This window comes from Oncorhynchus nerka, linkage group LG9a (genome assembly GCF_034236695.1).
Source record: "Oncorhynchus nerka isolate Pitt River linkage group LG9a, Oner_Uvic_2.0, whole genome shotgun sequence".
In the NCBI taxonomy this organism is placed as follows: Eukaryota; Metazoa; Chordata; class Actinopteri; order Salmoniformes; family Salmonidae; genus Oncorhynchus; species Oncorhynchus nerka.
In genome coordinates, this window is record NC_088404.1 from 34,921,004 (window position 1) to 34,993,092 (window position 72,089).

General features: G+C 44.0%; 1 protein-coding gene and 1 pseudogene across 1 annotated transcript; one reads left to right on the forward strand and one right to left on the reverse strand.

The window, feature by feature from the left end:
- The first annotated feature begins 3,658 nt into the window (after positions 1–3,658).
- LOC115134210 (metabotropic glutamate receptor 3-like) lies at positions 3,659–44,908 on the forward strand. The gene is made up of 11 exons (XM_065022516.1): positions 3,659–4,274; positions 5,340–5,483; positions 8,655–8,924; positions 10,068–10,692; positions 35,375–35,617; positions 35,841–36,030; positions 41,350–41,659; positions 41,803–41,996; positions 42,103–42,235; positions 42,466–42,653; positions 42,808–44,908. Exons 1-11 carry the CDS (start codon positions 3,954–3,956, stop codon positions 42,872–42,874), a joined length of 2,685 nt encoding a protein of 894 aa, XP_064878588.1. The 5' UTR covers positions 3,659–3,953; the 3' UTR covers positions 42,875–44,908.
- Positions 44,909–48,198: 3,290 nt separating this feature from the next.
- LOC115134872 (endosome/lysosome-associated apoptosis and autophagy regulator family member 2-like) lies at positions 48,199–57,477 on the reverse strand (annotated as a pseudogene).
- Positions 57,478–72,089: the final 14,612 nt, after the last annotated feature.

Sequence of the window (72,089 nt, forward strand, 5' to 3'; positions counted from 1 at the left end):
TGGCACCACACTGCCAGGTCTCTGACCTCCTTCCTATAGACTGTCTCATCGTCGGTGATCAGGCCTACCACTGTTGTGTCGACTTAATGATGGTGTTGGGAGACGTGTTTGGCCATGCAGTCATGGGGGAACAGGGAGTACAGGAGGGGACTAAGTACACACCCCTGAGGGGCCCCAGTGTTGAGGATCAGCGTGGCATATGTGTTATTGCCTACCCTTACCACCTGGGGGCTTTGTGGGCACTATGGTTTTGAACGCTGAGGTGTAGTCAATGTCCAGGTGGGAAAGGGCGTGCGATTGAGATTGTGTCACATGTGGATCTATTTCCTGTGTTTGAGGGGTACAAAATCCACTTGTCACTTAAATATCCTTGGATTTATTGGATTCATTTTACACCTGCGACTCTTTTAGCTTGTGCCTGTCGTTTTTTCCCGTTTAATGTTACGACTGTGGAAATCAAATAAAATCAAATAACATTTTATTGGTCACATTCACGTGTTTAGCAGATGTTATTGCATGTGCAAATTATTGTGCTTCTAGTTCCAACAGTGCAGCAATATCTAAATACACACAAATCTAAGTAAGGAATATATGGATGAGCAATGTTAGAGTGGCATAGACTAAGATACAGTAGAATAGTATAGAATACAGTATTTATATGAGATGAGTAATGCAAGATATGCAAACATTATTAAAGTGACATAATTAAATTGCTAGTGTTCCATTTATTAAAGTGGCCAATGAGTATGTGTATATAGTTAGCAGCCTCACTGTGCTAGTGATGGCTATTTAATAGTCTGATGGCCTTGAGATAGAAGCTGTTTTTCAGCTTTGATGCACCTGTACTAACTTCGCTTTCTGGATGATAGCGGGGTGAACAGGCAGTGGCTCGTGTGGTTGTTGTCTTTGATGATCTTTTTGGCCTTCCTGTGACATCGGGTGCTATAGGTCTCCTGGAGGGCAGGTAGTTTGCCCCCGGTGATGCGTTGTGCAGACCTCACTATCCTCTGGAGAGCCTTGCGGTTGTGGGTGGTGCGTGTTTGTAATGACCTGTCAAACACAAACTGGCTGAAATGTGCTCAATGGAATACGTTGGATTTCCATTGAATCTGTAAGAATGCTAATGCTTCGTCTGGGATTTAACGCACCATCTCGACACTCACATGAGAAGAAAGATGACACTATTTTGATTGGTGTTCATTTTTTTGAGAATTTAAAAAAGTAATAATTGAATACAGATTAAATGTTTAGATAGGTCTAATCGAGAGACAAGTGTGTTGATCTTCTTATCCGAGGGTATCCTGCTATTGACACACTTGTTGAATTATGAAAGAGAACATGACAACAACAGTAATTGAGGCAGTCTAGACAGCGCAGGAGAATGCAGGTAGGGTAGACAGAGCAGGTAGGGTAGACAGAGCAGGTAGGGTATCGTGTCAGCTAAGCTAACAGCAGCTACATTCTTTATGATGGCAGACATTTATTTTATAAAAAGAAAATGTATAAGCTAAATAAAAATACAGCCCCTGGAAAGGGGAGTCTGAGCTGGCAACCCTGAGTAACAACAGTTACAATCAAGTCAATCAGTTACAATCAAGTCAGTCGAGTGAACCATTCCTTCACCTCATTGTGTTATAACATCTTTGGTCTGACAGATGTTTACGTGACAACCAGAATGCATTGTATGATGTCAACAAACATAGCGCTACACATACACGACATGATCACCAGTATGTGGACACCTGCTCGTCGAACATCTCATTCCATTTTCATCAAGGATAACTCTGTACTTTGCTCTGTTCCTCTTTCCCTCAATCCTGACTAGTCTGCCTGTCCCTGCCTCTGAAAAACATCCCCAGAGCATGATGCTGCCACCACCATGCTTCACTGTAGGGATGGTGCCATATCAAGAAGCTGATTAAACAATATGATCATTACACAGGTGCACCTTGTGCTGGGGACAATAAAAGGCTACTCTGAAATGTGCAGTTTTGTCACACAACACAATGCCACAGATGTCGCAAGTTTTGAGGAAGCGTGCAATTTGCATGCTGACTGCCGGAATGTCCACCAGAGCTGTTGCCAGATAATTTAATGTTAATTTCTTTAGCAGAAGCCGCCTCCTACGTCGTTTTAGAGAATTTGGCAGTATGTCCAACCGGCCTCACAACCGCAGACCACGTATATGGTGTCGTGTGGGCGGGTTATTTGCTGATGTCAACGTTGTAAACAGAGTGTCCCTGGTGGCATTGGGATTGAGGTATGGACAGGCATAAGCTACGGACAGCAAACACAATTGCATTTTATCGATGGCAATTTACCCCATGTTTCGGCATGATAATGCAGGGCCCCATGTCGCAAGGAACTGTACATTTCCCAGTTCTTTTATGGCCTGCATACTGTACTGACCAGACATGTCACCCATTGAGCATGCCTGGGATGCTCTAGATCGATGTGCATGACAACGTATTCCAGTTCCGCCAATATCCAGCAACTTCACGCAGCCATTGAAGAGAAGTGGGACATGTATCTGTCTATTCTGTCCAATATTTAGCCAGCGCTGGGTTACCAAATAACCCACATTTTGCTGTTTTTAACCCAGCATTCTTTAGAGTGTACTGTTTGGGACTACCTGAACCTAAAGTACAAAAGGAGTATTGATAGTAGTGTGTTTTATACCTAGCAGTGTTGGATTCAGATTAGAGTGTATACGCAGAAACAGCCCCTTGCAGTATCAGAGCTCAGAGTTGACTCCGTCTCAGAGACGCTTTTATCCTCCTACCTGCTGACACACACTCACACACATGCATTCATGCTCGCATGCACACTCACACACACACTCATGCACATGCACACTCATGCATGCATTTATGTCACACACACACATTCTCTCTCTCTCAGTTCAGACTGATTTTGAAGACAGTACTCAGATCATACATAGTTAACACTTCTCTTTCTCTCTAGCTCTCGTGTGTTGAAGGAACATATGTGTTGTAAGGCATTAGGTTGTTGGTTGTGAAGAGACAGTGGTACTAGTTATGCTGCTTGGTAGATAGTCTGGGCTTAGGGAGACAGAGGGAACTTTAGTTGAGGAGATAGTATCAGCTCGGTCGCACACACGCACACACACACACACACACACACACACACACACACACACACACACACACACACACACACACACACACACACAGCGGTGGCATCAGAACATTGGGCTTTTATATCAGCATGCCATCTGAACAGACTTATCCTGATACAGCCACAGGCATACACACACACACATACTCACATGCACACACGGTATTGCGCAGTAGGAAGAGTAACAGAGTTTGCTGCAGTAGAGAGAGATTGGGGAAAGAGGGCAAGAGAAGGAGGCAGAAATAGGGCGAGATAAAGGGAGAGAAGTGGAGAGTGAGAGAGGGGGGGGCAACATTCTCCAAATCCATTTAGTCATGGTCTGACTGTTTGTGAAGTAAACATTACTGTCAGCTCTTGTTAACAATACCCCAAAACTCTCACATCTTTGAGACCAGCAGAAAACATTGAGTTTGTCACCTGTACTGTAGATACATTGGGCTTCTTTAGTTGTTTAGCCTGATCTCTTGATATTCTGTCCCCCCCCCACCCCCCCCTCTCTTCTCTCCTTTAGAAGGTCTGATGTCCAGACTCTGTGCTCTTCCATGTATGGTCCAGTGGAACGCTCCTTGACCATTAGATGGACTACAAACAGTTCCAGCAGTTACTGCGACCGCACCTCACAACTCCCTTACCTTGACCCTTGACCCCTTAGCTTTAAACCCTCACCCCTGACCCATACTCTTAACCTCTAGCCCCTCACTCCTCCTAATCCTTAACCTTACTCCCCCTCTCCCCTCCCTCCCTCCCTCCCTCCCTCCCTTCCTTCCTCTCATCTCTTGTCCTCTCCTGTCCTGTCCTCTCCTCCCCTCTCCACCATGTTATCCCGTATCACCACAGTCCTCTTAGCTGTTTTGTGTCAATGTGTGCTGGTGTCTCTCGGGGTGGACCCCCCTCACCCCCGTCGGGAGATCCGGATCGAGGGTGACCTGGTTCTGGGGGGGCTGTTCCCAGTCCATGAGAAGGGGGGAGGGATAGAGGAGTGTGGGAGGGTGAACGAGGACAGGGGGATCCAGAGGTTGGAGGCCATGCTGTTTGCTATAGACAGGATCAACTCTGATCCTACTCTACTGCCTGGAGTCAGTCTGGGAGTTCACATACTGGACACCTGTTCTAGAGATACATACGCACTGGAACAGGTTGGTGAGCACTCACACACATACGCACCCACATACATACGCACGCACACCCACACACATACGCACCCACACACATACGCACCCACACACATACACACCCACACACATACACACCCACACACATACGCATCCACACACATACACACCCACACACATACGCACCCACACACATACACACCCACACACATACGCACCCACACACATACACACCCACACACATACACACCCACACACATACGCACCCACACACATACGCACCCACACACATACGCACCCACACACATACGCACCCACACACATACACACCCACACCGACACACATACGCACCCACACACATACGCACCCACACACATACACACCCACACACATACACACCCACACACATACGCACCCACACACATACGCACCCACACACATACACACCCACACACATATGCACCCACACACACACACAGCCACACACAACCACACGCAACCACACACATACACACCCACACACATACGCACAAACAACCACACACACTTTGTATTGCTTCCTGCTTTTTCTATCTGAGCATAATGAGATTGACCTTGACATCACAAAGTAAAACCTTTTCTTTCAAAAGATTTGAAAATATTACATTTACATTTTCAGTAAGTTTTTATTGAGTGTATGTACATGGGTGTGTGTGTGTGTGTGTGTGTGTGTGTGTGTGTGTGTGTGTGTGTGTGTGTGTGTGTGTGTGTGTGTGTGTGTGTGTGTGTGTGTGTGTGTGTGTGTGTGTGTGTGCGCGTGTGTGTGTGCGCGCGTGGACTTGTTTAACTATACTTGTTGTGACCAGAAGTACCCACAATAATAGTAAACAAACACAAATTTGACCAACTGGGGACATTTTGTTAGTCCCCACAAGGTCAAATGGTATTTCTAGGGGGGTTTAGAGTTGAGGTTAGAATTAGTGTTAGTGTTAGAATTAGGTTTAGGGTTAGGTTAGGGAAAATAGGATTTTCAATGGGACTGAATTGTGTTTCCCCACAAGGTTAGTTATACAAGACTGTGTGTGTGTGTGTGTGTACTCACTCCCCAGGCGCTGGAGTTTGTACGTGCATCTCTGACCAAGGTGGACGATACAGAGTTTATCTGTCCTGATGGATCCTACGCGCTACAGGACGACAGTCCCCTGGCCATCGCTGGAGTTATAGGAGGATCCTATAGCAGCGTGTCTATACAGGTAACACACACACAAGATCTCATAGTTTGACACGTTTTGACTTCACTATTCAACGTTTGATCATGGGGTTAAGTTTAGGCATTCATTCCGAAGTTAAGGTAAAGGTTAAGGTTTGGAATAGGGTTAAAACAGAAACAATTGGACGGCTAAGTTTAGGCTTTAATTCTGAATAGTTAAGGTAAGGGTTAATGTTTGGGATAGGGAATTATTGTAGCACTCATCGTTGCCCCTAGTGGCGGGTTTTGAAGGCATCACCTGACATCCTGGACAATCGTTGAATATCACCTTGGATCGCGAGTGACCTGGCTGAACAAATCAAATCAAATTGTATTTGTCACATGCACCGAATACAACAGGTTTAGACCTTACAGTGAAATGCTTACTTACAAGCCCTTAACCAACAATGCATTTTTAAGAAAATACCTGAACAAATTCAGAGATATTACAGTAACAAATCATTAAAGAGCAGCTTTAAAAGAACAGACACAAGTACCACACATGCACACACACACACACACACACACACAAACAAATCCATTCACACACATCCAGCGATATGGTATTGTGACAGAGTAAGGTGATTTGCATAGTTCAGCATAAATCCCCCTCTTCTTCTCCCCTGCACAGCAAAATCAATGGTGTACATAACTCTTAAAAATGGAACTCTGTTGCAGAGTTTCAACTCTTAAAGTGTTAAACTTGATTGTGGCGTTTGCATGACTCTATTGTAGAGTAATACGCACCACCTACAGAGCAAAAAATAACACTGGATTTATAGTAAACTGGTCCCACTTTGCTTAGTGCTGACACTGTTACACTTTCTTAATGTAAGTAAATAACATCTGTAAGTCATTGTTGGGTGTTGTTTTAACACTGTATGGTGTAAACCCAATTAGCATATTCCCCAGTGTGTCTCTCTTTTTGAGTGAGTTGTAGAGTTACCACCCATGACTGTATATGTTAGTGACAGAGACATGGTTATTGCATTTTTTTTTTCATTTTAAAGGCCTGTGGCTTTCACCAAGTGAGTACCTAGGTGAATGCTATTGTAAAAACTCAACTTTTATACAAATACCGTATTATAAGGGCTCACTTTGATGGTTTAGTTTTAGCCTAACACAGTGGTGTTAAGAAACTCCTGGTTTACAGGTCACATCAGGCCTGGAAGTCACATTATGCTGCCTTGCAAAGTAAAGTGTAATTCCTATTGGAATCCAGACAGAGTTAGAATAGCCAACAGTTGCCATTTTTATTAACCCACAACCTCCATTCAGAGTGACAATCAGGGTTAAATAAGAATGTATGAAGACTAGCTAAACCATTTAAACTGGAATAACCATTTCAGTAATGGGTGCAGTAAAAATAACTAACTTGATTGGATTAGTTTTGAAAACTGTATGTTCTTTTTCTTTGTGTAGCATAAGATTAATCACTCAATCAATGTGCATGCAAAAACACAGATATTCAAAACAATCCTATAAAAATCCACCTGCAATAGAGCATGCTGGGAAATATGATAATGATGAGCGAGGTTTTGATGGGACCGTTTGAATCTCCAAAGTGTAAAACAATAACTTTGGTTATTAAAACCAACACTGGGGATTGTTTTACAGCACTGAGTGTTAATTTCAACACTGGCCAATTTGCTGTGTGTGACTGTACAAAGTATTCTCTCCTTTCCTCTCCTCTCCTCTCCTCCCTTCCTCTCCTCCATTAGACCCAAATCCCTAATCTCTCAATTTATCTCTCCTTCCAACTCTCCCTGTTTTTCCTCTGTTTTTCCAATCTCTCTTTTGTCTTGCTCTCTCTCCTACCCCATCTCCTCCGCCCCATCTCGCTCTTTGTATTAAAGGCCCAGTGCAGTCTAAAACATGATTTCCTATGTTTTATATACATTTCCACAATGATGTTGTAATAATACTGTGAAATTGTGAGAATTATGATAATACCCTTTTAGTGTAAGAGCTGTTTGAAAAGACTGCCTGAAATGTCAGCCTGTTTTGGTGGGATGGAGTTTTGGCCTGGTCACATCAATAAGAAAGACAGCTCCAAACCTCTAGTTTGGAAACAGATAGTTTTCACTTTTTCCCTCCCCACTCAGACCATTCCCAGACAGTCGCTTGCTAAGATGATACATTTTAATTGAAAACAATCACAGGAAAGTACTTCATTGTTACCCAGAAATGATTTGATATTGAGATAAAATTGGCTGCATTGGGCCACTGGAGAGAACCCAGTGTATTCTGACCTCAGCCCACTCTCCTCCTCTCTCATTGTTATCCATCCATCGCTTTTTTTTCATCACACACAATTAGTCCTTGTTTTCTCTGGGCTGACAGTTATTGTTGTTGTTAGGCCTCAGAGCAGTCTGTGTGTGTGTGTGTGTGTGTGTGTGTGTGTGTGTGTGTGTGTGTGTGTGTGTGTGTGTGTGTGTGTGTGTGTGTGTGTGTGTGCGTGCGTGCGTGCGTGCGTGCGTGCGTGCGTGCGTGCGTGCGTGCGTGCGTGCGTGTGTGCGTGTGTGTGTGTGCGTGTGAGAGAGAGTGTGTTTTCCTATACAACCATAGAGGTAAACACTGACGCCTAGCAGCCATTTGTAAAGTAACAACATCTGACCCACGTAACATGCTGTCGCTGCACACGCTCTCAGTCCACACACCTGCACACATTACTGGAATGTATTTCCCATGTTTACATCATAGTATCATAGTAATATGATTACATAGAGAGACACGTCAGTATATCCATCTGTACAGTGTGTGTGTTTGTGCATGTGGCTGTGTGTGCGTGCAAGTGTGTTTTCATCTCCTGGATTATTAATCTAATGAGGTGCTGACATGTTTTCAAAACTTCACAGAGTTGTGCTGTGAATTAAATGAAATATAGACGAGCCACAGAACCATGCCCTAACTGGATTAAACATGAGCTAAACCAACACAGCTGTACTGTGTGTGTGTGTGTGTGTGTGCGTGTGTGTGTGCGTATGAGCGTGTAAAATCAGGAGAACGTGACCACAAGGAAGGGAATATATATATGGACCCCAGCCCTGATGTCCAACACTAATGGATGCATTTGCTCTTTATTGACTGTGTGTGTGTGTTTATGCAAGTGTGTGTGTGCATCATCATCTGTGTGTGTGTCTGTTTCTCACATATTTCTGCCTCTCTCTCCCAGGTGGCCAACCTGCTCCGCCTCTTCCAGATCCCTCAGATCAGCTATGCCTCCACCAGTGCCAAGCTCAGTGACAAGACGCGCTATGACTACTTTGCCCGTACGGTGCCCCCTGACTTCTACCAGGCCAAAGCCATGGCAGAGATCCTGCGGCTGTTCAACTGGACCTACGTGTCCACGGTGGCATCAGAGGGAGACTACGGAGAGACGGGCATAGAGGCTTTCGAACAGGAAGCACGTATGAGGAACATCTGCATCGCTACCTCTGAGAAGGTAGGAAGAAATAGGAGTTTAGATAGGGTTGTCTGGAGATTATATACTGTAGGTAGATTGACAGTGAAGGAGATAGGATTGTCAGGAGATTATATAGGTCGATTGACAGTGAAGGTGATAGGGTTGTCAGGAGATTACATAGGTAGATTGACAGTGAAGGAGATAGGGTTGTCAGGGGATTACATAGGTAGATTGACAGTGAAGGAGATAGGGTTGTCACGAGATTATATATGTAGATTGACAGTGAAGGAGATAGGGTTGTCAGGAGATTATATGGGTAGATTAACAGTGAAGGAGATAGGGTTGTCAGGGGATTACATAGGTAGATTGACAGTGAAGGAGATAGGGTTGTCAGGAGATTACATAGGTAGATTGACAGTGAAGGAGATAGGGTTGTCAGGAGATTATATAGGTCGATTGACAGTGAAGGAGATAGGGTAGTCAGGGGATTACATAGGTAGATTGACAGTGAAGGAGATAGGGTTGTCAGGAGATTATATAGGTCGATTGACAGTGAAGGAGATAGGGTTGTCAGGAGATTATATAGGTAGATTGACAGTGAAGGAGATAGGGTTGTCAGGAGATTACATAGGTAGATTGACAGTGAAGGAGATGGGGTTGTCAGGGGATTACATAGGTAGATTGACAGTGAAGGAGATAGGGTTGTCAGGAGATTATTATAGGGAGATAGGGTAGTCAGGGGATGACAGATTGACAGAAGGAGATAGGGTTGTCAGGAGATTATATAGGTAGATTGACAGTGAAGGAGATAGGGTTGTCAGGAGATTATATAGGTGACAGTGAAGGAGATAGGGTTGTCAGAGATTGACAGTTTGAAGTGGAGATAGGGTTGTCAGGAGATTATATAGGTCGATTGACAGTGAAGGAGATAGGGCTGTCAGGGTATTAAAAAGGTAGATTGACAGTGAAGGATATAGAAGTAGACCTAGGTTAGAATATAGAAGAACAGGCATGGAGAACATGAGGGGTTGGTCAGACAGAAACAACAAGATTTGGGTTAAGGGTTAACCCTACAGCGTGATACTATGTATTTTAGACTGCTATTCTATGTAGTAGACCTCTTCCTAAATTGTGTTTACTCCCTCTGGTTCCAGTTTAAATATCACATTACCTCCTGTCCAGGTGGGGCGCTCTAACGCTAAGAAGTCATATGAGGCAGTGATCAGGCAACTCCTCCAGAAGCCCAATGCCCGCGTGGCAGTACTCTTCCTGAGGAGTGATGACGCTCGAGAACTCCTTTCTGCCGCCGCACGACTCAACACCACCTTCATCTGGGTGGCCAGTGATGGCTGGGGGGCACAGGAAAGCATTGTCAAGGGCAACGAGGCCACGGCCGACGGGGCCATTACCCTGGAACTGGCGGCCAATCCCGTGCCGGCTTTCAACCGCTACTTCCTGTCTCTGGATCCAATCAACAACCGCCGCAACCCCTGGTACCGGGAATTCTGGGAGCAGAAGTTCCAGTGCTCACTTGGCGGAGGAGGAGGTGGGGCAGGAGGAGTAGGGTCAGGGGGGATGGTGTCTCTCTCCCTCCCTCCCTGTGAGAAGGGTGTGTCGGTGGATAATAGTAACTTTGAGCCGGAGTCCAAGATCATGTTTGTGGTGAATGCGGTATACGCCATGGCCCACGCCCTCCATAAGATGCAGAGAACATTGTGTTCCAACACCACCAAGCTCTGTGACAGCATGAAGGCTCTGGATGGACGCAAGCTCTACAGAGACTACCTCCTCAACATCAGCTTCACAGGTCAGTACTGCCTGAAACTACCTACTGATCCCCAGGTTCACAGGTCAGTACTGAAACTACCTAATGATCATCAGCTTCACAGGTCAGTACTGAAACTACCTAATGATCATCAGCTTCACAGGTCAGTACTGTCTGAAACTACCTAATGATCATCAGCTTCACAGGTCAGTACTGAAACTACCTAATGATCATCAGCTTCACAGGTCAGTACTGAAACTACCTAATGATCATCAGCTTCACAGGTCAGTACTGCCTGAAACTACCTAATGATCATCAGCTTCACAGGTCAGTACTGAAACTACCTAATGATCATCAGCTTCACAGGTCAGTACTGCCTGAAACTACCTAATGATCATCAGCTTCACAGGTCAGTACTGAAACTACCTAATGATCATCAGCTTCACAGGTCAGTACTGCCTGAAACTACCTAATGATCATCAGCTTCACAGGTCAGTACTGAAACTACCTAATGATCATCAGCTTCACAGGTCAGTACTGCCTGAAACTACCTAATGATCATCAGCTTCACAGGTCAGTACTGAAACTACCTAATGATCATCAGCTTCACAGGTCAGTACTGCCTGAAACTACCTAATGATCATCAGCTTCACAGTTCAGTACTGAAACTACCTAATGATCATCAGCTTCACAGGTCAGTACTGAAACTACCTAATGATCATCAGCTTCACAGGTTAGTACTGAAACTACCTAATGATCATCAGCTTCACAGGTCAGTACTGTCTGAAACTACCTAATGCTCATCAGCTTCACAGGTCAGTACTGCCTGAAACTACCTACTGATCCTCAGGTTCACAGGTCAGTACTGCCTGAAACTACATACTGATACTCAGCTTCACAGGTCAGTACTGCCTGAAACTACATACTGATACTCAGCTTCACAGGTCAGTACTGCCTGAAACTACATACTGATACTCAGCTTCACAGGTCAGTACTGCCTGAAACTACATACTGATCCTCAGCTTCACAGGTCAGTACTGCCTGAAACTACATACTGATACTCAGCTTCACTGGTCAGTACTGCCTGAAACTACATACTGATACTCAGCTTCACAGGTCAGTACTGCCTGAAACTACATACTGATACTCAGCTTCACAGGTCAGTACTGCCTGAAACTACATACTGATCCTCAGCTTCACAGGTCAGTACTGTGTGAAACTACATACTGATACTCAGCTTCACTGGTCAGTACTGTGTGAAACTACATACTGATACTCAGCTTCACTGGTCAGTACTGCCTGAAACTACATACTGAACCTCAGCTTCACTGGTCAGTACTGTGTGAAACTACAATATGATCCTCAGCTTCACTGGTCAGTACTGAAACTACCTACTGATCCTCAGCTTCACTGGTCAGTACTGCCTGAAACTACATACTGATCCTCAGCTTCACTGGTCAGTACTGAAACTACCTCCTCAACATCAGCTTCACAGGTCAGTACTGTAGACTACCTACTGATTATCAGCTTCCCAGGTCAATACTGTAGACCTGGGAGAATGGGAGGAGAGGGGTGGAGTGAGAGAGGGAGGGAGTTAAAAATAGAGAGGAAAAGAGGAATTCTCAACATGATGGGTCTTTTTGAGGGGAGGGAGAGATGAAAGGGGAAGAAAGAGAGTACGAGAGAGAGAGAGAGAGGGGAGAAGGATGCAAGCATAGCAACATGAAATGTGTAAGAACAATTCACCTTAATTTACATGTACGGTCATGCTTGCTAGTTACCATTGGCATTTATTAGCTGTATGTAATTGATATGACAGCACAGAGCAGGTGAGACGAATCACAGCTCAAGTTAATCCAACCCCATATTCTATTATGTCTACTAGTGACTCACCATTTTATAATAGAGACTCCTATGGAAGTAATAATGAGATTGTGTGTGTGTGTGTGTGTGTGTGTGTGTGTGTGTGTGTGTGTGTGTGTGTGTGCGTGTGCGTGTGCGTGTGTGTGTCTGCGCGCGTGTGTGTGTGTGTCTGCGCGTGTGTGCGCGTGAGTGTGTGTGTGTGATAGTATTCTATAGCAGGAGAGTGTCACTTAAGACTGGAGAGAAGAAAGAGGGGAAAATAGGATTGGGTTGAGTGGCAGGTGGGGCACAAAGACAGAGGAATAAATACACTGCGGTAGGAAAGACAGACAGACAGGTGCTTATTCCAATGCTAACCATGACCAATAGGGGACATCAAAATACATCAACAAACAGCTCTGCCACTACAGCTTTAGAAAGACCTGGAGACGGAGTCAGAGACAGAGCAAAGTGGGAGGTTTGGGCATATGGTGACTGATAGGCAGACTAAAGTGGGGAGTGGTGGAGAGAAAAGAGAGAAAGATAGCAGTAGTGAGAGGGAGTGAGGTGGAGAGAGAGGGATAGAGGTAGAGAGGTAGAGATGAGTTTCTGGTGGCGTGGGACAGTATGAATCAGCAGAAGAGGATTCTCTTTGAAATTCAACATCATCATTACTCAAGCAGCAGATCTAAGGGCTCAGATCATGACTGTCAGAGGGAGAGAGGGTGAGAAGGGGAGATAGAGGGTGAGAAGGAGAGATAGTGGAGATAGGGGAGAGAGGGTGAGAAGGGGAGATAGAGGGTGAGAAGGAGAGATAGGGGAGAGAGGGTGAGAAGGGGAGATAGAGGGTGAGAAGGAGAGATAGGGGAGATAGGGGAGAGAGGGTGAGAAGGGGAGATAGAGGAGAGAGGGTGAGAAGGGGAGATAGAGGAGAGAGGGTGAGAAGGAGAGATAGGGGAGAGAGGGTGAGAAGGGGAGATGAAGGAGAGATAGGGGAGAGAAGGAGAGATAGGAGAGAGAGGGAGAGAAGGAGAGATGGGGAGAGAGGGTGAAAAGGAGAGATAGGGGAGAAAGGGTGAGAAGGAGATAGGGTAGAGAAGGTGAGAAGGAGAGAGGGTGAGAAGGAGACATAGGGGAGAGAGGGAGAGAAGGAGAGAAAGGGGAGAGAGGGTGAAAAGGAGAGATAGGGGAGAAAGGGTGAGAAGGAGATAGGGAGAGAAGGTGAGAAGGAGAGAGGGTGAGAAGGAGAGAGAGGGAGAGAAGGAGAGAAAGGGGAGAGAGGGTGAAAAGGGGAGAGGGTGAGAAGGAGAGATGAGGGAGAGAGGGTGAGAAGGAGAGATATGGGAGATGAGGGAGAGAGGGTGAGAAGGAGAGATAGAGGAGAGAGGGTGAGAAGGAGAGAGAGGGGAGAGGCAGAGAGGCAGCCACAGCCTCCAGTGAGCAGGAGAGTAGTGGAGGTGGGAAAGATAAGTCTGAAAGTTAGGGAGGGCTGGAGAGAAAGTGAGAGCGATGGGGGAGTCTATCTGATCTGCTAACATCCCTGAAGTTGATCAACCCTCTCCTCCCTTCCCTCTCTCTCCCTACCTCCTTTTATTTTGGTTACCATCACTAGGGGAAGAGATCTCTTTAACTTTGAAAGAGGGGTCTCAAGGGGTTTAACGGGTGTGTGTGTTTGTTTGTGTGTGTGTGTCTCAGTCACCAGATCTCAACTCAATTGAGATTCTAGAGGGGTGCCCAAGATAGTGTTTTCTACCACCATCAACAAAACACCAAATGATGGAGTTTCTCATGGAAGAAGGGTGTCATCATCCTTCCAGACACTTGTAGAATCTATGCCCAGGCGCATTGAAGCTGTTCTGGCGGTTCGTGGTGGCCCACGAGTCGCCAGACAATTTAAGTTGGTGTTTCCTTTATTTTGGCAGTTACCTGTATATTACAGTTCAGAATAGATAGACATGTGCTACACTGATGATGATCAAGGTGAGGAGGATGAGGCTAAAACAGAGCCCTCTCTGTAGCTATGCTGTTGCTATGGTAATGAAGCTGACACTATGGCCAATTGTCGAAGTAATCCTGTAGATGTGAGCTTCTCTCAACTGCTGAACACACACACGCATGCACGGATGCACACACACACACATACACATACACACACTCATTTATACACACTTAGACATTTGCACAAAATGACAGCTTGAGATGTTTGTTTTTTGCTGCCATGAAATCGCAGACACCCCCAACCCACACACTTTTCTAAGCCATCATTCAACTCCCACCTACCGTCCCCCATCTGAGGCAAACAGATCAGTCAACACACACGCACACACAATAACACACGAACACACACACACACACAGGCAACCTCCTGTTCAAATAGTTGTCATAGATGTGTGATATTCCCTCTCCTCTGCTCTTTTATGGGTGCATGTGCATGTGTGTGTGTGTGTTAGCAGAGCGAGGAGAGGTGTTGTGCCTTCAGGGCACTATTGAGCTGAGAGCTTACTGTAACATTTACATGCCAGAGAACAACCTTCACTCTCTCTCTCTCTCTCTCTCTCTCTCTCTCTCTCTCTCTCTCTCTCTCTCTCTCTCTCATTCTATTTCTCCCTCTCTTTCTCCTGCTCTCTCTCTCCCCCTCCCATCTCCCTTCACATTTGATAGCAGTGCTTCCCACTCATAAACACTTCACAAGCTTCTTCCCTGCCTGTTCTTTTTTCTTTCCTTCCTTCTAGCCCTCGTTTCCCTTCCTTTAGCTCATCCTCTTCTCTCACACCTTTCTTTCTCTGCTATTCCTTTTCTGCTATCTCTTCTTTCATCTTGTCAGTCCCCGTCTGTCTCCTCTCTTATCTTGTCTATCCCTCCTTTTCTTTCCCCACCACTGCCTCTCTTCTTTCCTCTATCACCTCTCCTCTCCCCTGCTATTCCTTCTTTTGTCTCCTCTATCACTCCTCTCTTATCTCCTTTCCTGTCCTATTATGGTGCCTCTTTCCTTTCTTCTCTCTCTTCTTCTCTGTCTGCTGTCCACTCTGAATCTCTATCCCAGGAGAGAAAGACCACAGAGAGAACAGATATAGCCCATAGTGCTGGTGTGTGTGTGTGTGTGTGTGTGTGTGTGTGTGTGTGTGTGTGTGTGTGTGTGTGTGTGTGTGTGTGTTGTTTCTGACATGATTGTTCCTTCTCCCGACACACTCTCACTCTCCCTGGGACACAGATGTATTAGGTCATCATCATCACCCCAAACACTGCTGATTGGACTGAACACACATCACACACTCACTGTGCCTAATGCAAATTACATACACCACTTTACATTGCAGCCCTAAAGATTCTAGTGAGGGTGGAAGAGAAAGATGATGAAAAAGATTAACAGAAATAGAGAGCATGAGGGGAAAGGAGGGAGAGAGAAGCTATGGGATCTCCAAATCACCCATCTACAGCAAGGACAGTAGGGTAGCCTAGTGGTTAGAGCGTTGGACTAGTAACCGGAAGGTTGCAAGTTCAAACCCCCGAGCTGACAAGGTACAAATCTGTCGTTCTGCCCCTGAACAGGCAGTTAACCCGCTGTTCCCAGGCCGTCATTGAAAATAAAAATTTGTTCTTAACCGACTTGCCTGGTAAAATAAAAAATAAACAGAGGAGAGGAGTATTTTCTGTGAAGATTATCTGAGCATATGTTGCACAAAACTGTGTTATCCTGTCTAAATGTTACCTGCCCCATAGTGTGTGGTGACATCAGCTAATCAACAGCCAGTCAAGTGGACTGTCTCTCTTGTTCTCTCTCACCCACTCACCCTCACTCTCTCATGCCACAGTATCAGATGATGTATTCCCTCTCTTCCCCCTTCATTGGATTAAAGGGAATTGTCTTTCCCCCTCCCTGTAATACCCACAAACCCCTGCGGCCAGCACGTTAGCCCGATATGGCAGAAAGCGTAATTCATTTCTGAACCTCTGAATGAAAACTCATTTTCCCCTTACTTTTAATTCATCTAGAATAATAAAGACTCTCCCAACTTCGTCAAGTTATGCATGTTTTTTTTAAACTATTATAAACCTTTTGCTCTCAGAATTAAATCTATCTCCTCTCTCTCTCTGACTCTTTCCTCAGTTTTTCTCTAGTCTCAGTCGCTGTAGTGTAGCTCCAGCTGTTTGTGTTAGAGAAATCCTGCTGCATAAGTCTCTGGAGAGAGAGAGAACGCGAGAGAGCATTGTTGTAGCAGTAAACAGTAGACGGATGGTGTGAACAGACTTGCTCTGTAAATGAAAGCGGTGCAGTGCTTTACTGTCTAACGTAAAGCTGCAGACTTTGCAGACTTCAGCCTCTTTCCAACATCAGTATGGAATAGGACAGTGGTTATTCCACTAGAGCGCTCAACACACAGCAGATACTGCTGGGGAGACCTGAGGAGATTTGTGCCAGCTTTAAAACGTGAACTGGAGTAACAGAGAGCTCCTAACCTGCTAGAACAAGCTGAGGGGAGAGATGTGTCTTCACTCTGGGCTAAAGATGTTCTCTAGACTGATAGGGTCAGATACTGTGTCACATAGAACATAATATAGGAAATTGCAGGACGCACAGTCTACGGGTTTGTTAGGAGAGAGAGAGAGAGAGAGAGAGTGTGTGTGTGTGTGTGTGTGTGTGTGTGTGTGTGTGTGTGTGTGTGTGTGTGTGTGTGTGTGTGTGTGTGTGTGTGTGCATCCCCATGAGGTCAAATGCTATTTCTAGTATTTCTAGGGGGTTTAGGGTTAAGAATTAGTGTTAGGGTTAGAATTAAGTTAAGGGTTAGTGTTAGGAGCTAGGTTTAGTTTTAGGGTTAGGAGCTACGGTTAGGTTTAGGGTTAGGGTTAAGGTTAGGGTTAGGTTAAGGGTAAGAGTACGTGTTAGGGTTAGATTAGGGTTAGGGGTTAGGGAGAATAGGATTTTGAATGGGACTGAGTTGTGTGTCACCACAAGGTTAGCTGTACAAGACACTGTGTGTGTGTGCATGTGCGTGTGCTTGTGTGTATTCAGCAGTTGGCATTGAGAGAAGCTCACATCTATGTGAGTGTGAGTGAACAGTGGACAGGCACTTCCATTCCCACAAGGCACCAAACCTGAATGAACTAGATCACACAGCCATAGAAACAAAGGCCTCTACTGTTGGGGGGTGGGGATCTGATAGCATTTTTTTCTCAACCTGCTCTCACAGTCTCACATCGCAATTAGACGTTCCTCCATGATTCTTAAATGTCAAATTTAACTATGAATCTTTAAGGTTAGGGTTAAGTTTAGGCATTAACTCAATTCTTAAGGCTAGGCATTAACTCTGAATGGTTAAGGTAAGGGTTAAGGTTTGGGATAGGCTTAAAACAAAAATATCTAGGCCGTCATTGTAAATAAGAATGTGTTCTTAACTGACTTGCCTAGTTAAATAAAGGTTAAATATAATAATAATAATAATTTAAAAAATACACTGCTCAAAACAATAAAGGGAACACTTAAACAACACAATGTAACTCCAAGTCAATCACACTTCTGTGAAATCAAACTGTCCACTTAGGAAGCAACACTGATTGACAATAAATTTCACATGCTGTTGTGCAAATGGAATAGACAACAGGTGGAAATTATAGGCAATTGGCAAGACACCCCCAATAAAGGAGTGGTTCTGCAGGTGGTGACCACAGACCACTTCTCAGTTCCTATGCTTCCTAGCTGATGTTTTGATCATTTTTGAATGCTGGCGGTGCTTTCACTCTAGTGGTAGCATGAGACGGAGTCTACAACCCACACAAGTGGCTCAGGTAGTGCAGCTCATCCAGGATGGCACATCAATGCGAGCTGTGGCAAGAAGGTTTGCTGTGTCGGTCAGCGTAGTGTCCAGAGCATGGAGGTGCTACCAGGAGACAGGCCAGTACATCAGGAGACGTGCAGGAGGCCGTAGGAGGGCAACAACCCAGCAGCAGGACCGCTACCGCCACCTTTGTGCAAGGAGGAGCAGGAGGAGCACTGCCAGAGCCATGCAAAATGACCTCCAGCAGGCCACAAATGTGCATGTTTCTGCTCAAACGGTCAGAAACAGATTCCATGAGGGTGGTATGAGGGCCCGATATCCACAGGTGGGGGTTGTGCTTACAGCCCAACACCGTGCAGGACGTTTGGCATTTGCCAGAGAACACCAAGATTGGCAAATTTGCCACTGGCGCCCTGTGCTCTTCACAGATGAAAGCAGGTTCACACTGAGCACATGTGACAGACGTGACAGTCTAGAGACGCCGTGGAGAACGTTCTGCTGCCTGCAACATCCTCCAGCATGACCGGTTTGGCGGTGGGTCAGTCATGGTGTGGGGTGGCATTTTTTGGGGGGCCGCACAGCCCTCCATGTGCTCGCCAGAGGTAGCCTGACTGCCATTAGGTACCGAGATGAGATCCTCAGACCGCTTGTGAGACCATAAGCTGGTGCAGTTGGCCCTGGGTTCCTCCTAATGCAAGACAATGCTAGACCTCATGTGGCTGGAGTGTCAGCAGTTCCTGCAAGAGGAAGGCATTGATGCTATGGACTGGCCCGCCCGTTCCCCAGACCTGAATCCAATTCAGCACATCTGGGACATCATGTCTCACTCCATTGCACCACAGACTGTCTAGGAGTTGGCGGATGCTTTAGTCCAGGTCTGGGAGGAGATCGCTCAGGAGACCATCCGCCACCTCATCAGGAGCATGCCCAGGCATTGTAGGGAGGTCATACAGGCATGTGGAGGCCACACACACTACTGAGCCTCATTTGGACTTGTTTTAAGGACATTACATCAAAGTTGCATCAACCTGTAGTGTGGTTTTCCACTTTCATTTTGAGTGTGACTCCAAATCCAGATCTCCATTGGTTGATAAATTTGATTTCCATTGATCATTTTTGTGTGATTTTGTTGTCAGCACATTCAGCTATGTAAAGAAATAAGTATTTAATAAGAATATTTCATTCATTCAGATCTAGGATGTGTTATTTTAGTGTTCCCTTTATTTTTTGAGCAGTGTATATAATTCCAATACAATACTGTAAAATACAATACATGGTTACAATAAAGGTGGAATATGTATGATTGCAATCCCCGTGAACGTACCACCCTACTTCAGGCCATGGGTGAGGCATAAAAGGATTTCAGTCCAGATCTATGTTAGGCTTGGATTTTCCAGGCCAAAAGGTTTTTCCCAGGTGCATGAACAATGAGAATGCTTACTGTGATTTTGATGAGAATCTATGGCCAAAAGCTCAAACAGGATTGATGCAAACTAGGGCCTGCAAAACATTGTTTCTTTCATTTATTTCATTTGATGACATTGTGAAAGATGTCTTCAATGATCACCCCTTTCATCACACATTGGATAGAAATGATGGAAATCTGATGTTCAGTCAATGTTAATGGATAGTGTAAGTGAATTGCCTATTGTGAAAGCAGTGTACTGTGCGGTAATTCACTGTATCATACTACATTCAAAGGCAATTTGAAATGTGTGTATATAGTGGGGAGAACAACTATTTGATACACTGCCGGTTTTGCAGGTTTTCCTACTTACAAAGCATGTCGAGGTCTGTAATTTTTTATCATAGGTACACTTCAACTGTGAGAGACGGAATCTAAAACAAAAATCCAGAAAATCACATTGTATGATTTATAAGTAGTTAATTTGCATTTTATTGCATGACAAGTATTTGATACATCAGAAAAGCAGAACTTAATATTTGGTACAGAAAACTTTGTTCGCAATTACAGAGATCATAAGTTTCCTGTAGTTCTTGACCAGGTTTGCACACACTGACCAATCTGAAGCAAAAATCCAGAAAATCACATTGTATGATTTATAAGTAGTTAATTTGCATTTTATTGCATGACAAGTATTTGATACATCAGAAAAGCAGAACTTAATATTTGGTACAGAAACCTTTGTTTGCAATTACAGAGATCATACATTTCCTGTAGTTCTTGACTAGGTTTGCACACACTGAAGCAGGGATTTTGGCCCACTTCTCCATACAGACCTTCTCCAGATCTTTCAGGTTTCAGGGCTTTCGCTGGGCAATACGGATTTTCAGCTCCCTCCAAAGATGTTCTATTGGGTTCAGGTCTTGAGACTGGCTAGGCCACTCCAGGACCTTGAGATGCTTCTTACGGAGCCACTCCTTAGTTGCCCTGTTTCAGGTCGTTGTCATGCTGGAAGACCCAGCCATGACCCATCTTCAATGCTCTTACTGAGGGAAGGAGGTTGTTGGCCAAGATCTCACGATACATGGCCCCATCCATCCTCCCCTTAATACGGTGCAGTCGTCCTGTCCCCTTTGCAGAAAAGCATCCCCAAAGAATTTTTATTTAATTTTTTTATTTTACCTTTATTTAACCAGGCAAGTCAGTTAAGAACAAATTCTTATTTTCAATGACGGCCTAGGAACAGTGGGTTAACTGCCTGTTCAGGGGCAGAACGACAGATTTGTACCTTGTCAGCTCGGGGGGTTTGAACTCGCAACCTTCCGGTTACTAGTCCAACGCTCTAACCACTAGGCTACCCTGCCGCCCCCCAAATGATGTTTCCACCTCCATGCTTCACGGTTGGGATGGTGTTCTTTGGGTTGTACTCATCCTTCATCTTCCTCCAAACACGGCGAGTGGAGTTTAGACCAAAAAGCTATATTTTTGTCTCATCAGACCACATGACCTTCTCCCATTCCTCCTCTGGATCATCCAGATGGTCATTGGCAAACTTCAGACGGGCCTGGACATGCGCTGGCTTGAGCAGGGGGACCTTGCGTACGCTGCAGGATTTTAATCCATGACGGCGTAGTGTGTTACTAATGGTTTTCTTTCAGACTGTAGTCCCAGCTCTCTTCAGGTCATTGACCAGGTCCTGCCGTGTAGTTCTGGGTTGATCCCTCACCTTCCTCATGATCATTGATGCCCCACGAGGTGAGATCTTGCATGGAGCCCCAGTCCGAGGGTGATTGACCGTCATCTTGAACTTCTTCCATTTTCGAATAATTGTGCCAACAGTTGTTGCCTTCTCACCAAGCTGCTTGCCTATTGTCCTGTAGCCCATCCCAGCCGTGTGCAGGTCTACAATTTTATCCCTGATGTCCTTACACAGCTCTCTGGTCTTGGCCATTGTGGAGAGGTTGGAGTCTGTTTGATTGAGTGTGTGGACAGGTGTCTTTTATACAGGTAACGAGTTCAAAGAGGTGCAGTTAATACAGGTAATGAGTGGAGAACAGGAGGGTTTCTTAAAGAAAAACTAACAGGTCTGTGAGAGCCGGAATTCTTACTGGTTGGTAGGTGATCAAATACTTATGTCATGCAATAAAATGCAAATTAATTACTTAAAAATGTTCTGGATTTTTGTTTTAGATTCCGTCTCTCACAGTTGAAGTGTACCTATAATAAAAATGACAGACCTCTACATGCTTTGTAAGTAGGAACACCTGCAAAATTGGCAGTGTATCAAATACTTGTTCTCCCCACTGTATATATTTTACACATGTACACATTTACACAGGAGTGATGGTTGCTGATAATGGGCCTCTGTACGCCTATGTAGATATTCCATTAAAAATCTGCCATTTCCATCTACAATAGTCATTTACAACATGAACAATGGCTACACTGTATTTCTGAACAATTTGATGTTATTTTATTCTACAAAAAATGTGCATTTCTTTAAAAAATAAGAACATTTTATGTGACCCCATACTTTTGAACAGTAGTGTATTTATTAGTTCAACAATTACAGAAATACAATTGTATATTTATTTTCACACATACACCTCCCCCTCAACCCAAAGAGACAAAACCATAACAACCAAATATACACAGACAAATTTAAAAAATAAAGTCCTCACATTCACCCAGATATTGCTAATCAGCCATATAGTTAGGGTGCTTTTAACAAAGGGATTAGTCATATTCTTCTTTAGCTTCTCTAAGGGGGCAGAGTTCAAATATCCAAAGTTAAGCTTTTTGTAGACAGCATTTCAGTCTGCAGCCAGGGTAAGCATGGTTTCTTGGAGAACCAAAACATTGCAGCCCGAAGTTGTGCAGCCCAGTAATACCACTGTAGGTTTGGAAGTTGCAGTCCCCCTCTGTCATTGAGCAAATAAAGAAGAGAAAGTCTTGGTTTTATGTTGCTCCAGATACAATTTGAGAGTGTCTTTCTGATCTTTGGGGGAAATAAAGGTGGTGGAGCCAGAGGAATTGATTGAAATAGATAAAGCAATTTGAGCAGAATATTAATCTTAATTATATTTATTCTACCAATCGTAGATATAGGCAATGATGTCTATCTGTTGATGGATTCTGTTACACTCATTACCATGGGTTCAGAATTTGTTGAACTCAAGGAGCTAATTTCTGGTGTGATTTTTAATACCAAGATATATGAACCCTTGTTCTGTATTCACAAATGGATGATGTACAACTGTATTCGGTCTATCTTGCTTGTTGAGGAAAAAGATAGAAGATTTGGTTTTATTAACTTTAAACCCAGTGAATTTACAAGTTATTCATTATTTTGGAAAGGGAAGAGATGGAATTCTTTAAATCTGTTTTGAATAAGAGGGTATCATCGGCATACAGGGCCACTCGATGTTCAAAATCCAATGTTTTATTTCCACTAATTGACGGTGAGACCTTACTGCAATAGCAAAGGGTTCTATAGCTAAAATAATGAGTCCTGGACTGGCCAGACATCCTGGTCTCGTGCCCCAAAAAAGCATTGAAGGTTGTGAAATCAAGTTGTTACTAGCAACTGTGATGGCATTTTCCTGTATTACCAAAAGAGGACATTTACAAACCACACACCAGTCAGAGTTATACTTCATCTTTAATAATATGAGCTTTACAATAGCCCTTTGACTCTCAGATCAATTCACTATCTATAATGAATGTTGAGAGTGACTACAGAAGAATACACAGATCTTTTATAGCCAAGATACACCCCTCTCAACTTACATGATGAACCACAGATCTTAGGAACTCTTCACAAAGGGCCTTTTACTTGAGAAAGGAGTATCCCTTAGCCAGATAGCATTCGCTATAAATTATCGCTCAGTTTGGTCTCTAAAATAAGGTTCTAATCTCGTTCCTGGTACTTCATAGTACCAAAACATTACCTCATCCAAGGCATAACTCAATTGTCAACTACTCTAGATACTCCCATCTCAAGTAAATCCCCTCCCGACCCCACTCATGGACAAGCTCACTGAGGGAAGTGACTTGCGCACAAACAATGTGGAGACAAGTAATTGGTTCCTCCTTAATCACGCCATCCTTTCACATGGTTTAACAGATATGTTCACATATGAAGACAATGTTCCATCCTGTCCTCAGGACAAGCCTGACCTCTCCCCTCTCTGGACCCCAAATGACTGAGCCCCAGCTGAGGGAAGAAATGCAACTGCCAACACTAGAGTCTATTAGAAATACATACTAATAAAAAGTATATCACATAAGAATATTATGCAGATATGACATCTTAATTACTTATGTTACCCAACTAATTCTGATTCATCCACCACACAACTTCTTCAGTGGCGTTGGTATATCACATCTTAATCCATTTACAGAAGTAGTTCCCAAACCCAAATCTCTTAAGCACTCCAAATAAATAAGACCACTCAACTCTATTGAATGCCTTCTCTGCATCAAGTGAGAGAATGGAAGTATCAGTGGACCCTTCACACACGTGCACTATTTTTAGTACTCTCCTCACATTGTGAAAACCTTGACGATTTTTCACGAACCCATTTTGGTCTTTGTGTATTAGATATGGGAGCACTCTATCCAATCTCCTCGCTAAAGCTTTAGCCCAAACATTTTTGTTGGAGTTCAGAGGAGAAATCAGTCTGTAACTTTGGGGATTTATCAGGCTTCAGAATAAGAGTGATTAAAGAAGGGGGGAAACAACCTTGCTGAAAGGATTCAGCATACATATCCAAAAGTGGAAAAGAGGTTTGTCCCTAAATATCTTATATCTATTGGGAGCCCATCTGGACCTGCCACTTTACCTCCCTTTTCCTAGCATCAGATATTTCAACACCATCCAATTCCTTTTCCAGATCCAGTCTTGTGTCTTCTGAAATAGAGGGAAAATCAAGACAAGCCAAAAAGGATGTCTGATTAGTTAAGTTCTCAGGAGATTCAGAGTTGTAAAGGTTGTTGTAGTAGGAAGCAAATGTTTAGTTTATTTCTACAGGATCCATTCATAATTATCCTTGTAAATTATGAATTGCATTAATGGCTCTGTCTAAATGTAACTTCTTAATCCGCCAGGCCAACAATTTACCAGATTCTTCACCTTGATCATAGGACGGTTTCAGCCTCGTTAAGCTGTTTGCAGCCTTTGAGGTGGAAAGTTATTCATACTGAGCTTTAAGAGCAAATCATTTCTTGTTTACTTCATCTGAGTTATCCAGAAAAGCTTCCCTCTCCAATTCTCAGATTTTTCTGTCCCTCTCTCTCATTTTCACATTTAATTGATTTGATTTGAAACTGGTAAAACGTTGTAACGGTCGTTGTGTGATGAGGAAGAATTGGACCAAAGCGCAGCGTGGTAAGGGTTCATGATTTTATTAAACTGAACACTAGAACAAAAATAGCAAAGTGAATAAACGAAACCCAAACAGTCCTGTCAGGTGCAGAACACTAAACAGAAAACAACTACCCACAAAACATAGGTGGGAAAAAGCTACCTAAGTATAGTTCCCAATCAGAGGCAACGATAGTCAGCTGCCCCTGATTGAGAACCATACCCAGCCAAAACAAAGAAATACAAAACATAGAAAAAGGAACATAGAATGCCCACCCAAATCACACCCTGACCAAATCAAAATAGAGACATAAAAAGCTCTCTAAGGTCAGGGCGTGACAAACGTATCATTTTCCCCCTAATATATGCTTTGAAAGCCTCCCATCTGGTACTTGCTGAAGTTTGTGTTCAATGTAAAATAAACATCTATATGCACTCCAACGTAATGTAAGAAGTATGGGTCCTGTAACCATCTGGGATGCAAACGCCATCTAGAGGATCCTTTTACTAGTTTTGTATCCCTTTAGAATAATGACAGAGGGGAATGGTCACTCAGAACAATACTATCATATCTACTTCCTGCTACATTGGGAATCAATGAGCAAGAAACATAAAAGTAGTCTATACTAGAATATGATTTACATTTCGACGAGTAACATGAATAATCCCTTTTACTCGGGTTCTGATTCCTCCAAGGTAATCTCGTTCTACTCTACGAGTGGGAGGTGTCTAAACCAGAGGAGCGATCTAGATGAGGATCAAGAGTGCAATTAAAATTCCCTGACATTAGGACTTCACCAGGAAGGGAGGCTATCAATATAAATAGCCATCTCTCGAGAAATGCAACTGGGTCACTATTTTCCACTTTTTCAGGTAGATTAACCCGTTTCAAATTAGACCTCCTCTGGTGGTTCTTGAGCGAGTTCAGTTTTGAAGTAAGGTCAGCCACCTGTTTTTTCAACTTTTCGGTCGTTGTTTTGACAGTGACGACAGTATCTTCCACCGTGCTAATGCATTCCTCTGCTTCGTCCAAGCGTGTAGAGTAGGCTTGAAGGTCACATTTAACCTCACCAATCCATGTTAGGTCACCTTCGAGTTTGGTGGAAAAGTCCGCCCTCATGGCAGAGATAGCTTCCAAAACCCTTTGGTTCTGGTTCTGGTTTATGTCGTCTACATTGTTGATTTTCATGTCGGACTCGTGGTGTGAGGAGCTTGCAGGGCTAACTGGGTTAGTGTAGCTGGCTGAATTAGCAGGGCTAACTGGCCTATGTAAGGGCCGACGCCGGACAGGAGAAGCAGGTACGGGGAGCCTGACAATTATTCGGGAACAGACAAGGAAACAAGACAGGAACACGGGTAACACGGACATGAGACAATTAATCCCGAAGCAGGGAACAGAGTTTGGGAAGAGACAGATATAGGTAAGGTAATGACACAAGGAATTGAGTCCATGTGAGTCCATTGATCGCTGATGCGCGTGACAGGGGAAGGCAGGTGTGCGTACTGATGGTGGCTTGAGTGCGTAATGCTGGGGATCCTGGCACCCTCGAGCGCCAGGGGGAGGAAGAGCGGGAGCAAGCGTGACAGCCTAGCCTGGACCACGTTGTTGATGTGAGATGTTCTTCTTGTTTTAGGAGGACTATGTTTAAGTCGATTCATAATGGATGTAGATACGCCTGAAATTGTGCAAGAAAATTTGCTGTTCGTGTTACAAGGATGGAAAATAAGAGATTCAAAGAAGTTAAGCCGAAATTGTCAGGAGAGCTCTAAAAACACCGCATGAGTTTTGTACTAAGAATTTTGGCAATTCACCACATAAAAAACAACTAATCTTGCAGTGTTGCAGTGTTTGTATCTTACAGTGTTATGCAGTTATGTATTGACTGTCAGCAAGTGTGTGTGTGAATGTGTGTGTGAATGTGTGTGTGCGTGCCTGCGTGCATGTGGCTATTTTGCTTTATTATATAGATATGGACTATCATATCAGCTTTTCCTTATTTAAATCATTTAACGTTTATCTCTGGAAGAAGCCTAAACACTCCCAATATCCTAAAGGAGAGAGAGAGACAGAGCGGGAGAGAGAGAGGGAGATGGAAAGAGAGGCATAAAAAGGAGTGGGGAGGAGAAGTAGGTTGTCTTTGTGATAAATGGATTTCATAACCTCTCTGGTCTGACACTCCATTCTTCTTCTAGTCCTAGTCAGCACACAAACACACACTCACACACAACAATATCAGCTTTTGTCCCAGTCAGCGTATCTGCCACAATGCTCAGAACCATGCGCTCTAAACCAGTTAGAATAGGTCCTAAAAGAGCCTACCAACACAGAAGCCCTGTTTATACCTGGTGCTATCATGCTTCCATTTGGAAATGATTCAGATGCCTTGACTTTTTCCACATTTTGTTACGCTACAGCCTTATTCTTAAATTGATAAAATACTTTTTTTTTCTCAGCAATATACAAACAATACCCCACAATGACAAAGGGAAAACAGGTTTTTATTTATTTTTTGCAAATGTATTAAGAATAAAAAACAGAAATACCATATTTACAGAAGTATTCAGACCCTTTGCTATGAGACTCGAAATTGAGCTCAGGTGCATCCTGTTTCCATTTATCATCCTTGAGTTGTTTCTACAACTTTATTGAAGTCCACCTGTGGTAAATTAAATTGATTGGACATGATTTTGAAAGGAACACACCTGTCTATATAAGGTCTCACAGTTGACAGTGCATGTCAGAGCAAACACCAAGCCATGAGGTCAAATTAATTGTCCTTAGTGCTCCGAGACAGGATTGTGTCAAGATACAGATCTGGGGAAGGGTACCAAAACATTTCTGCAGTAGCAGCATTGAATGTCCGCAAGAACCCAGTAGCTTCTATTATTCTTAAATGGAGGAAGTTAGGAACAACCAAGACTCTTCTTAGAGCTGGCAGCTCAGCCAAACTGAGAAATCGGGGGACAAGGGCCTTGGTCAGGGAGGGGACCAAGAACCCAATGGTTACTCTGACAGACCTCCAGAGTACCTCTGTGAAGAGAGGAGAACCTTCCAGAAGGACAACCATCTCTGCAGCTCTCCACCAATTACACCTTTGTGTTAGAATGTCCAGAAAGAAGCCACTCCTCAGTTAAAGGCACATGACAGCCATCTTGGAGTTTGATGAAAGGCAGCTAAAGAACTATCAGACCATTAAAAACAATATTCTCTGGTCTGATGAAACCAAGATTGAACTCTTTGGCCTGAATGCCAAGTGTCATGTCTGGAGTAACCCTGGCACCATCCCTATGGTGAAGCATGATGGTGGCAGCATCATGTTGTGGGTATGTTTTTCAGTGGCAGGGACTGGAAGACTAGTCAGTATTGTGGGAAAGATGAATAGAGCAAAGTACAGAGATATCCTTGATGAAAACTGTTCCAGAGTGCTCAGGACCTCAGACTGGGGCAAAGGTTCACCTTCCAACAGGACAACGACCCTGAGCACACAGCCAAGACAACGCAGGAATGGCTTCGGGACAAGGGCCTTGAGTGGCCCAGCCAGAGCCCGGACTTGAACCCAATGGAACATCTCTGGAGAGACCTGAAAATAGCTGTGCAGCGATGCTCCCCATCCATCCTGACAGAGCTTGAGAGGATCTGCAGAGAAGAATGGGAGAAACTCTCCAAATACAGGTATGCCAAGCTTGTAGTGTCATACCCAAGAAGACTCAAGGCTGAAATTGCTGCCGAAGGTGCTTCAACAAAGTACTGAGTAAAGGGTCTGAATGCTTATGTATATACATTTGCAAAAATGTCTAAAAACTTGTTTTCGCTTTGTCATTATGGGGTATTGTGTGTAGATTGATGAGGAGAAAACTATTTCATCCATTTTAGAATATGGGTGGAACGTAACAAAATGTGGAAGGGGACTGAGTACTTTCCGAATGCACTGTATGTCCTTATTCTGGTGGTGCCCACGTTTTCGGACAGATGTAGACAATTAAAAGATGTATTGGGAACTGATTTTGATCCGATCTTATAAGTGTAAAAGGACAAGAGCAGGATGAGGGATGCATGTTACCAACATACATGCATAACCCAGGGATAGGCTTAACCTCCCAAGTGACACAGTCATCTAAGGCACTGCATCTCAGTGCAAGAGGTATCACTACAGTCCCTGGTTCGAACCCAGGCTGTGTCACATCCAGCTGTGATTGGGAGTCACATAGGGCTGCGCACAATTGGCCCAGCGTAGTCCGGATTTGGCTGGGGTAGAACTTCATTGTAAATAAGAATTTGTTCTTAACTGAATTGACTGGTTAAATTAAGAATACATATATATAACACAGGGTCTATATAAAACACAGGGTCTATATATAACACAGTGTCTATAAAACACAGGGTCTATATGTAACACAGGGTCTAAATATAAAACACGGTCTATATAAAACACAGGGTCTATATATAACACAGGGTCTATATATAACACAGGGTCTATATAAAACACAGGGTCTATATATAACACAGGGTCTATATAAAACACAGGGTCTATATGTAACACAGGGTCTATATATAAAACACGGTCTATATAAAACACAGGGTCTATATATAACAAAGGGTCTATATATATAACACAGGGTCTATATATAAAACACAATGTCTATATAAAACACAGGGTCTATTTAAAACACAGGGTCTATATTTAACACAGGGTCTATATATAAAACACGGTCTATATATAACACAGGGTCTATATATAACACAGGGTCTATATAAAACACAGGGTCTATATAAAACACAGGGTCTATATAAAACACAATGTTTATATATAACACAGGGTCTATATATAACACAGGGTCTATATATAATACACGGTCTATATATAACACAGTGTCTATATAAAACACAGTGTCTATAAAACACAGTGTCTATATAAAACACAGGGTCTATATATAACAGGGTCTATATAAAACACGGTCTATATATAACACAGTGTCTATATATAACACAGTGTCTATATAAAACAGTGTCTATATATAACACAGGGTCTATATATAACACAGGGTCTATATAAAACACGGTCTATATATAACACAGGGTCTATATATAACACAGTGTCTATATAAAACACAGTGTCTATATATAACACAGTGTCTATAAAACACAGTGTCTATATATAACACAGTGTCTATATAAAACACAGTGTCTATATAAAACACAGGGTCTATATAAAACACAGGGTCTATATATAACACAGGGTCTATATATAACACAGTGTCTATATAAAACACAGTGTCTATATATAACACAGTGTCTATATATAACACAGTGTCTATATATAACACAGTGTCTATATATAACACAGTGTCTATATATAACACAGGGTCTATATATAACACAGTGTCTATATATAACACAGTGTCTATATATAACACAGTGTCTATATATAACACAGGGTCTATATATAACACAGTGTCTATATATAACACAGTGTCTATATATAACACAGGGTCTATATATAACAAGTGTCTATATATAACAGTGTCTATATATAAGGGTCACAGGGTCTATATATAACACAGTGTCTATATATAACACAGTGTCTATATATAACACAGGGTCTATATATAACACAGTGTCTATATATAACACAGTGTCTATATATAACACAGTGTCTATATATAACACAGTGTCTATATAAAACATAGGGTCTATATATAACACAGTGTCTATATAAAACACAGGGTCTATATAAAACACAGTGTCTATATATAACACAGGGTCTATATATAACACAGTGTCTATATATAACACAGTGTCTATATATAACACAGGGTCTATATAAAACATAGGGTCTATATATAACACAGTGTCTATATAAAACACAGGGTCTATATAAAACACAGGATCTATATATAACACAGTGTCTATAAAACACAGTGTCTATATATAACACAGTGTCTATATATAACACAGGGTCTATATAAAACACGGGACAGCGGAGTCAATCACCACCTTCCGGAGACACCTGAAACCCCACCTCTTTAAGGAATACCTAGGATAGGATAAAGTAATCCTTCTCACCCCCTTAAAAGACCTAGATGCACTATTGTAAAGTGGCTGTTCCACTGGATGTCATAAGGTGAAAGCACCAATTTGTAAGTCGCTCTGGATAAGAGCGTCTGCTAAATGACTTAAATGTAAATGTAATATAAAACAGGGTCTATATAAAACACAGGGTCTATATATAACACAGTGTCTATATATAACACAGGGTCTATATATAACACAGTGTCTATATAAAACTCAGGGTCTATATAAAACACAGTGTCTATATATAACACAGGGTCTATATAAAACACAGGGTCTATATAAAACACAGGGTCTATATATAACACAGTGTCTATATAAAACTCAGGGTCTATATAAAACACAGTGTCTATATATAACACAGGGTCTATATATAACACGGTCTATATAAAACACAGGGTCTATATATAACACAGGGTCTATATATAACACAGGGTCTATATATAACACAGTGTCTATATAAAACACAGGGTCTATATAAAACACAGTGTCTATATATAACACAGGGTCTATATATAACACGGTCTATATAAAACACAGGGTCTATATATAACACAGGGTCTATATATAACACAGGGTCTATTTAAAACACAGTGTCTATATATAACACGGTCTATATATAACACAGTGTCTATATATAACACAGTGTCTATATATAACACAGGGTCTATATAAAACACAGGGTCTATATAAAACACAGGGTCTATATAAAACACAGGATCTATATATAACACAGTGTCTATAAAACACAGTGTCTATATATAACACAGTGTCTATATATAACACAGGGTCTATATAAAACACAGTGTCTATATAAAACACAGGGTCTATATGAAACACAGTGTCTATATATAACACAGGGTCTATATATAACACAGGGTCTATATATAACACAGTGTCTATATATAACACAGGGTCTATATAAAACACAGGGTCTATATATAACACAGTGTCTATATAAAGCACAGGGTCTATATAAAACCCAGGGTCTATATAAAACACAGTGTCTATATAAAACACAGGGTCTATATAAAACACAATGTCTATATAAAACACAGGGTCTATATAAAACACAGGGTCTATATATAACACAGTGTCTATATAAAGCACAGTGTCTATATAAAGCACAGGGTCTATATAAAACACAGTGTCTATATAAAACACAGTGTCTATATATAACACGGTCTATATAAAACACAGGGTCTATATAAAACACAGGGTCTATATATAACACGGTCTATATAAAACACAGGGTCTATATATAACACAGGGTCTATATATAACACAGGGTCTATTTAAAACACAGTGTCTATATATAACACGGTCTATATAAAACACAGGGTCTATATATAACACAGGGTCTATATATAACACAGGGTCTATATAAAACACAGTGTCTATATATAACACGGTCTATATAAAACACAGTGTCTATATATAACACAGTGTCTATATAAAGCACAGGGTCTATATAAAACACAGGGTCTATATATAACACAGTGTCTATATAAAACACAGGGTCTATATAAAACACAGTGTCTATATAAAACACAGGGTCTATATAAAACACAGTGTCTATAAAACACAGGGTCTATATAAAGCACAGGGTCTAAATAAAACACTGTGTCTATATAAAACACAGTGTCTATATAAAACACAGGGTCTATATAAAACACAGGGTCTATATATAACACAGTGTCTATATAAAACACGGGGTCTATATAAAACACGGGGTCTATATAAAACACAGGGTCTATAAAACACAGTGTCTATATATAACACAGTGTCTATATAAAACACAGTGTCTATATAAAACACAGGGTCTATATGAAACACAGTGTCTATATATAACACAGGGTCTATATATAACACAGGGTCTATATATAACACAGTGTCTATATAAAGCACAGGGTCTATATAAAACACAGGGTCTATATAAAACACAGTGTCTATATAAAACAAAGGGTCTATATAAAACACAATGTCTATATAAAACACAGGGTCTATATGAAACACAGTGTCTATATATAACACAGGGTCTATATAAAGCACAGGGTCTAAATAAAACACAGTGTCTATATAAAACACAGGGTCTATATATAACACAGTGTCTATATAAAACACAGGGTCTATATAAAACACAGTGTCTATATAAAACACAGGGTCTATATAAAACACAGTGTCTATAAAACACAGGGTCTATATAAAGCACAGGGTCTAAATAAAACACTGTGTCTATATAAAACACAGTGTCTATATAAAACACAGGGTCTATATAAAACACGGGGTCTATATATAACACAGTGTCTATATAAAACACATTGTCTATATAAAACACAGGGTCTATATGAAACACAGTGTCTATATATAACACAGGGTCTATATATAACACAGGGTCTATATATAAAACAGGGTCTATATATAACACAGGGTCTATATAAAACACAGGGTCTATATATAACACAGTGTCTATATAAAGCACAGGGTCTATATAAAACACAGGGTCTATATAAAACACAGTGTATATATAAAACACAGGGTCTATATAAAACACAATGTCTATATAAAACACAGGGTCTATATAAAACACAGTGTCTATATATAACACAGGGTCTATATAAAGCACAGGGTCTAAATAAAACACAGTGTCTATATAAAACACAGGGTCTATATAAAACACAGGGTCTATATATAACACAGTGTCTATTTAAAACACAGGGTCTATATAAAACACAGTGTCTATATAAAACACAGGGTCTATATATAACACAGTGTCTATATAAAGCACAGGGTCTATATAAAACACAGGGTCTATATAAAACACAGGGTCTATATATAACACAGGGTCTATATAAAACACGGGGTCTATATAAAACACGGGGTCTAAATAAAACACAGGGTCTATATAAAACACAGTGTCTATAAAACACAGTGTCTATATATAACACAGTGTCTATATAAAACACAGGGTCTATATAAAACACAGGGTCTATATAAAACACAGGGTCTATATAAAGCACAGTGTCTATATAAAACACAGGGTCTATATATAACACAGTGTCTATATATAACACAGGGTCTATATATAACACGGTCTATATAAAACACAGGGTCTATATAAAACACAGTGTCTATATATAACACAGTGTCTATATAAAACTCAGGGTCTATATAAAACACAGTGTCTATATATAACACAGGGTCTATATATAACACGGTCTATATAAAACACAGGGTCTATATATAACACAGGGTCTATATATAACACAGGGTCTATAAAACACAGGGTCTATATAAAACACAGGGTCTATATATAACACGGTCTATATAAAACACAGGGTCTATATATAACAGAGGGTCTATATATAACACAGGGTCTATATAAAACACAGTGTCTATATATAACGCGGTCTATATAAAACACAGGGTCTATATATAACACAGGGTCTATATATAACACAGTGTCTATATAAAACACAGGGTCTATATAAAACACAGTGTCTATATATAACACAGGGTCTATATATAACACGGTCTATATAAAACACAGGGTCTATATATAACACAGGGTCTATATATAACACAGGGTCTATATAAAACACAGTGTCTATATATAACACGGTCTATATAAAACACAGGGTCTATATATAACACAGGGTCTATATATAACACAGGGTCTATATATAACACAGGGTCTATATAAAACACAGTGTCTATATATAACACGGTCTATATAAAACACAGGGTCTATATATAACACAGGGTCTTTATATAACACAGTCTCAGCTATGTTTAAGCCTACCTCTGAGGGGTAAACACTCATGTTTCATCTTGTAGTGAGGAGATGAGTAACCTTTCCTAAAACCTGAAGACTTGTGTTAGCTCCCCAAGGATTCAAACCAGGTTACTTAACACTGGTGTAACACTCTCTTACTCTCTGCAGTTATGTTGCTGTGTACAGTATATTGACCTCAGTGAGATGCTGTAACACACGTTTAAACCACTAGATACACTTGCTACATTCTCACTTTGTCACTTCGACTGGCTTTGTATGTAATTTATGTCTTGGAATTCATTACACTCCTCTGTGACACTGCTTTCTTCAAATCGACTTCAAATGAAATTGAAATCCTGACACTAGTTCCATTCTGTTTCTTATCTTCTCTCCCGATCTCTCTCCTCTCATACCCTACCATTCTCTTTCACCCTTCCACCCCTCCTCTCTCTTTCTCGCTGTCTCTTTCCCCTTATCCTTATCTCCCTCTCAGCTCCCTTCTCTCCTCTCGGCAGTGAGACTGTGGTGAAGTTTGATCCCTATGGCGACGGGATGGGACGTTACAACATCTTCAGTTACCAGCGCAACGCTGATCGCTATGGCTACGTGCCCATCGGCGAGTGGGCGGAGACTCTGAGCCTGAGCAGTGACCTGATTCGCTGGCCAAGGGAGGTGGTGCCCCCATCCCAGTGCAGTGACCCATGTGCCCGCAATGAGATGAAGAAGATGCAGGCTGGTGAGGAGCACACACACACACACACACACACACACACACACATAGGGCTTTGAGCAGGCTGCTCACTGCGATCTAGTGACAGCACTAATAGAAGTTTTCATGTAATTTGTTTTGGAGAATGAAATGATTTTAGCAGCTGGAGTTCATGTAAACAACCTACTTTCCTTTTCTAACATAAACTCTGCCTAAGTTAATGTATATGTTTTATACCTGTATCTTGTAGGAGAGTACTGTTGTTGGATCTGTACTGCATGTGAGGCTCATGAGTACCTAGCTGATGAGTTCACCTGTTCGCCCTGCGCCCCCGGCCAGTGGCCCAGTGAAGACCTCACTTTCTGCTATGACCTGCCCGAGGACTACATCATGTGGGAGGACGCCTGGGCCATCGGACCCATCAGCATCGCCATTGTCGGGTGAGACTTTAGAGGAGAGGAAGAGGGATAAGTATCACCAGTTGGTATATATATAGTGCATTCAGACCCCTTCCCTTTTACACATTTGGTTAAGTTACAGCCTTATTCTAAAAAATATATATATATTTGTATCACCATCAATCTACACACAATACCCCATAATGACAAAGCGAAAAACAGGTTTTTCAAACTTTTTGCAAATTTATAAAACATGCCTGTGTTCAGACCCTTTGTTATGAGACTTGAAATTGAGCTCAGGTGCATCCTGTTTCCATTGATCATCCTTGAGATATTTCTACAACTTGATTGGAAAACCACCTGTGGTAAATTCAATTGATTGGACATGATTTGGAAAGGACACACCTGTCTATATAAGTTCCCACAGCTGACAGCGCATGTCAGAGCAAAAACCAAGCCATGAGGTTAAAGGAATTGTCTGTAGAGCTCTGAGACAGGATTGTGTCGAGGCACAGATCTGGGGAAGGGTACCAAAAAATTTCTTCAGCATTGAAGGTCCCAAAGAACACAGTGGCCTCCATCATTCTTAAATGGAAGACGTTTGGAACCACCAAGACTATTCCTAGAGCTGTCCAAACTGAGCAATTGGGGGAGAAGGGCCTTGGCCAACCCTTCTCTGGTCTGATGAAACCAAGAATTTTTCCAAGTGCACCAGCAACTCCTGTGGCGGCAGGGTCGCCAGGTGCACAGAGTTTCATTTAACATTTACATTTAAGTCATTTAGCAGACGCTCTTATCCAGAGCGACTTACAAATTGGTGCATTCACCTTATGACATCCAGTGGAACAGTAGTGCATCTAAATCTTTTAAGGGGGGTGAGAGGGATTACTTTATCCTATCCTAGGTATTCCTTAAAGAGGTGGGGTTTCAGGTGTCTCCGGAAGGTGGTGATTGACTCCGCTGTCCTGGCGTCGTGAGGGAGTTTGTTCCACCATTGGGGGGCCAGAGCAGCGAACAGTTTTGACTGGGCTGAGCGGGAACTGTACTTCCTCAGTGGTAGGGAGGCGAGCAGGCCAGAGGTGGATGAACGCAGTGCCCTTGTTTGGGTGTAGGGCCTGATCAGAGCCTGGAGGTACTGAGGTGCCGTTCCCCTCACAGCTCCGTAGGCAAGCACCATGGTCTTGTAGCGGATGCGAGCTTCAACTGGAAGCCAGTGGAGAGAGCGGAGGAGCGGGGTGATGTGAGAGAACTTGGGAAGGTTGAACACCAGACGGGCTGCGGCGTTCTGGATGAGTTGTAGGGGTTTAATGGCACAGGCAGGGAGCCCAGCCAACAGCGAGTTGCAGTAATCCAGACGGGAGATGACAAGTGCCTGGATTAGGACCTGCGCCGCTTCCTGTGTGAGGCAGGGTCGTACTCTGCGGATGTTGTAGAGCATGAACCTACAGGAACGGGCCACCGCCTTGATGTTATTTGAGAACGACAGGGTGTTGTCCAGGATCACGCCAAGGTTCTTAGCGCTCTGGGACGAGGACACAATGGAGTTGTCAACCGTGATGGCGAGATCATGGAACGGGCAGTCCTTCCCCGGGAGGAAGAGCAGCTCCGTCTTGCCGAGGTTCAGCTTGAGGTGGTGATCCGTCATCCACACTGATATGTCTGCCAGACATGCAGAGATGCGATTCGCCACCTAGTCATCAGAAGGGGGAAAGGAGAAGATTAATTGTGTGTCGTCTGCATAGCAATGATAGGAGAGACCATGTGAGGTTATGACAGAGCCAAGTGACTTGGTGTATAGCGAGAATAGGAGAGGGCCTAGAACAGAGCCCTGGGGGACACCAGTGGTGAGAGCACGTGGTGTGGAGACGGATTCTCGCCACATCACCTGGTAGGAGCGACCTGTCAGGTAGGACGCAATCCAAGCGTGGGCCAAGCCGGAGATGCCCAACTCGGAGAGGGTGGAGAGGAGGATCTGATGGTTCACAGTATCGAAGGCAGCCGATAGGTCTAGAAGGATGAGAGCAGAGGAGAGAGAGTTAGCTTTAGCAGTGCGGAGCGCCTCCGTGATACAGAGAAGAGCAGTCTCAGTTGAATGACTAGTCTTGAAACCTGACTGATTTGGATCAAGAAGGTCATTCTGAGAGAGATAGCGGGAGAGCTGGCCAAGGATGGCACGTTCAAGAGTTTTGGAGAGAAAAGAAAGAAGGGATACTGGTCTGTAGTTGTTGACATCGGAGGGATCGAGTGTAGGTTTTTTCAGAAGGGTGCAACTCTCGCTCTCTTGAAGACGGAAAGGACGTAGCCAGCGGTCAGGGATGAGTTGATGAGCGAGGTGAGGTAAGGGAGAAGGTCTCCGGAAATGGTCTGGAGAAGAGAGGAGGGGATAGGGTCAAGCGGGCAGGTTGTTGGGCGGCCGGCCGTCACAAGACGCGAGATTTCATCTGGAGAGAGAGGGGAGAAAGAGGTCAGAGCACAGGGTAGGGCAGTGTGAGCAGAACCAGCGGTGTCGTTTGACTTAGCAAACGAGGATCGGATGTCGTCGACCTTCTTTTCAAAATGGTTGACAAAGTCATCTGCAGAGAGGGGGGGGGGGGAGGAGGATTCAGGAGGGAGGAGAAGGTTGCAAAGAGCTTCCTAGGGTTAGAGGCAGATGCTTGGAATTTAGAGTGGTAGAAAGTGGCTTTAGCAGCAGAGAGAGAAGAGGAAAATGTAGAGGAGGGAGTGAAAGGATGTCAGGTCCGCAGGGAGGCGAGTTTTCCTCCATTTCCGGCTCGGCTGCCCGGAGCCCTGTTCTGTGAGCTCGCAATGAGTCGTCGAGCCACGGAGCGGGAGGGGAGGACCGAGCCGGCCTGGAGGATAGGTGACATAGAGAGTCAAAGGATGCAGAAAGGGAGGAGAGGAGGGTTGAGGAGGCAGAATCAGGAGATAGGTTGGAGAAGGTTTGAGCAGAGGGAAGAGATGACGGCGCGATACCATCCGAGTAGGGGCAGTGTGGGAAGTGTTGGATGAGAGCGAGAGGGAAAAGGATACAAGGTAGTGGTCGGAGACTTGGAGGGGAGTTGCAATGAGGTTAGTGGAAGAACAGCATCTAGTAAAGATGAGGTCGAGCGTATTTCCTGCCTTGTGAGTAGGGGGGGAAGGTGAGAGGGTGAGGTCAAAAGAGGAGAGGAGTGGAAAGAAGGAGGCAGAGAGGAATGAGTCAAAGGTAGACGTGGGGAGGTTAAAGTCGCCCAGAACTGTGAGAGGTGAGCCGTCCTCAGGAAAGGAGCTTATCAAGGCATCAAGCTCATTGATGAACTCTCCGAGGGAACCTGGAGGGCGATAAATGATAAGGATGTTAAGCTTGAAAGGGCTGGTAACTGTGACAGCATGGAATTCAAAGGAGGCGATAGACAGATGGGTAAGGGGAGAAAGAGAGAATGACCACTTGGGAGAGATGAGGATCCCGGTGCCACCACCCCGCTGACCAGAAGCTCTCGGGGTGTGCGAGAACACGTGGGCAGACGAAGAGAGAGCAGTAGGAGTAGCAGTGTTGTCTGTGGTGATCCATGTTTCCGTCAGTGCCAAGAAGTCGAGGGACTGGAGGGAGGCATAGGCTGAGATGAACTCTGCCTTGTTGGCCGCAGATCGGCAGTTCCAGAGGCTACCGGAGACCTGGAACTCCACGTGGGTCGTGCGCGCTGGGACCACCAGATTAGGGTGGCCGCGGCCACGCGGTGTGGAGCGTTTGTATGGTCTGTGCAGAGAGGAGAGAACAGGGATAGACAGACACATAGTTGACAGGCTACACAAGAGCCTACGCTAATGCAAAGGAGATTGGAATGACAAGTGGACTACACGTCTCGAGTGTTCAGAAAGTTAAGCTTACGTAGCAAGAATCTTATTGACTAAAATGATACAGTACTGCTGAAGTAGGCTAGCTGGCAGAGGCTGCGTTGTTGACTATGTAGGCTAGCTGGCAGTGTCTGCGTTGTTGACACTACACTAATCAAGTCGTTCCGTTGAGTGTAATAGTTTCTACTGTGCTACTGTGCTGCTATTCGGGGCTAGCTGGCTAGCTAGCAGTGTTGATTACGTTACGTTGCGTTAAAATAACGACAATAGCTGGCTAGCTAACCTAGGAAATCGCTCAAGACTACACAATTATCTTTGATACAAAGACGGCTATGTAGCTAGCTACGATCAAACAAATCAAGCCGTTGTACTGTAATGAAATGAAATGAAAAATGTGATACTACCTGTGAAGCGAAATGCGACCGGGTTGTTGAGTGAGGAAGTTCAATTTGATTGCAGTGTCTCCTACGTTAAGGACGACAAATAGCTGGCTAGCTAACCTCGGTAAATTAAGATAATCACTCTAAAACTACACACTCTAAACTACACAATTATCTTGGATACGAAGACAGCAAAGACAACTATGTCGCTAGCTAACACTACACTAATCAAGTCGTTCAGTTGAGTGTAATAGTTGTGCTGCTAATCGGTAGACGGTGGACGTTAGCTAGCTGGCTAGCTGCGGGGCAGTGTAGACTGCGTTAGGACGACGAAATACGATAATTACGCAATTATCTATGATACAAAGACGGCTATGTAGCTAGCTAAGAAGAAATTGCTAAGATTAGACAAATCAAACCGTTGTACTATAATGAAATGTAATGACTGTAATACTACCTGCGGACCGAGTGCAGATGCGACCGCTCGCTCCAACCCGACACATTGGTGCGGCTGGCTTCCGGGTTGGATGCGCGCTGTGTTAAGAAGCAGTGCGGCTTGGTTGGGTTGTGTTTCGGAGGAAGCATAACTTTCGACCTTCATCTCTCCCGAGCCGTACGGGAGTCGTTGCGATGAGACAAGATAGTAACTACTAACAATTAGATACCACGAAAAAGGGTGAAATTCACAAAAAAAAAAAAAATGCCAAGCCTCATGTCTGGAAGAAACCTGGCACCATCCCTACGGTGAAGCATGGTGGTAAGCGCATCATGTTGTTGTTGGTGTTTTTCAGCAGCAGGGACTGGGAGACTAGTCAGGATTGAGGGAAAGATGGACGCGGGGTAAATTACAGAGAGATCCTTGATGAAAACTGCTCCAGAGCGCTAAGGACCTCAGACTGGGGTGAAGGTTCACCTACCAACAGGATAACGACCCTAAGCACACAGCCAACACACCGCAGGAGTGTCTTCAGGACAAGTCTCTGAATGGCCTTGAGTGGCCCAGCCAGAGCCCAGACTTGAACCCGATCAAAGACATACAAAAGGCATAGGTGTAAAGTACAGGCTTTTGTTTAGGCCTAGTACAAATTCTAGTCGAATTAGGGGATTCAATAAAATCAACTGAAACTGATTTACTCTCCCTCTGCAGGTTCCTCTGTACATCTCTGGTGTTCTGGGTGTTTGTGAGACACAACAACACGCCCCTGGTGAAGGCGTCAGGCAGAGAGTTGTGTTACATCCTGCTGCTGGGGGTCTTCATGTCCTACTCCCTCACCTTCCTCTTCCTGGCCAAGCCCTCTCCTACTATCTGCGCCATGCGACGCCTTGGCCTAAGCACCTCATTCGCTGTCTGCTACTCAGCCCTGCTCACTAAGACCAATCGGATCGCCCGGATCTTCAGCGGGGTAAAGGATGGGGGCGGAACCACAAGGCCTCGCTTCATAAGCCCCACCTCTCAGGTCAGAGGTCATCCTAGCTGTCAATCAAACAGGGATAGAGGGAAGGAGAGGGGAGGAAGGTAGGGAGGGAAGTTATAGCTCAGATGATGATGGTGTTCCTCTGTGTGATGGTGTCCCCTTCCCCCTTGCCCTCCCCTCCCCAGGTGTTTATCTGTCTCAGTCTGATATCGGTCCAGTTAGTGATGGTGTCTGTGTGGTTGCTGCTGGAGGTTCCTGGTACCAGGAGGTTTACGTTACCGGAGCGACGGCAGACAGTGATCCTGAAGTGTAACGTCCGTGACTCCAGCATGCTGCTGTCACTAGTATATGACGTGCTCCTGGTCATCCTGTGTACCGTGTAGGTGGTGTGTGTGTGTGTGTACTTCTCAAGATGTATTATTCTGTTTATCTTTTGACTTGAAGGATTATTTAGTCTTTCTTTTCGTATCCTTTATCTGATCTAGGTACGCCTTCAAGACCAGGAAGTGTCCAGAGAACTTCAATGAGGCTAAGTTCATAGGATTTACCATGTACACAACCTGTATCATCTGGCTAGCCTTCCTGCCCATATTCTACGTCACATCCAGTGACTACAGGGTGAGAGCATGGTACACACACACACACAGCCCTAGGCTGTGGAAAAAATAAACCGCTCCTGTGGTCTCATTAATCTGACTTTGTGATTAGTCAGGTAGGGTGTGTGTGAAGCAGGATCACGCGCATGTGTGCTTTTGTGTGTGTTCATGCATATGTCCACAAAAATAATCCTTCCTTCCTCTGCTCCTCTGTTCCAATGGAGTTACCATGCGATCTGTCTCCCTCTACAGGTCCAGACCACCACCATGTGTATCTCTGTCAGTCTCAGTGGTTTCGTGGTGTTGGGCTGTATGTTCGCTCCCAAGGTCCACATCATCATGTTCCAACCACAGAAGAACGTCACCAGTCTCCGCCTCAATATCAACCGCTTCAGTGTCAGTGGTCCTGCCACCACATGCGCTTCACACGGTATGGTTCAGTTACGGTCATAGACACTGACCACTGTGCATGGTTTGTTTATGTTGCCGAGTTATAATTTAACTAAATTCCTTAATCTTTTTTCTTCCCATTTTTCTCTCTCTCTCTCTTCTCTCTTCTCTCTTCTCTCTCTCACACACACACACATCAGTGAGTGCCCAGTATGTACCGACTGTGTGTAATGGGAGAGAAATAGTTGACTCCACCACTTCCTCTCTGTGACCCTACCCACTCACCTCTCTATCCCCACCCCTCAGAGACTTAGTCAATAGGCACACATTGTGCCCCCCTGTCCCCTCTCCCACCACGTGGACTACCACAGTAACATTTCATGTCTGTAGAAAGTGTGCATTATGATTAAATTATTTTCTAGTGCTGTACATATCATGGAATCAACATTGTTGTAGACATACAATAGAACAAGAGAATTTGTAGGAGGATTTTTTGACGCTTTGTTTTTGATACCTTTGTTAAAAGGCTGTGTTAATTTATTTATAACTGTGTTAGGGTTGTGATAGGAGTGTGTTGTGATAGGAGTGTGTGTGTGTAAGGGTTGTGATAGGAGTGTGTTGTGGTGTGTGTGTGTGTGTTAGGGTTGTGATAGGTAATGCTGACAACACCGGCCACGTGTGTGCGTGCGTATGCATGTGCCATTGCGCGCGTGATGATTTTGTACATCCACACCAGACGCGATTGTGACACGCAGGTTGAAATATCAAAACCAACTATATTAATTTGGAGGCAGGTCGAAACATTCATGGACATTTAGCTAGCTAGCTGTTGAGACTGCTAGTTCGTCCTGGGAGATGCACATTGGGTTGATATTTTACCTGACATGCATATGGTCTTCTAACTTTAACATTTTGACCCGGAGTCACACAAAGTCTTGTTCCTCTACTCTGACGATTAATCCACAGATAAAAAATGAAAACCTACTTAGTTTTGTTATATTTAATGAATCTCTCCTCCTGTGTTTGTCAAGCATCCACGTGGGTCGTTATCTTCCTGATATTCAATAAGGAGGGGACTTGCAGTCCGTGGAGCGTCTCAAATAGAGCCAAGTTCTATTTTAGCATGTGGCAATGCAGACGCTCGTTCAAGCACGTGAGCGGTGCGTACCAAATGATTGAATAATATATACTGTATGTGTCCATTTATTTTGCAACACTCGTGCACACAATGTGGCCTGTGAGGTTTGCGTGTTAGAGTTGTGATAGGAGTGTGTGTGTTAGGGGTGTCTGAAAACAGATGTTCTGTATGAGTAGTGGCTGCAACAGCCTCACCTGCAATAGCCCACAGACTTTCTACTCTTGTGCTTTTTTTGTAGGTCTCATTGTAATAACCCAGTCAGTATGCATTTGTATGTTGTATCTGTATATTTGTATATATAATTACTGATGGTTGGAACAGCACAATGTTGACAGTATTATGTAACTCCAGTAGGATTCCCACTACTGTGGACTGACTGTGGATGAAGCTCTGTGAGTGTTGACTAGCCCATAGGAATAGAATGGCTGGAACGGACGGACATAGTCTCAAATTCATATAGTATGTTGAATCACACATTTGCTCTTATTATAGCAGAATAGTATCAAATATGTATTAAACTTTCCCAATATGGCAGCCAGTCCACCCAATATGGACTGTGGCTTTGAACTGGAATGTTCCTTCTACTCATTCTAATTCCATGGAACAGCCACTGTATAGGATGGTCCCTTTACCTTGATGGCCATAGTAACAGACGTGTGTACAACAACAACGTTTCTATTTAACTGGTATTTCCGCATCAAACGTTAGCATCTGTGTGACAACACAAGGTAGTTCATTAAAAGTGACTCTTTCCAAGTCTTAACTGTCAATATTAAAGGAACATTGTTGATGCAATGCCACAATCATAAACTCAGTCACTGATGTTTAATTTAGCATTTACATTCTTTGAAATCATTCCACAAGCACGGTTTGTAGAAAAGACTTTGCTGCAAACACATCTTCCCTGCATCCTTTAAACCAATGGGTAGGGCGTTCTCCCATGTCAATGTGTCCTGTAATCATGTGATGTTCTATTAACCGCTATGCGCTGTGTGTCTGCTAGGCTTATGCTCCAGGTAGAGGCTGTCCTTATAGGCACAGATCTAGGATCCGTTTACAGTCCACCAAGCCTAACCTTAACCAGTAGGGGTAAAGATGTAAAACTGACCTTAGAGCAGTGTCTGTGGTTAAAGTCATCCTACTCCCGGTGTTACTATAACCCCCCCCCCCCGGTCTCATTGTGTATATAAAATCAGGTGGGAGGAAGTTATTTTTTATGCATCTCAAATGGATTCCTATCCTGGTCGCCTCATCTTCTTTCCTTCATCCCACTTTTCCGTAGTGTGAAACATTAAGGAAGTGGAGTCCAGGAGAATGAGGCCACACCCCTCTCTGCTAACAGGATTTCCTGAGGTGTAATAACCGGTGTTGCACCTCTGACGCAGTGAGCCTGTCAAACATTTCCCCAAAGTCTTTGCAATAGTGAAAGACAGACACAAAGAGGGAGAGAGCGTTTCTGTGATTGAGCGAACCTAAAGAAGTTTGTGTGTGTGTTGCAGCAGGCCAAGAGGACCTGGATTATGTAAAAGCATCCCATGGCCCAGGAGGCAGAGCAGCATTGTTCAGCCCAGACACACACTAACATACACACAGCTCAGAGATTGGGAGGCTTTGTTGTCCCTAGGCTTATGCATTCACTCCCCAGCCTTGCACCCACCAGATACTAGACCCTCCTATTCCCTCCCCGCATTGCACATCACTATAGCAAACCACTGCAACATCCACTTTCACAATTCCTTTTGTTCTGATAGAGTGGGATGGGGGAGTCAAGGATGAAGAACAGAGGTGGGGGATGTTGATTCACACAAGTTCAAATCAAACTTTATTTGTCACATGCGCTGACTACAAGTGCCCAGTAGAACTTACCGTGAAATACTTACTTACAAGCCCTTAAACAACAGTGCAGTTCAAGAAGAGTTAAGAAAATATTTACCAAATAAACTAAAGTAAAAAATAATAAAAACACAATAACATAACAATAATGAGGCTATATACAGCGGGTAGACTTGGCGCTCCGGTACCGCCTGCCGTACGGTAGCAGAGAAAACAGTGACTTGGGTGACTGGAGTCTCTGACAATATTATGGGTTTTCCTCTGACACTGCCTATTATATAGGTCCAGGAATGCATGAAGCTTTGCCCCAGTGATGTACTGGGCCGTACGCACTACCCTCTGTAGTGCCTTATGGTCAGATGCCAAGCAGTTGCCATACCAGGCAGTGATTCAACCGGTCAGGATGCTCTTGATGGTGCAGCTGTAGAACTTTGAGGATTTGGGGACCCATACCAAATCTTTTCAGTCTCCTGAGGGGGAAAAGGTTTTGTCGTGCCCTCTTCACGACTGTCTTGGTGTGTTTGGACCATGATAGATCGTTGGTGATGTGGACACCAAGGAAATCACGACCTGCTCCACGACAGCCCCGTTGATGTTAATGGGGGCCTGTTCAGCCCGCATTTTCCTTTTTCCATCAGCTCCTTTGTCATTGAGAGAGAGGTTGGCACCACACTGCCAGTTCTCTGACCTCCTACCTATAGGCTGTCTAAATGTTGTCGGTGATCAGGCCTACCACTGTGTCGTCAGCAAACTTAATGGTGGTGTTGGAGTCGTGTTTGGCCACGCAGTCGTGGGTGAACAGGAAGTACAGGAGGAGACTAAGTACACACCCGAGGGGCCCGTGTTGAGGATCAGCGTGGCAGACGTGTTGTTGCCTACCCTTACCACATGGGGGTGTCCTGTCAGGAAGTCCAGGATCCAGTTGCAGAGGGAGATGTTTAGTACCAGGGTCATTACTGATGAACTTTGTGGGCACTATGGTGTTGAACGCTGATAAGTAGTCAATGAACAGCATTCTCACATAGGGGTTCCTTTTATCCAGGTGGGAAAGGGCAATGTGAAGTGCGATTGAGGCATCAGTGGATCTGTTGGGGTGGTATACGAATTGGAGTGGGTCTAGGGTGTCCTGGAGGATGCTGTTGATGTGAGCCATGACCAGCCTTTCAAAGCACTTCATGGCTACCGACGTAGTGTGCTACGGGGCGGTAGTCATGTAGGCAGGTTACCTTCTCTTCTTTGAGCACAGGGACTATGGTGGTCTCCTTGAAACATGTAGGTATTACAGACTCAGTCATTTAGAGGTTGAAAATGTCAGTGAAGACACTTGCCAGTTGGTCCGCGCATGCTTTGAGTACGCGTCCTGGTAATCCATCTGGCTTTGTGAATGTTGACTTGTTTAATAAAGGTCTTGCTCACATCGGCTACCGAGAGCTTTATCACACATTCATCCAGAACACTGGTGCTCTCGTGCATGCTTCAGTGTTGCTTGCCTCGAAGCGAGCGTAAAGGGCATTTAGCTTGTCTGGTAGGTTCACGTCACTGGGCAGCTCACGTCTGGGTTTCCCTTTGTAGTCCATAACAGTTTTCAAGCCCTGCCACATCCGACGAGCGTCAGAGCCGGTGTAGTAGGATTCAATCTTACTACACCGGCTCTCTAATGACGGGACTTGGTGGAAAACGCCCTCTCTCAGCCAACCCTTCTCTCCACATTCCACCTCTCCATCTCACTCCCAGCCTTTGCCTCCCCATCTTTCTCTGTCACCCACGCCAGTCTCCCTTCTCTCATCTTGTGAAACTTTGCTGGTGCACTTGTCTGAGCCAAGATAGCTTAAGACAGGCTCTGTACAGATCCTGAGCCCACTGCAACACATCATGCCAAGAAGGGTTCTATGAGCCCACTCCAACAGGCCAAGCACACGGAAACAGAGCCGGACTCATATACAAGCCAAGGACATGGGGCTGTCACAACTGGAGCCTTGAGGAGATGGAAGAGATGGAGAGGGAGAGATATGAGGCATATAACTACTCCCTTTGAAAGACTACTACTTAGCTTGACCAACAGATGACAGGCATTGTAATGTGTACATATGATAATAGGCTATGAAAGTGACTGGTCATTCACTAGCAATGTAGATCAGTACAACAGAACAGTGATGTTAAGTCAGTGTTTTACCATTATCAGTGTCAATTTTAATGGTACCAAGTGTGTCCAAAGGGGTCTTTAATAATGTTAACAAATGTGTTCGCTTTCACAGCGTATTCTAAACTGGAATTAACCGGTGTTCCCCAGATGTTAAAGGAACAGGCCAGAACATTCCAGAGTCGAGGTAGAAGTTGCTCCTATAAGCACAGATCTAGGATCAGATCCTCAATTCTAACCATTAGAGGATGACAATGTATCTGACCCTAGATCAGTGGTTAGGGACAATTTCACCCTACTCCACAATCTGGAGTCAAGGTGAACCCTGACCTCTTTGGACTGCCCAATCACAAAGCAATAGAGCTCATGATGCGTGCAATAATGAAGACATGATGACATCATAATAAACCATAACAAATGATATGCCTGTGTTGTTTGCTGTTTCTTGTGCGTGCAGGACCTTCATTAGAAGTGAAGGGACAGATTCAAAGTGTACACAAACAATTTATTTAACTTGAAATAACAGAAAGAAGGTCAGAATCATATCATCGTATGCATAATGTAACATCGCCACGCCTGACTGAACTAGGAGAGGGTGAGGGACACTCCCTCTTCAACATCACCATGGTAACCCAAAGCCTACACAGCCCCCCCTAAAACAAACCAGACAGATCAAATGTGTCACTGCTCACGGACGGTGCTGGTCAGACTGAGATGAGACTGTACAAGGGTGTGTGTGTGTGTGTAAGTCGGCCGGGTATCTAGGGCTATGTGTGCTCTTCTATCTCAAAGGATTGGACAGAAAGAACATCCCACCAAGCCTTTCAGAGGGCACGTGGAACACTTTCTTTCCTCATATCCAGATTATTAAGAAAGAGTTTAAGGGTTGGTGTGAAGTTGGTCTCAGATGGCAAAACACCTGAATAAAAACAACATGGCCACCAAAGCAACCTGATAACAGAGTGACGGAAAATAACACAAAAACATCCCACATTTAGACTCTACACGACCCATATACCACACCATACACACCCTCTTAAATTACATCACCCATATACCACACCATACACACCCTCTTAAATTACACCACCCATATACCACACCATACACACCCTCTTAAATTACATCACCCATATACCACACCATACACACCCTCTTAAATTACACCACCCATATACCACACCATACACACCGTATTAAATTACATCACCCATATACCACACCATACACACCCTCTTAAATTACACCACCCATATACCACACCATACACATCGTCTTAAATCACATCACCCATATACCACACCATATACACCGTCTTAAATTACATCACCCATATACCACACCATACACACCCTCTTAAATTACATCACCCATATACCACACCATACACACCCTCTTAAATCATGCCAGCCATATACCACATACACACCCTCTTAAATCATGCCAGCCATATACCAACAATCCAGAGATAATGAAAGAAGGGTGTAATGTCCTTTCACATGTGTTTGTGTCAGTGCGCGTGCATTATGGGTGTGTGTTCTTTCAGGGGGTCTGTGTACTCTGCATGTGTGTATGTATCACAGGAGGCTGCTGATGGGAGGACAGCTCATAGTAATGGCCGGAACGGAGCGAATGGACTGACATCAAACACATGGAAACCATGTTTGATGTATTTCATGCTATTCCACTCCAACCTTTACCACGAACCCCTCCTCCTCCATTAAGGTGCCACCAACCTCCTGTATGTATGTGCTAAAGTTTCAAACACTCAACAGGGGTGATCTGTTGAAAAAGTCTCTGAGGGGTTGGTCTCTCTCCCTGTTCTCTTTCCTCTTTCTTCACCCCCAACACCAATCCGTTTGACTGTGAGTAGTTCAACTGTTCAGTTTCATAACTTTCTCCGTTTCCCTGTGGATGAAATAGACAGATACACACATTAGTCCGTGATCTAGCATTACCAAGAGAGAAACAGATTCTGCACTTGCAAATTAATGCACACACGTAGGTAATGTAGTTTGATTTCTGTGTAGTTTTTACCCTAGATGTGATGGCTTTGAGTTTGCGTAACAGTGATGTTTATTTTGGAGTAGACTACCTCGTCCTCCACCCATCCCTCCCTCCATCACAGCTGTCCAACCACCGGCAGTTAACACCTTATTGGACGACATCACCAGCTTAGAGAATTTATACTCCAGCCTATCAGAGACAGGGGGAGACTTAGAAAAGTCAACCTAGAGTACTTGTTCTTCCAGAAGTATGAATTAATTAATGGGGTGAAGGACTGAATCAGTTCCTACCTCTTGTTCTTCTTCCAGAAGTGCAGGTGATGAAGAGCAGTGCGGCGGTGAATACTCCTATCGCCGCCCCCATCTTTACCAAGAAGTCCATGCTATTACACGGCCAGGTCTTGTTCTCCGGGAGGGACACCCCTGCTCTACACAGTTTTGGTTCATTCCACACATACAGCATGTTCTGAGGAGAGAGCAGGAACACACAAATGATCAAGTTAAATGTAATATTATATAATTAAGCAATAAGGCCTGGGGGGATGTGGTATATGGCCAATATACCACGTCTAAGGGTTGTTCTTACACACAACGCAATGTGGAGTGCCTGGATACAGCCATTAGCCGTGGTATATTGGCCATATACCACAAACCCCTGAGGTGCCTTATTGATATTATAAACTGGTTTCCAACATAATTAGAACAGTAATAATAATGTTTTGGTCATACGCGTGGTATATGGTCTGATATACCACGGCTTTCAGCCAATCAGCATTCATGGCTCGAACCACCCGGTTTATAACTGAACATAGAGAATGGTAAGTATAACACACGCACACACCTCCCTTGCAGGCTGTCTCTATCTGGTGGTAGTCCGTGTGCGGTACACTGAGGACACGCCCTCGAGGTACAGCCGTCACCTCTCCCAGCCAGACACTGACTACAACAGAGAAATATACCGTAACTGTTATGTATGTAACCATTACTTTATAAGGACAGTCTCAATGAGATTTAATCTAATCAAATCTGAATGCTAAATCCATGTTTGTCTTCAGCTTCCTTCATTCCCCCAGCCTGCAGCCCCATCACACAGAGTTAGATAACTAGCTGCCTGGGAGTAAAAACAAACTACTCCATACTAATTTGACAGTCACAAGAGGATTCAGATTTTCTGTGAATTCAGTTTGCAGTTCATTTCGAGCTTGGACTTCTTTCAAGTCGCTCCTTTTAGTAGAAAACTCCATTGAGGCAGGCAGTTTCTGAGAAAGACAGAAAGAGGAAAAGAGAGAAAGAGAGAGGGGGAAGAGGAGCGGTAAGGAGCCAGACAGACAGTAAGTACCTGGGTACTGTGAGTTCTCCTTGTGAGCTCCTATCCGAGTTACAGCGAAGTGTCACCACCACATTACGACCTGCTTCACATGCCGAGGTTGCCCCAGAGAACTAATCAATAGAAACACAACATATGGTGAAAAAACAGCAGGGTACTACTGTGTAAGAGCTACTAAAAACTACTAGCTGGGCCCCAATAACAGTATCCACAGAAGACGTTGTTTTAGAATGTGTTTTAAGATGTAGAGAACATAAACCTACCGGTAGAAGTTTGCATTTAGGACTTTGTTTGTGGTCTTATGGAACAAGTCTGGTCTTGCCTTCACTCCATCCAGAGGCCACTGGTTCTCCTACATACATTCAGCCATCAACAGGGTTGGGAAGGTTACTTTCTAAATGTAATCCATTACAGGTACTAGCTACCTTTCTAATGAATGCTCCTATCGCCGCCCCCACCTGTACCAAGAAGTCCATGCTATTACACAGACAGGTCTTGTTCTCTGGGAGGGAGCAGGAACACACATGATAAAGTTGAATTTAATATTATATACAATTGAAGTCAGAAGTTTACATACACCTTAGCCAAATACATTTAAACTCAGTTTTTCACAATTACTGACATTTAATGCTAGTAAAGATGCCCCGTCTTAGGTAAATTAGGATCACTTTATTTTAAGAATGTGAAATGTCAGAATAATAGTAGAGAGAATGATATATTTCAGCTTTTTTTCATTCATCACATTCCTAGTGGGTTAGAAGTTTGCATACACTCAATTAGTATTTGGTAGCATTGCCTTTAAATTGTTTAACTTGGGTCAAACGTTTCGGATAGCCTTCTACAAGCTTTCCACAATAGGTTGGGTTTGGCACATTCCTCCTGACAGAGCTGGTAACTGAATCGGGTTTTTAGGCCTCCTTGCTCCACACGCATTTTTCCGTTCTGCCTACAAATTTTCTATAGGATTGAGGTCAGAGCTTTGTGATGGCCACACCAATACCTTGACTTTGTTGTCCTTAAGCCATTTTGCCACAACTTTGGAAGTATGCTTGGGGTCATTTTCCATTTAGAAGACCCATTTGCAACCAAGCTTTAACTTCCTGACTGATGTCTTGAGATGCTGCTTCAATTTATCCACATAATTTTCCAGCCTCATGATGCCATCTATTTTGTGAAGTGCACCAGTCCCTACTGCAGCAAAGCACCCCCACAACATGATGCTGCCACCCCCTGTGCTTCACGGTTAGGATGGTATTCTTCGGGTTGCAAGCCTCCCCTCATTTTGTCTGTCATAGTTGAAGTGTACCTATGATGAAAATTACAGGCCTCTCTCATCTTTTTAAGTGGGAGAACTTGCACAATTGGTGGCTGACTAAATACTTTTTGCCCCACTGTATAGGCCTATTGTTTACGTTTTTGTTGGTGACACTTTGATATCTCAATCATTTGCAGCCGTTTAAAGGGTGAATCTACATTTGAAACAATAACAAAGCCTCAGCCTGCCTCTGTTTTGGCAAAAAGCTGATTACTCTCAGCTTAATAGACAGAGTAATGGATGCAAGGACTGACCATCCATTAAATAAAAAGTATTGTTTTAACCGTATTTTTAGGCCACACAGTGTTTGTGTACATTTACAATGTTTGCAAACATTGGAGAAAAACAACTTTATATGTTGGGTTCTCATGGAGTGTGACAGTTGAACAAACTACTCATCCAAGGGTTTTTCTTTATTTGTACTATATTGTAGAGTAATAGTGAAGATATCAAAACTATGAAATAACACATGAGGAATCATGTAGTAACCATGAAGAATCTAAATATTTTTTATATTTGAGATTCTTCAAATAGCCACCCTTTACCTTAATGACAGCTTTGCACATGCTTGGCATTCTCTCAACCAGCTTAATCTGGATTGCTTTTCCAACAGTCTTGAAGGAGTTCCCACATATGCTGAATACTTGTTGGCTGCTTTTCCTTCACTTGGCGGTCCAACTCATCCCAAACAGTCTCAATTTGGTTGAGGTTGGGGGATTGTGGAGGCCAGGTCATCTGATGCAGCACTCCATCACTCTCCTTCTTGGTAAAATAGCCCTTATACAGCCTGGGGGTGTGTTGGGTCATTGTCCTGTTGAAAAACAAATGATAATCCCACTAAGCGCAAACCAGATGGGATGGCATATCGCTGCAGAATGCTGTGGTAGCCATGCAGATTTAGTGTGCCTTGAATTCTAAATAAAATCACAGACAGTGTCACCAGCAAAGCACCCCCACACCATCACACCTCCTCCTTCATGCTTTACGGTGGGAAATACACATGCAGAGATCATCTGTTCACCCACACGGCGTCTCACAAAGACATGGCGGTTGGAACCAAAATTCTACAATTTGGACTCTAGACCAAAGGACAGATTTCCACCGGTCTAATGTCCATTGCTCGTGTTTCTTATCCCAAGCTTGTCTCTTCTTATTATTGGTGTCCTTTAGTAGTGGTTTCTTTGCAGCAATTCAACCACGAAGGCCTGATTCACACAGTCTCCTCTGAACAGTTGATGTTAAGATGTGTCTGTTACTTGAACTCTGAAGCATTTATTTGGGCTGCAAATTCTGTGGCTGGTAACTCTAATGAACTTATCCTCTGCAGCAGAGGTAACTCTGGGTCTTCCTTTCCTGTGGTGGTCCTCATTAGAGCCAGTTTCATCATAGCGCACGATGGATATGCGACTGCACTTTTCCGAAGTTGACTGACCTTCATGTCTTAAAGTAATGATGGACTGTTGTTTCTCTTTAATTATTTGAGCTTTTCTTGCCATAATATGGTATTGGTCTTTTACCAAACAGGGCTATCTTCTGTATACCATCCCTACCTTGTCAAAACACAACTGATTGGCTCAAACACATTAAGGAAAGAAATACCACAAATGAACTTTAACAAGGCACACCTGTTAATTAAAATGCAGGTGACTATCTCATGATGCTGGTTGAGAGAATGCCAAGAGTGTCCAAAGCTGTCATCAAGGCAAAGGGTGGCAAATTGAAGAATCTCACATATATTTTGATTTGTGGAACACTGTTTTGGTTACTACATGATTCCATATGTGTTATTTGTAGTTTTGATGTCTTCATTATTATTCTACAATGTAGAAAATAGTCAAATAAAGAAAAACCCTTGAATGAGTAGGTGTTCTAAAACTTTTGACTGGTAGTGTATATCATTCATTTATTTATAAAAATAAATCAATTAAGATTGCCCCTTTTAAGACTATCAAAAGTGCACGAGTTTGAGCATGTGTCTGTTAGGCCTTTTCCAGCAATAATTCGATTGAGCAATAAAAGCCCCACTCGTGGTCTTCTTAAATTAAACTAGTTTTTGACAGTTTGGAGCACAATACCGTGGAGAAGTTTAGAACGTAAAAACTCCCTCACATTTGTATTTCATAGGCTGGGATCCGCACCATGCAGCTGTTGCAAGAGGGCATTTTTCACCGGCTCTCCGCTGATTGCAAAAATAATGATTGATAGGCAGCTTAAACTTCTTCAATTCAACCATTATTGGTTGCCGAGCAGTCGCACCATTGGAAGACATAGCTTGAACTGTAGCCTACAAAAGCCTATTCCTGCTCTTTTTCCGCGATCCATCAAACACATTTGCTGTGTCATCAGTGGTCTCTGACTTGTGGTCAGACTCGCTCAGGCAAAACCTACTTAAACTTGCGACCCTTTTTATCAATGCTGATTAGAATGTCATTGAGAAAACAGAAAGGTGTCCGCAAACAATGTCTCGCAAACATCCTTTCTGAATTGAAAAGTAATCCAAGAAGTAATCCATTTTTTCAAAAGTATATGTAATCTGATTTCAATATTTTTGCTGGTAACGTAGCGGATTAGTTTTCATGTAATCCATTACTCACCAACCCTGTCCATTAATTAATCAAACAACACCTATTCTATACCAGTGCCAAAGATTGGCATCAGGTTACAAGGAAAGTGTGTGTGGTTGTGTGTACTCACCCAAGAACGTGTCTGCTGAGCTGGTGGACTGGGAGGATAGTGCTGTGCGGAAGCCCCGCCCACTGGAGGGGATGATGGTTGATTGACAGATGAAACTCTCCACCACATTGGCTGATTCCCCTGTCTCTTTCTGAGAGTCGGCGCTGGATAGGTCAGTCACATTATCTGTACACACAGCCCTCCTATCCTGAGAAATTGAAGCTCAATTCAGGATCACAATGTAATTGTAGGTTGAAAATATTGTTAATCAATGTGTGTGTGCGTGTGCCTGCGTACCTCTCCACAGAGTCTGATGTTGAAGAGGTGGTAGTACTTAGTTCCTTTAGAGGTAAAACTGGGTCTGTTCCTCAGTGTTCCAACAGAGCCGAGAGAATTGTAGTCAAAACTCTGAGAAACTTTGTTATCAGAGTAGGAAAAACACACAAACATTCAGTTGTGCACTATTATGCAACTTGTGGAAGAAACAATGGACACACACTTTTATTCACCAAGCTCGACCCACCTTCACACACACACACAGTCTTGTACAGCTAACCTTGTGGGGGGACACAATTCAGTCCCATTCAAAATCCTATTTTCCCTCACCCGTATTCTTACCCTTACCCTAACCCTAACCCAAAAACTTAACCTTAACCCTAACCCTAGCTCCTAACCCTAAACGTAATTCTAACCCTAACACTAATTCTAACCTTAACCCTAAACCCCCTAGAAATAGCATCGTGTCCCCAAATTCTTGTTTGTTTACTATTCTTGTGGGGACTTCTGGTCCCCGCAAGGATAGCTAAACACGTCCACACACACATACACACACACCTTGTTACTCTTGCTGGATGGTCCACAGGGTTTGCAGACCTCTGGACTCTGTGTGAGGTGAGGTGTGTGTTGGGGGGCACTCTGTGCACTGGCTGGTGTGTGTGTGTGTATGTAGTGTCCTGGAGGGCAGGGGACACACAGCGAGCCGGAGGGTTGGGAGAGGAGGGCACAGGCCTGACACTCTGACGACACACCGTCTACCATGTTACTCACTGAGATGGTGTAGATATGCACCATGCTGTTCACATTCTAACGCACTTGGAGGAGAGAAAGAGAGAAAGTGCTCTATTAGTATACAATTGGGTGTCTGTGTTACCGCATTGTGTGTGTGTGTTACTGCATTGTGTGTCTGTGTACTGACGTCAGAGGCTTGGTTGGTCCTCTGGAAAGCCTATGTGTATGATACAGAGGTGTTCTTGGTCACGATGTATGTGTATGACTGTCTGACCTTACTGCCCTCCCACAACTCCACCACCGTTGTTCTCTTCCTGTTTATATCCTACACACAGTGATGTAATTTCCTTTACACATTCAAAAGTAGTTTACACATGTCCAACTATTTTCCAATTGCCAATTACAAAAGTCATATTAAAGGTATAGAAATGCCCACACACTTGTGTATATGCTACTGTGTAGTTTGCAGTGAGTGTGGGTTTTTCTTTATCTTGTGCTGTTCTCACCATCATAAAGCTCACAGTCAGCTGAACACACCATGTCAAACTCAAAGATGATATGGCTAAACTCTGTCCCTACACCACTTGTTACTGAGGCCTGAGGATGGACACACACACAAATTAAGAGAGAGCAAGAAGGAGAGGGGAAGAGAGCGAGAGACAGTGACAGACAGATTGAGGTTAACAGACGCACTTGAAGCCAGGTACGTGGAGGTTGAGGATGAAGTAGTCATTATCAGAGCCCCGTGCGCCACTGCAGATATGATTCCCCGCTACCTCCCAACCTGAGGGAGATACATACATATCAGAACAGATACACACACACACACACACACAACAGGGTCTTCCCTGACTCTCAAATGTGTCTCATGGCCCACCTATGCATTTAGCTGAAGGCAGGGGTACCCAACCCTCCATCTGGAGAGATAGTCTCTCTTTATTCTTATCCTGCGGTAAAAGCCTGCATATCAGCAGCTTTCCAGGAGGGTTGTTCCTCTTACCCCATAGCCTAAGAGGAACATGTCAACAACAGTAAAGAGCAACAGTGCCCTCTAGACCTCAGCGAGTGCAGCTGCACCAACCCACCGTTAATACCGTCACACTTGGAGCTTCTCACGTTGATGCAGGACATCTTCATGTCTGCTGGTACAACATTCCACCACTTAAACTGATAACCTACAGCAGGCTCAGTACCTGCCAGACACGACTCACACACTGGGAGAGAGAGAGAGAATGGGGAGAGGAGAGGGAGAGAAAGAGATCAACATTTTGGAAATCAAACCTAAATAAAAACCAGCGCCCATTGGGAAAGCAGAAAGGACAAGGGAGAAAGGGCTATTTTGTTAGCTTTGACCCCATCAGAGAATGTCCCATGGGGGCAGGGAGAGCAGGTAGCTGTGTTGTTGTTACAGAAACCGGAGTTGTAGGGGGGCATGTCTCATGGTGAGACGCCTAAGACAGCATTACAGGGAGACAGGATGGACAGCTGATCGTCCTCATTAGTCCGCATTAGTGGCAGACCACGTGTAACAACACCTGCACAGGATCGGTACATCCGAACATCACACCTGCAGGACAGGTACAGAATGGCAACAACAACTGCCCGAGTCACACCAGGAACGCACAATCCCTCCATCAGTGCTCAGACTGTCCTCAATAGGCTGAGAGAGGCTGGACTGAGGGCTTGTAGGCCTGTTGTAAGGCAGGTCCTCACCAGACATCACCGGCAACAACGTTGCCTATGGGCACAAACCCACGGTCGCAGGACCAGACAGGACTGGCAAAAAGTGCTCTTCACTGACGAGTCGCGGTTTTGTCTCACCAGGGGAGATGGTCGGATTTGCGTTTATTGTCGAAGGAATGAGCGTTACACCGACGTCTGTACTCTGGAGCGGGATCGATTTGGAGGTGGAGGGTCCGTCATCATCTGGGGCGGTGTGTCACAGCATCGTCGGACAGAGCTTGTTGTCATTGCAGGCAATCTCAACGCTGTGCGTTACGGGGAAGACATCCTCCTCCCTCATGTGGTTCCCTTCCTGCAGGCTCATCCTGACATGGCCCTCCAGCATGACAATGCCACCAGCCGTACTGCTCTTTCTGTGTGTGATTTCCTGCAAAACAGGAATGTCAATGTTCTGCCAAGAGCCCGGATCTCAATCCCATTGAGCACGTCTGGGACCTGTTGAATCGAAGGGTCAGGGCTAAGGCCATTCTCCCCAGAAATGTCCGGGAACTTGCAGGTGCCTTGGTGGAAGAGTAGATAACATCTCACAGAAAGAACTAGCAAATCTTATGCAGTCCACGAGGAGGAGATGCACTGCAGTACTTAATGCAGCTGGTGGTCACACCAGATACTGACTGTTACTTTTGATTTTGACCCCATCTGTTCAGGAACACATTATTCCATGAATGTGTTGGTCACATGTCTGTGGAACCTGTTAAGTTTATGTCTCAGTTGTTGAGTCTTATTTACACATGTTAAGTTTGTGAAAATAAACGCAGTTGACAGTGAGAGGCCATTTATTGTTTTGCTGAGCTTATATTTGGACAGTGAAGCTATTTATTTTTTATTTGGCTCTATACTCCACCATATTAGATTTGAGATAGAATGTTTGATTAGGTGACAGTACAGAATGTAAAGATGCTAAGTCAGATGGGGACAGCTATTTTAAACAGGCCAACAACCTTCAAGAATGGTGCTGGTCAAGTGCCCTCCACGTCAATGTGGATGTAAAGCAGTCTGGTGGAGAGTATCCTCACATTTAATATGACAGTCTGGTATGGTGATTAAAGAGTGAGGAGCAAAAGCAAACTAACCAGGATAGTAAACACAGCCAGCAAAGTAAATGGTCGACCTCAGGCACAGTTGAGCAGTCTGTTCCACAAGACAACCAAAAGGAAGGCACTGGCTGTCATTGGCGAACCCTCTACACCCTGTTCGAGAGGCTTCCAACTGGCCGGGCACTGCAGAATGCCCATGGCCAAGAAGAACGTGTTCAAAACATTCATTCTAGTACGAACTTCAGTCCCTGGACAATAAAGTAGAGAAGCTCAGGATGAGAATCTCCTTCCAGAGAGACATCAGGGACAGGGACTGTAACATATACTGTTTCACATAATCATGGCTCTCTCTGTATATACTGTCCACGCCCATACAGCCACCTGGGTTCTCAGTACATCGCACAAACAGGAATAAAGGACACTCCGGGAAGAAGAAAGGCGGAGGTGTATGTTTCATGATTAACTGATCACGGTCTGATTGGGAAAACGTACAGAAACTCAAGTCCTTTGGTTCACCAATCAAATGCAGACCATATTACCTCCCAAGAGAATTATCTTTGATTATAGTCATAGCCATGTATACTCTCCCTTCCGGGATGGCTACTAGGCCTTCTCCCGCCCTCCCTTCAGTAAATCAGATCACGACTCCATTCTGCTCCTCCCTTCCTATAGACAGAAACTCAAATGTCTTCTAAGAGGACCAAATCTGAAGTATGGTCATATTTTTGGTTTTTCAAGAGTGCTGAGGGAAACTTAAACAAAGATGGTCACCCTGTTCTCAGATCATGCAAAAAAAACAAAAAAAAACACTGTGAAAGGGGGCAACACTTCAAATCTCTTGAGTCATCTTTGTGACCACCACCCACTACTTTATAGCGAATGCAAGGTAAGTTAACTTTTAGCTCAATGCATGTTGTGGGGACTTCGAAATGGGGGAAAATGTCATGTTTGTCTGTCTAACTTGCTAATAGCTTGTCAATAATGTCAACTGAAGCTTTCAGTGTAACCTACTGTTGTAAAAACACTACACTTGGTTCTGCTGCTGTATGCGTCGTGTGTCACGTATTCTCCCTCTCCGGCCTCTAGGTCGTTAGGCTGCTGATTATCCCGCACACCTGTCACCATCGTCAAGTGCACCAGCGCCTCATGACACTCACCTGGACTCCATCACCTCCTTGATTATCTTCCTTATATCTGTCACTCCCCTTGGTTCTTTCCTTAGGTGTTGACTCTTTCATGTCGGTGCGTTGTTTGTGTTTTGTGTTTATTGTTTAGTTTATTTATTAAAACACTCCCCATACTTGCTTCCCAATTCTCAGAGCACTTGTTACATTGTGTGTCTGCATACTATTCACCCATTGCACACATTAACACGTTATGTAGTTTAGTCACCCAACCAACATATTTTGTTCATTTAAAATCCGTCAGACACCGACTTGGTTGTAAAACTGTTCCAACAGGAGAAACACTATAGACTCCTATATACAAGACTCCTGTATTTATGTCAATTGTTGGGCTCATTGCAATTACTATCACTGTCTTCTTAAGACTCATTTGTATTTATGTAAATTGTGCATGGGGTCATTGCATGTACTCAAATGCAACACAGAAGATTGTGTGTGAATAATAATAATAATAATATACATTTGCTATTCCCTTGTTTACAGAGTGGGTGTGCAGCAGGCAAACATCCGGATTGGATTTTTCTCAGGCTTTCGCCTGCAACATCAGTTCTGTTATACTCACAGACAATATCTTTAACGTTTTGGAAACGTTAGAGTGTTTTCTATCCAAAGCTGTCAATTATATGCATATTCTAGCATCTTGTCCTGACATAATATCCCGTTTAAAACGGGAACGTTTTTTTTCCAAAAATGAAAATAATGCCCCTAGAGTCGCATTAGGATTTATGCACCACATCAAAAAATGCTCAAGACCTCACTGCAGCCCTTTCATATTACATTGCAAAGGACATGATGCCATTTCAAATTGTTGAGAGGCCTGGCTTTCTGAGGCTGATGAAGGTTGCCGTGCCTCACGACAAAGTGCCATCACGAACATTATTTTCCAAGACTGAAATCCCAAACCTGTACAACCAGGTTAAAGCTGATGTTTGAAAGTTTTTGGCTCAAGGCACATAATTTGCTGCAACTACTGACCTCTGGACCAATGAAAGCGGAGGTGGTCAACCCTACATCAGCTTCACTATCCATTACCTCACCCCAGACTGGTAACTGGAATCTAACTTCCTGGAAACACAGTTCTTCCCAGAAGATCACTTGGCTCACAACATCAGAGGTTTTTGAGAATATGCTGGAAGAGTGGGGGATCAACAAGACACACCTGGTGTGTATAACCACAAACAAGATCAAGGCTTTTGAAGAGTTCCCATATCTGTGGCTTGGGTGCTTCGGCCATAATTTGAACCTGGCCATCTCAAAGTCTCAGAGAGTTGACACAGCAGTCAAGGCCTGCCGTCATCTGGTCCAAGGCTTCTCACAGAGCTGGAAGAGAAGGAGAGAACAGAGAAAGGCAAGCTGCCCTCAATGTGCCACAGAAAGCTCTGATCCATGATGTGGTAAGCGGGTGGGGATCTACACACAAGATGCTTGAGCGTTTCCTCAGCCAACAGCAGCCAGTCTGTGTGACACTGGCTGGAGAAAGAGGAACATGGCATCTGATGCCCAAGGATACCGACATAAGTGTCATGGAGCAACTGTGCCAGCTCCTTGAACCTCTGAGCAAGTTTACAGATGCACTTGCCTCAGAGACACGAGTGACACTGTCAGCCATCAAGCCTGTCCTAGACCACATCACCTCAATAAGGCAGCAGAGAGGCGAAGAGGGTCAGATTCCGACCACCTCAGAAGACAGAGTAAAAGACTAGATCAAGGTCTACCTGTCTCTGCCAACCATTCCAGCAGAAGAGGATCCACTGGTGTGGTGGAGGGGCCACGCTACAGAGCTGCCTCACCTTGCCAGGGTTGCCGGGAAGCGTTTGTGCATCCCAGCAACCAGCGTGCCATCACGCTGGCAGCGGGTACATTGTCTCTCCTCGCAGATCACTACTTAAACTGGACAAAGTAAATATGCTGACATTTTTATATTTCAATCTCAAGTGAACAAAGATGCTTCCGTACAGGATGTTAGGCCAGCAGCACCTTATGTCTTTATGAAGGAGAGAACGGACATATAATCAGTGCTGTTCATTTGATTTGTTTACATATTTTGTGTTATTTTAATGTCAACACCTGCACATTGGATTTGTTTACATATGGTTGTATTGTTCTTACATGCACATTGGATGTGTTTACATATGGTTGTGTTGTTCTTACATGCACATTGGATGTGTTTACATATGGTTGTGTTGTTCTTACATGCACATGGGATGTGTTTACATATGGTTGTGTTGTTCTTACATGCACATGGGATTTGTATACATATGCTTGTGTTGTTCTTACATGCACATTGGATTTGTTTACATATGGTTGTATTGTTCTTACATGCACATTGGATTTGTTTACATATGGTTGTATTGTTCTTACATGCACATTGGATTTGTTTACATATGGTTGTATTGTTCTTACATGCACATGGGATTTGTTTACATATGGTTGTATTGTTCTTACATGCACATTGGATTTGTTTACATATGGTTGTATTGTTCTTACATGCACATTGGATTTGTTTACATATGGTTGTGTTGTTCTTACATGCACATGGGATGTGTTTACATATGGTTGTATTGTTCTTACATGCACATGGGATTTGTTTACATATGGTTGTCTTGTTCTTACATGCACATGGGATTTGTTTACATATGCTTGTGTTGTTCTTACATGCACATGGGATTTGTTTACATATGCTTGTGTTGTTCTTACATGCACATGGGATTTACCTCTCATGGCCACATGGGTGTAATCTTTAATGTTAATGCTATTATTTAAATATTTATGCACACAAAAAGTGCATAGTGCTGCTAATTTTGTTTGTTGTTGTTACGGTTTTCTTCTGGTGAAAGAGAGGCGGACCAAAACGCAGCGTGGTTGAAGTTCATGTTTTTTTTTATAAGAAAAACTATACATGAACAAACTACAAAAACGTGTAAATCCGAAACAGTCCTAACTGGTGTAAAACACAGAGACAGGAAACAATCACTCACGAAATACCCAAAGAATATGGCTGCTAAATATGGTTCCCAATCAGAGACAACGATAGGTCACCAAACGGGTGATGATTTAACAAAAGCGCATTCGTGAAAAAAGCACAATCGTTGCACAAATAATCTAACCATAAACATCAATGCCTTTCTTAAAATCAATACACAGAAGTATACATTTTTAATCCTGCATATTTAGTTAAAGGAAATGCATGTTAGCAGGAAATATTAACTAGGGAAATGATGTCACCTCTTGCGTTCAGTGCGAGCAGAGTCAGGGTATATGCAGCAGTTTGGGCCACCTGGCTGGTTGAGAACTGTGTGAAGACCATTTCTTCCTAACAAGGACCGTAATTAATTTGCCAGAATTTTACATAATTATGATATAACATTGAAGGTTGTGCAATGTAACAGCAATATTTAGACTGGATGCCATGACCTCGATAAAATACGGAACTGTTCCATATTTCACTGAAAGAATAAGCATTTTGTTTTCGAAATGATAGTGTCCGGATATGACCATATTAATGACCTAATGCTCGTATTTCTGTGTGTTTATTATATTATAATTAAGTCTTTGATTTGAGATCTGACTGGAAGGTGGTAATCAGAACAGGGCTCCGGGCAGCCGAGCGGAAATGGAGGAAAACTCGCCTCCCTGCGGACCTGGCATCCTTTCACTCCCTCCTCTCTACATTTTCCTCCTCTGTCTCTGCTGCTAAAGCCACTTTCTACCACTCTAAATTCCAAGCATCTGCCTCTAACCCTAGGAAGCTCTTTGCCACCTTCTCCTCCCTCTTGAATCCTCCTCCCCCTCCCCCCCCTCCTCCCTCTCTGCAGATGACTTCGTCAACCATTTTGAAAAGAAGGTCGACGACATCCGATCCTCGTTTGCTAAGTCAAACGACACCGCTGGTTCTGCTCACACTGCCCTACCCTGTGCTCTGACCTCTTTCTCCCTCTCTCTCCAGATGACATCTCGCGTCTTGTGACGGCCGGCCGCCCAACAACCTGCCCGCTTGACCCTATCCCCTCCTCTCTTCTCCAGACCATCTCCGGTGACCTTCTCCCTTATCTCACCTCGCTCATCAACTCATCCCTGACCGCTGGCTACGTCCCTCCCGTCTTCAAGAGAGCGAGAGTTGCACCCTTCTGAAAAAACCTACACTCGATCCCTCCGATGTCAACAACTACAGACCAGTATCCCTTCTTTCTTTTCTCTCCAAAACTCTTGAACGTGCCGTCCTTGGCCAGCTCTCCCACTATCTCTCTCAGAATGACCTTCTTGATCCAAATCAGTCAGGTTTCAAGACTAGTCATTCAACTGAGACTGCTCTTCTCTGTATCACGGAGGCGCTCCGCACTGCTAAAGCTAACTCTCTCTCCTCTGCTCTCATCCTTCTAGACCTATCGGCTGCCTTCGATACTGTGAACCATCAGATCCTCCTCTCCACCCTCTCCGAGTTGGGCATCTCCGGCGCGGCCCACGCTTGATTGCGTCCTACCTGACAGGTCGCTCCTACCAGGTGGCGTGGCGAGAATCCGTCTCCTCACCACGTGCTCTCACCACTGGCGTCCCCAGGGCTCTGTTCTAGGCCCTCTCCTATTCTCGCTATACACCAAGTCACTTGGCTCTGTCATAACCTCACATGGTCTCTCCTATCATTGCTATGCAGACGACACACAATTAATCTTCTCCTTTCCCCTTCTGACGACCAGGTGGCGAATCGCATCTCTGCATGTCTGGCAGACATATCAGTGTGGATGACGGATCATCACCTCAAGCTGAACCTCGGCAAGACGGAGCTGCTCTTCCTCCCGGGAAGGACTGCCCGTTCCATGATCTCGCCATCACGGTTGACAACTCCATTGTGTCCTCGTCCCAGAGCGCTAAGAACCTTGGCGTGATCCTGGACAACACCCTGTCGTTCTCAAATAACATCAAGGCGGTGGCCCGTTCCTGTAGGTTCATGCTCTACAACATCCGCAGAGTACGACCCTGCCTCACACAGGAAGCGGCGCAGGTCCTAATCCAGGCACTTGTCATCTCCCGTCTGGATTACTGCAACTCGCTGTTGGCTGGGCTCCCTGCCTGTGCCATTAAACCCCTACAACTCATCCAGAACGCCGCAGCCCGTCTGGTGTTCAACCTTCCCAAGTTCTCTCACGTCACCCCGCTCCTCCGCTCTCTCCACTGGCTTCCAGTTGAAGCTCGCATCCGCTACAAGACCATGGTGCTTGCCTACGGAACTGTGAGGGGAACGGCACCTCAGTACCTCCAGGCTCTGATCAGGCCCTACACCCAAACAAGGGCACTGCGTTCATCCACCTCTGGCCTGCTCGCCTCCCTACCACTGAGGAAGTACAGTTCCCGCTCAGCCCAGTCAAAACTGTTCGCTGCTCTGGCCCCCCAATGGTGGAACAAACTCCCTCACGACGCCAGGACAGCGGAGTCAATCACCACCTTCCGGAGACACCTGAAACCCCACCTCTTTCAGGAATACCTAGGATAGGATAAAGTAATCCTTCTCACCCCCCCCCCCCCTTAAAAGATTTAGATGCACTATTGTAAAGTGGCTGTTCCACTGGATGTCTTAAGGTGAACGCACCAATTTGTAAGTCGCTCTGGATAAGAGCGTCTGCTAAATGACTTAAATGTAAATGTAATCAGCAGCAGGCTCGTAAGCATTCATTCAAACAGTACTTTCCTGCGTTTGCCAGCAGCTCTTCGCAATGCTTGAAGCACAGCGCTGTTTATGACTTCAAGTCTATCATCTCCTGAGATTAGGCTAGCAATACTAAAGTGCCTATAAGAACATCCAATAGTCAAAGTTATATGAAATACAAATGGTATAGAGAGAAATAGTCCTATAATTCCTATAATAACTACAACCTATAACTTCTTAACTGGGAATACTGAAGACTCTTGTTAAAAGGAACCACCAGCTTTCACATGGTCTCATGCTCTGAGCAAGGAATTTAAACGTTAGCTTTTTTACATGGCACATATTGCACTTTTACTTTCTTCTCCAACACTGTGTTTTTGCCAAATTTAAACCAAATTGAACATGTTTCATTATTTATTTGAGACTAAATAGATTTTTATTTATGTATTAAGTTCAAATAAAAAGGTGTGCATTCAGTATTGTTGTAATTGTCATTATTACAAATACACATATAAATATATACATCTAAATATATATTTCAAAATAATAATATATATTCTTTAAATAATTAGGCCGATTAATTGATATCGGCCTTTTTTGGTCCTCCAATAATCGGTATCGGCGTTGAAAAATCATAATCGGTCGACCTCTAGTACTAACCAAAAAAGTGTTAAACATGTCAAAATATATTTTAGATTTTAGATTCTTCAAAGTTGCCACCCTTTGCCTTGATGACAGCTTTGCACACTATTGGCATTCTCTCAACCAGCTTAGTGAGGAATGCTTTTCCAACAGTCTTGAAGGAGTTCACACACAGTGGTGTAAAGTACTTAAGTAAAAACACCAATTAGTTTTTTGGGGTACTTTACTATTATACTTTTGTACTTTACTATTTTTGCCAACACTTATTTTTACTTCACTACAACCCTAAAGAAAATAATGTACATTTTACTCCACACATTTTCCCTGACACCCATGCATTTTGACAGGAAAAGAGAACATCCATGGTCATCCCTACTGCCTCTGAACTGGCGGACTCACTAAAAACAAATGCTTCGTTTATAAATAATGTCTGAGTGTTGGCGTGTGCCCCTGGCTATTCGTCAATAAAAATAACAAGAAAATGGTGCCGTCTGGGTTGCTTAATTTCAAATTATTTATACTTTTACATTTAATACATTTAGTACATTTTAGCAATTCCATTTACTTTTGATACTTAAGTATATTTAAAACAAAATATTCTTAGACTTTTACTCAAGTAGGATTTTACTGGGTGACTTTCCCTTTTACTATAAAGGTATATTTTCTTTTACTAAAGTATGACAATAGAGCACTTATTCCACCACTGTTCCCACATATGCTGAGCACTTGTTGGCTGCTTTAACTTAACTCTGATGTCCAACTCATCCCAAACCATCTTCATTCGGTTGAAGTTGGGTGATTGTAGAGGCCAGTTCATCTGCTGCAGTACTCCATCAATCTCCTTGGTCTCTCCTTGGTCAAATAGCCCTTACACAGACTGAAGGTGTGTTTTGGGTCATTGTCCTTCTGAAAAACAAATTATAGTCTCACTAAGCGCAAACCAGATAGGATGGTGTATCACTGCAGAATGTTGTGGTAGCCATGCTGGTTAAGTGTGCCTTGAATTCTAAATAAATCAGTGTCACCAGCAAAGCACCACCACACCTCTTCCTCCATACTTCACGGTGGGAACCACCACTACTTCCGGCGCCGACAGAGATGGCCGCCTCGCTTCGCGTTCCTAGGAAACTATGCAGTTTTTTGTTTTTTTACGTGTTATTTCTTACATTAGTACCCCAGGTCATCTTAGGGTTCATTACATACAGTCGAGAAGAACTACTGAATATAAGATCAGCGTCAACTCACCATCAGTACGACCAAGAATATGTTTTCCGCGACGCGGATCCTGTGTTCTGCCTTACAAACAGGACAACGGAATGGATCGCATGCAGCGACCCAAGGAAACGACTCCGAAAAAGAGGGAAACGAGGCGGTCTTCTGGTCAGACTCCGAAAAAGGGCACATCGCGCACCACTCCCCAGCATTCTTCTTTCCAATGTCCAGTCTCTTGACAACAAGGTTGACGAAATCCGAGCAAGGGTGGCATTCCAGAGGGACATCAGAGACTGCAACGTTCTCTGCTTCACGGAAACATGGCTTACTGGGAAGACGCTATCTGATGCGGTGCAGCCAACGGGTTTCTCCACGCATCGCGCCGACAGAAACAAACATCTTTCTGGTAAGAAGAGTGGCGGGGGCGTATGCCTCATGACTAACGAGACATGGTGTGATGAAGGAAACATACAGGAACTCAAATCCTTCTGTTCACCTGATTAAGAATTCCTCACAATCAAATGTAGACCGCATTATCTTCCAAGAGAATTCTCTTCGATTATAATCACAGCCGTATATATCCCCCCCAAGCAGACACATCGATGGCTCTGAACGAACTTTATTTAACTCTTTGCAAACTGGAAACCATTTATCCGGAGGCTGCATTCATTGTAGCTGGGGATTTTAACAAAGCTAATCTGAAAACAAGACTCACTAAATTTTATCAGCATATCGATTGCGCAACCAGGGGTGGTAAAACCTTGGATTATTGTTACTCTAACTTCCGCGACGCATATAAGGCCCTGCCCCGCCCCCCTTTCGGAAAAGCTGACCACGACTCCATTTTGCTGATCCCTGCCTACAGGCAGAAACTAAAACAAGAGGCTCCCATGCTGAGGTCTGTCCAACGCTGGTCAGACCAAGCTGACTCCACACTCCAAGACTGCTTCCATCACGTGGACTGGGACATGTTTCGTATTGCGTCAGATAAAAATATTGACGAATACGCTGATTCGGTGTGCGAGTTCATTAGAACGTGCGTCGAAGATGTCGTTCCCATAGCAACGATAAAAACATTCCCTAACCAGAAACCGTGGATTGATGGCAGCATTCGCGTGAAACTGAAAGCGCGAACCACTGCTTTTAATCAGGGCAAGGTGACCGGAAACATGACAGAATATAAACAATGCAGCTATTCCCTCCGCAAGGCTATTAAACAAGCTAAGCGTCAGTACAGAGACAAAGTGGAATCTCAATTCAATGGCTCAGACACAAGAGGCATGTGGCAGGGTCTACAGTCAATCACGGACTACAAGAAGAAACCCAGCCCAGTCACGGACCAGGATGTCTTGCTCCCAGGCAGAGTAAATAACTTTTTTGCCCGCTTTGAGGACAATACAGTGCCACTGACACGGCCTGCAACGAAAACATGCGGTCTCTCCTTCACTGCAGCCGAGGTGAGTAAGACATTTAAACGTGTTAACCCTCGCAAGGCTGCAGGCCCAGACGGCATCCCCAGCCGCGCCCTCAGAGCATGCGCAGACCAGCTGGCCGGTGTGTTTACGGACATATTCAATCAATCCCTATACCAGTCTGCTGTTCCCACATGCTTCAAGAGGGCCACCATTGTTCCTGTTCCCAAGAAAGCTAAGGTAACTGAGCTAAACGACTACCGCCCCGTAGCACTCACTTCCGTCATCATGAAGTGCTTTGAGAGACTAGTCAAGGACCATATCACCTCCACCCTACCTGACACTCTAGACCCACTCCAATTTTCTTACCGCCCAAATAGGTCCACAGACGATGCAATCTCAACCACACTGCACACTGCCCTAACCCACCTGGACAAGAGGAATACCTATGTGAGAATGCTGTTCATCGACTACAGCTCAGCATTCAACACCATAGTACCCTCCAAGCTCGTCATCAAGCTCGAGACCCTGGGTCTCGACCCCGCCCTGTGCAACTGGGTACTGGACTTCCTGACGGGCCGCCCCCAGGTGGTGAGGGTAGGCAACAACATCTCCTCCCCGCTGATCCTCAACACGGGGGCCCCACAAGGGTGCGTTCTGAGCCCTCTCCTGTACTCCCTGTTCACCCACGACTGCGTGGCCACGCACGCCTCCAACTCAATCATCAAGTTTGCGGACGACACAACAGTGGTAGGCTTGATTACCAACAACGACGAGACAGCCTACAGGGAGGAGGTGAGGGCCCTCGGAGTGTGGTGTCAGGAAAATAACCTCACACTCAACGTCAACAAAACTAAGGAGATGATTGTGGACTTCAGGAAACAGCAGAGGGAACACCCCCCTATCCACATCGATGGAACAGTAGTGGAGAGGGTAGCAAGTTTTAAGTTCCTCGGCATATACATCACAGACAAACTGAATTGGTCCACTCACACTGACAGCGTTGTGAAGAAGGCGCAGCAGCGCCTCTTCAACCTCAGGAGGCTGAAGAAATTCGGCTTGTCACCAAAAGCACTCACAAACTTCTACAGATGCACAATCGAGAGCATCCTGGCGGGCTGTATTACCGCCTGGTACGGCAACTGCTCCGCCCTCAACCGTAAGGCTCTCCAGAGGGTAGTGAGGTCTGCACAACGCATCACCGGGGGCAAACTACCTGCCCTCCAGGACACCTACACCACCCGATGTTACAGGAAGGCCATAAAGATCATCAAGGACATCAACCACCGAACCACTGCCTGTTCACCCCGCTATCATCCAGAAGGCGAGGTCAGTACAGGTGCATCAAAGCTGGGACCGAGAGACTGAAAAACAGCTTCTATCTCAAGGCCATCAGACTGTTAAACAGCCACCACTAACATTGAGTGGCTGCTGCCAACACACTGTCATTGACACTGACCCAACTCCAGCCACTTTAATAATGGGAATTGATGGGAAATGATGTAAATATATCACTAGCCACTTTAAACAATGCTACCTTATATAATGTTACTTACCCTACATTATTCATCTCATATGCATACGTATATACTGTACTCTACATCATCGACTGCATCCTTATGTAATACATGTATCACTAGCCACTTTAACTATGCCACTTTGTTTACTTTGTCTACATACTCATCTCAAATGTATATACTGTACTCGATACCATCTACTGTATGCTGCTCTGTACCATCACTCATTCATATATCCTTATGTACATATTCTTTATCCCCTTACACTGTGTATAAGACAGTAGTTTTGGAATTGTTAGTTAGATTACTTGTTGGTTATCACTGCATTGTCGGAACTAGAAGCACAAGCATTTCGCTACACTCGCATTAACATCTGCTAACCATGTGTATGTGACAAATAACATTTGATTTGATTTGATTTGATGTGGAGATCATCCCCGTTCACCTACTCTGCGTCTCACAAAGACACAGCGGTTGGAACCAAAAATCTCAAATTTGGACTCATCAGACCAAAGGACAGATTTCCACCAGTATAATGTCCATTGCTCGTGTTTCTTGGTCCATGCAAGTCTCTTCTTCATGTTGGTGTCCTTTAGTAGTGGTTTCTTTGCAGGAATTCAACTATGAAGGCCTGGCTCACACAGTCACCTCTGAACAGTTGATGTTGAGATGTGTCTGTTACTTGAACTCTGTGAAGGATTTATTTGGGCTGCAATCTGAGGTGCAGTTAACTCTAATTAACTTATCCTCTGCAGCAGAGATAACTCTGGGTCTTCCTTTCCTGTGGCGGTACTCATGAGAGCCAGCTTCATCATAGTGCTTGATGGTTTTTGGGACTGCAGTTTAAAAAAAAATCCAGATTGACTGACCTTCATGTAATGATGGACGGTCGTTTCTCTTTGCTTATTTGAGCTGTTCAAAAAGGGCTATCTTCTGTATGCCACCCCTACCTTGTCACAACACAACTGATTGGCTCAAAAGCATTGGTTGGGGACAGAAGCACCAGATCATCAGCAAACAGTAGACATTTGGCTTCAGATTGTAGTAGGGTGAGTCCTGCAGACTGTTCGAGTGCCCTCGCCAATTCGTTGATATACATGTTGAAGAGGGTGGGGCTTAAGCTCTCCCTACCGACTACCGACCTCTCTCCCTACCGACCTCTCTCCCTACCGACTACCCCTCTCCCTCTCTACTGACAACCAACCTCTCCCTACCGACTACCAACCTCTCCCTACTGACTACCAACCTCTCCCTACCGACTATCAACCTCTCCCTACCGACCTCTCTCCCTACCGACTACCGATCTCTCTCCCTACCGACTACCGACCTCTCTCCCTACCGACCTCTCTCCCTACCGACTACCGACCTCTCTCCCTACCGACCTCTCTCTCTACCGACTACAAACCTCTCCCTACCAACCTCTCTCTCTACCGACCTCTCTCCCTACCGACTACCGACCTCTCTCCCTACCGACCTCTCTCCCTACCGACCTCTCTCCCTATCGACCTCTCTCCCTACCGACTATCGACCTCTCTCCCTACCAACCTCTCTCCCTACCGACCTCTCTCCCTACCGACCGCTATCCCTACCGACTACCGACCTCTCTCCCTACCGACCTCTCTATCTACCGACTACCAACCTCTCCCTACCGAACTCTC

What these genes read in the sequence shown, in the direction of transcription:
- LOC115134210 (XM_065022516.1), top strand. Translation starts at nt 3,954, where the DNA reads ATGTTATCCCGTATCACCACAGTCCTCTTAGCTGTTTTGTGTCAATGT. An exon ending in CCTCAACATCAGCTTCACAG is followed by an intron (nt 10,693 to 35,374) that starts GTCAGTACTGCC and finishes TCTCCCTCTCAG; the next exon opens with CTCCCTTCTCTCCTCTCGGC. An exon ending in TCATAAGCCCCACCTCTCAG is followed by an intron (nt 41,660 to 41,802) that starts GTCAGAGGTCAT and finishes TCCCCTCCCCAG; the next exon opens with GTGTTTATCTGTCTCAGTCT.